The following is a 58,221-nucleotide window of genomic DNA, read 5'->3' on the forward strand; positions in this document are numbered from 1 at the left end:
TTTGTGTGGATAGTGGACTCCTGTGGATAATGAGTGGAACATTGAATTTTCCACTCAAAGAGTGGGACATTGAGTAGCAAAGAGATATGACCAGACACACTTTGGTCACATACATACATCCATATCTATCTATCTATCTATCTATCTATCTATCTATCTATCTATCTATCTATCTATCTATCTATCTATCTATCTATCTATCTATCTATGCGGACATGTATAGATAGATTTATCATCAGTTTTTCTGATGAGAGCAGACTAGTAAAAAGTGGGTCTACTTCACAGAAACACATTGTTTGAGCTTTTACTGTCCGTAGTTCCCCAGTGGCGCGAGCAGATCACGGTGATTGCTAGCCCTCAACAACCACTGCTTGGCCTTTTTGGAAAACAGTATCTCATGGGGAAATGTGAATTGATGTAACACCCAACTCTACTAGCAGAGCAGAACATCCGCCTCACCAGGTTGGGAGTCCTACACGAAATGGACAACTTAAGTCTTTTATCATCAGGAAAAAGCATGAAAAGATGTACAATAAAATTCATTTGAATTTTTTTATTAATCCATTTCATAACAGAGTACATGTATCTCCCACCACATAAAATTTCCTTAAACAGAATCTAGATAATGACAAAATTATACTTCATTTCATTCAATTTGACACTTTAGATCATTCCTCCAAACATTAATTAGCTTTGTATGCATGTAACCTTAAATTCAAGAGAGTTAATATTTAACATCTTGTGATATTACCAAAATTAACTGATTAAACAAATCCCAGAAAAGAAACAAGAAAACTGAACATTTCATTAATCCTACAAATGATCTAAAACACAACAGTGCTAGATGTTAGAAAAGCAAAATTAGTTCTGTTTCTTGCCTAATTAGGAGTACAAACTAAAACAGAGAGAACACCTCTTATAGGTAATACAAATTTACTGGATTTTAAAGTCTGATTATTCTTTGATATCAATTGACCAGAATTCTGGTCATCAGTAAACTGACAATCAGGGTAACAATTGATGCCAGGTGGCCTGTACCATCTGACTTCAACATCTTTGGATTAACACCATTTCTTTGGATTAGTCCACCTATGACAAAAAGAGATGCATAGATTTTGACAGTCAATTGGAATATAACCTTAGTAATTACAAAAAAATAAAGATGTGATAGAACTTTACCAGTGTTTGGTTGTGCCACAAGCACCAGTGGTCCAATTGACAGAGCTGCAGAGTCATGGTAAGATACATCCCTCTTGAATAGAGTGTGGTGACCTGGGTAGCAATGCTGGAAAAAAAGGAAAACAGCAACATTAAAGGTGTGCAACTTAAGTATGTACAATATAGCCACAAAAAGCACACAATAAAACTCACAGCTCTGCAGTTGTTGCTGCTCAAAAGACATAAGTGGACACTGCAGTGCAAGTAAATCTCTGTGTGGTTGGTGAAGGTGAACATCCTGAAGGAGAAACGAGACACAGTGGAGACACCGTTCTGAATCACCTCTACGGTTCCATCTTCTGGATTAGGACACCTGTGAAGCAGACGCATTAGTTAGACTGTCAACAAGAAGACACTGAATTAAATTATAAAGAACAACAAGATGGTCTCATTTACTGCGAAGCAATGAGATCCCAGCGGACAGGGTAGTTTGCTTGGTTGACTGGCGTGGCCCAGCAAGAGTCCAGAACGGTGGCAAATTGGCGCTGATCCACCCCTTCTGTTCGCACCTCCAAGTAAAACATCTCATCGACTTCCAGTTCTATGTTTCCATTAGTGCTGAAGGGGGAGAGGAAATCTTCATCCTCATAGGGGATCATCCTCACACTATATGATCCAGTGCCAGCAGGAAGCTTCTTCCTCAAAATGCTGCAAAATCCAAACCAAGATTTAATGTGACCATCCAGTTAAATGCATGAGATAGGCCGACGAAGATACTCTAATTTGTTTAGAGGATTCAATGATAATGAATAACTGATTAAGATATAGAAGTAGAACTGGACATAATGGTCAAAGGAAGCAAACAGAGAAAACAGTATGATCACCTCTCCACAGGATTGATGCCCACAGCCATTGACAGAGCCTGAGCCAGAGGGAAAATACAGGAGAAATCCAGATGAAGATTCCTCTGACGGCTGATCAAACCTCCATGAGGATCCACATTCCCCTGAATAGTGTTCTCATACATGAAGTGAGTTCCATTGCTCTAAACAGTGAAATGACAAAATGGCATCAATCAAGTGAAGTAACATAACTGAAGATTTAAAGGAGATGTTCCAATTCATGAACTTTACCCTAAGAGCTGTCCCACACAGATGGTTGTCATTGTCAAAATGGAAGACGAGTCGTCCGTCCTGAAGAGTCCCGTTGCAGGAGCTGTCTCGGAGATGGAGAGCACTGGAGTGGAAGCCCGCTTCAAACAGCTGGCAGCGAGATACTGACATGGTGCCAGAACTGCTGGAACATTCAATGTTTGCGTCTGCTCACCACAAAAGAGAAACATATTTTGAGATTTTGTGACCAACTAAAGCAACTGACACAGAAAAACTAAGTTTATCCTTGAAACTTGGAGAACACCAACAGTAAAGCACCATCAACCAAATCATGTTTGATTCTGGAATGCGACTATAATTACAGTTATTCATATGAAAAAAAGAAGGTTTAATAGGTGTTGCACTTACCGTAGCTCTCATTGTTGGGTCGATGATGGTGCTCGTCACAGAAGCAGCCGTACACACCATTTTTCTTACCACACCACTCATACTCTGCACAGTCCAGCTGTTCACAAGGGTCCGTCTCAGCTGAGTCAAATGTATCAGAAAAGGCCAAGAAAGTTTAAAAACATAAACATTGTGTAAAATGTTCTGACACTCATTGTTCTGACAATGTATTGAGTAAAACAAACATACCACAATGCAAAGGAGAGCGCCAGTCAGGAATGCTTAGACCTAAATTGGTGCAGGTTTTCTCATAAGCAGAGATGGCTGAACATAGCATGCCATTGGCTGGTGTGTAGAGGCAGAGATCGTAAACACAGGAAATGAAGAATGGTTGTGGGTCAGAATGCAGGTGACAAGAACTGAATGGGCCGCTGGTGTTGGTGATGACTCTGCAGAGTTCTGTGTATTCTTCTATGAAGCGGCAGTCACTTAGTCCATCACCACTACTCTCATCAGAGGATCCACATCTAGAAAAGTTTTTGGAGATAGAGAATTTAGAGACATATTTTTGTAGAAATGTTAGCAATTTTTGAGATTAATCAGGTAACCGTAATCACCCTGCTTGGCTTGTCTCTGATCTCCAGCTGTGGCCAAATTGGTTGTCGTTTTCTGCCAAAGTACCATTGGGCAAAACTTTGTCATCAGTGGGATCACCGTTGAAGTTCCCACACATCCCACTGACTCTGTTCTGATAGTTTCGGGCCATCCTGACCAGTAAAGTACTAGAGCCATCAAACTGGACTACAACATCAACAGCATCAAACACTATGTAACTTCCCTGCTTCATCACCTGACCAAAAGTTCCTGCAGTGGTAGGAAGAGAAACCTCATCTCCATTTACCTGTTATGATGAGAGTTCAGAGAGTAAACCAACTTTGGGAGAAGAAAACATATTTTTTTATCCTGTATTTAAAATAAAACTTACCTTCACTCTCTTGTTAGGTTCAAGCCTGACATTAACTCTCTGATGAGGATTTGAGAGGTATATATCCACTGATGACACAAAAGACACAAGGTTGTTTCCTCTGTGTTTGTTGGTGGCCACAACTTTGTACTGAGTTTCATTGTTGCTGTGGCTCAAACTCTCAGTGATGATGTAAGAGCATGATCCCTGAAAATGAGCCAGGGCTCCATCAAAGGTGATGTAATGTGGATCACCCCATACAGTACAGGTAGACATGGCATCATAACAGCCCAGATGGCCATCTCTGATGGTGCACTCTTGTGCAGGAGTGCATGATGAGGGACTGCAGTTCAGGACATTGGGCGCTTGACATTCACACCGTTGGGAACAACCGTCTGTCCAAAAGGACTCACCAGCCTGCAAGGTAAGAGAAAAGTTAAAATATCAAGCTTTCTGACAACATTAAGAAGAAATTAAACTTGAGGTAAGATGGCACAATTTCTTGTATTACTTGTATCATAAAAATTATTAGATAACATTTGTGCAGTCATTGCCTTGCAATGGACGGGTGACTTGTGCAGGGTGTACCCCGTCTCTCGCCTGTTGACCGCTAGAGATAGGCACCAGTACCCCTGGTGACCCTACTGGGATGGATGGATCATAGACTGCTGTTTTGGTTGAGCAAAGTAGGAGGGAGTACAGCTCCAAGATGGCCACCGTATTTCCTGCGCCGGAGCAGCCAATGCGGGGTCTACTCTTATATTATGTCTATGGGATGGATAGTGAAGTCATCCATCCATCCATTTTCTGTACACTCTTGTCCCTCAGTGGGGTCTGGAGGGTTGTGGGGCCTATCTCCAGCTAACGTTCCAGGCGAGAGGCGGGGTACACCCTGGACAGGTTGCCAGTCTGTTGCAGGGCAACACAGGGACAGACAACCATACACACACACTCACACCTAGGGAGAATTTGGAGAGGCCAATTAACGGTCATGTTTTTGGACTGTGGGAGGAAGCCAGAGTACCTGGAGAGAACCCACGCATGCACAGGGAGAACATGCAAACTCCATGCAGAAAGACCCCAGGCCGGGAATCGAACCCAGAACCTTCTTGCTGCAAGGCAACAGCTCTACCAACTGTGCCACTGTGCAGCCTAGTTTAGTCATATTCAATAAATTAGATTATGTGTTCTAATAATATTAATTTCTCAGATTTAAAGTACACTATACTGCCAAAAGTATTTGCTCACCACAATCAGATGGATGAGTCTGGGTTTGGTCGGTTGCCAGGAGAACGGTACTTGTCTGACTGCACTGTGCCATGTAAAGTTTGGTGGAGGGAGAATTATGATGTGGGGTAGTTTTTCAGAAGCTGGGCTTGGCTCCTTAGTTCCAGTGAAAGGAACGCTGAATGCTTCAGCATACCAAGACATTTTGGATAATTCCAAAATGCTCCCAACTTTGTGGGAACAGTTTGGAGCTGACCTCTTCCAACATGACTGCACCAGAGCAAAAGCAATGTCCGTAAAGACACGATGGCAGGTCAAAAATCCCCATAAACACACTCCTAAACCTTATTGCCACTCTTAGGACTTGAAGATTACCTATGGAATAGGAATGGGATGTCACTTAAGCTCATGTGTGAGTCAAGTGAATACTTTTGGCAATATAGTGTACCTTTGGAAAACCTTTAAGACCCTATTTCTTAACCCACCCGTGGTCTTAAAAGATGGGGTCATTTGTTCCCCACAAGTTTTTACTCTGTTCGTTATCCGGCAGGGTTACACTGATCCCAGTCCATTTCAGGGTAACGCAGAGACAGACAGGACAAACAACTAAGCATGCGCACAGACACTTAATGAGAATTTAGAGAGAAAAAGTTATGTTTTTGCACTGTGGAGGAAGCCAGAGTACCTGGAGAGAACCCATACATGCACATGAATAACATTCAAACTCCAAACAGAAAGACCCCAGGCCAGGATTTGGACCCTGGATCTTCTTGCTGCAAGGCAACAGTGCTACCAATGGTCCCTCTGTGCAGTCCGAGAAATTTCCAAACTGAGTGCCAGTGTGTAACATGATCTCTATTACTTATTCTTAAACGTAACTCGGAAGCACATAACACCCAAATAGTTACAGGGCAATTAAGATAAAGTCACTATAGCTAATTTCTCCCAAAAATGAACAGAAATGGACTGAAATTTAGCACTTTTCTAGTCATAGACACAATTCAAAACCTTTTAAAACATGGCAATATCCACCCAATTAGACTCATTAAAGTGCATACAGATTTGCAACTAAAAGAAATTACCATTGTTCCACATTATGCCATGTCATTTGGTGAAGTGCACAGTCTCTTCAATGTTGGGTTTCTTAGAAAACTATCGCTTGTCTTTTATGTTAATTTTGGATTAATGGCTGCTTCAGAAACTTTATTAAGAGTACAATTGCTAGACATGCCTATAATGTTTATACATGCACACTAATTTGAACAATATTTGTTAATTTACCAAAATACAATGAAAGTGAAATAATGTTGATGCTTTCAAATAAGTAAAAATTGTATCCAAGGGTGAAATAGATTTGTGGAGTTCCACAGATCTCCTCTTGATATTTGGTTGATTATTTTGTTATGTCAAACCAGGAGTCATTATATTTAAGTTGTTGCCTTGAAATCCAACAACTAAAATTACCTTCAATATGTCAACGCCTCACAGAAGTGTTTTTAGGACTTCAACCTTCAGAGCTAACTTGATGAAGAATAAAGTTACATGAAATGACCTACATTGAAGTAGAATCCATCATGCTGGCAGCCACAACTTTCCACAGGGACACAGCTTGTTCCACTCCTGGAAAAACCTTCATCACAGAAACATCCCTCAGAGCAAACATGGTCACAGGCAGCATCGATGCTGCCGGCACAGGTGTGGCCACAGTCTGTTCCACACAGCTCATAATGGCTGTTGGCTGGACACTCAATTCCTGTATAAGTGAGGGAAAAAAATTTAAATAAGTTCAAACTCAATGAATGAGTTTGAAGTACAAATTGAAGGACTTTAGAGAAAAATACTTATTTGATAGATTAATAGCACACTGCCTTTCATACTCACTGCAAGTGGTGTTTTGCCTCCAAGGGTAGATTCGGACATTAGCAGACTGACAGGCACTGACATATGTCTCAATAGCCCTACACAGAAGATCACTGCCTTGACTTCCTGACACGCAGACATCAAAGACGCAGTCTCTGAAATATGGTGCTGGATCCACCTCCTCATGGCAGAAGCTGAAGGGACCGTCAGCTGCCTGAATCACCTCACACTGGGCCCTGGCAGATCGATCATCATTGCATTGAGCGCATGAAGAGCCACAGCCGTCACTACAGGTGTAGTTCCCAGGAACCTTCCAAGCTGCTCCAAAAGCATCTGCAGTGTTGACCCAATCTCCAGTTGGGGTGTGGAAGTCATCATTTGGATTTCCATTGAAATCTCCACAAAGCCCACACATGTTTCCTCTGATGAAGATAAGAAAGACTAAAGCTAATTTCATACAACTGAATAATAATCAGACAGACCCAATCATAGGCAAGAAAACACAAAATATTATAAAACTATTGAAAATGAATAGGACAAAACATGTTTAAATTGTTATTTTCAGTAGCGAACTAGCTAACTTGCTAGTGTCATGATATGGTGTGGTGGAGATTAGGCAAACGTAGCAGGACCCAGGTAGAATGAAGAAAAATTATGATTTTAATGAAGAATCCACAAAAACAAAATCCAAACATACAGGCAGCACAGAGAAGAACAGAAGGCAAAAGGTCCACGATTGAACAGACTGGCACAGAAAACAATGACGTACGACAAGGACCCGACAAGAGACAAAGACAACAGGTGGGCCTTATTGGGAAACAATTGGGGAGCAGACAGGACAACACAGAGAATCACAGGGAACAGGATCAAAATAAACACAGAAAAAAAACAAAATAAACACTGAAATCTCAAATCCTGACAGCTAGCTATGTTGGTAAAATGTCCTTAACAAGCTTGTTAGGTTGCTTTCTAAAGTTCTAGAATGTCATTAATAAGCCAATTAGCAACATTCGAATCTAAGTGTGTGAGCTTCTGACAATAGCTAAGTAAAAGTTTTTCAAATAAGATCAAATTGGATCATATATTTTATTGATTCCATAATTCGGACATTTTTGGGCAGTGGTAGGTTGGCATACAGAAAACAAACAAATATCCTCTGCAAAACTAAAGTACAAAATATAATGTGCATTTTACAATAAAAGTGTTACCTAAGAATGTACAAACATCCAATGATGATATACTCTTAAAATAGTCCAAAATGTGCATAAAACTCAGCAAAATGACATTGAACATAATATGAGACTTAAGTTCTGTGAAAGAGTAAATAGGCTACCTGTAATCTGGAGACACAGAAATGGACACTGTGCTACTTCCATCATACATGACGCTCAGTCCAAAGTTTCCTTTGACAAATGTTTGGGATCCACTTCCAAAAATTGACAGGCTTCCATTAAGGACAATTGGAAGGTTTCTTGTGATTCCATTCACCTGTGAAAAAGAAATTACATGGAGGATGTCCATGAAATGTATCCTCTATGTATACCTGATGCAGACATTCAAGAATTGAACAGTTTGAGGTTGTGCCAAGAAGAAATGTTTGGCATTTTAAAAGTACTTTGTAAAAGTACTTTCCAATCTACTTCATACAATTTAATCATCAGCAGCACTCTTTTATCAGCGAAAGGTTGACTTACCTCCACAGTACCCCTCTTGTCTCTTGACATACGCACTTGATAGCCAAAGATATCTACAAAAACCTCAGCCGTGATAGAAACTGGCAGTCCAAACCACGGTTCATTCTTTGCTTCAACAGAAAATTGATGAAGGTCCACAGTGTCATTGCAAACTGTTGCCAGAACATAGCGGCAGGTTCCCTGGAAGTCATAGGCCTTGCCATCAAAGGTCAGGTAGTGAGGGTCTCCAGAGGCAGAGCAGGTACCATGAGGATTGGGATGGCAGCCAAACTCACCCCCCACAACATGGCAGGACTCCTGAGGGCCACATGCATTTGGGGAACACTGGACTATACCAGTTATACCATTACAGGTGCAAAAGCTCTGACATTCTTCCCCGTCCCAGAACTGTTCACCAGCTTGCCGATAGCGTCCATCATGAAAGCATCCACAGGATGTTGGAGGCACACACTGGTTACCATTGAAGACAAACCCATCATCACATTGGCACCCCTCCTGGCACTGAGTGTCACAGGTGAAAGGGAAAGAAAGGCTGGGGCAGGAAGATGGACATGAACTTCCACAGAGTTCATAGTGACTGTTTGATGGACAGGTTAGTTCTGTTGGGGGGCACAAAGGCAAAAGAAGTAAAAAGTAATCTTGAATATGTTCGTTTTACAGACATCTCTAGAACTTACCACAGCCAGTTGCATTCCTCCACTGTCCCAGGGATACACCGTTATGTTGGCACATCAGTGCATAATCTCGTAGGACCTCACATAGTGTTGATGCTGGATCATCGGAGTGTTGGAGGATTTCTACACATGCATCTACTTGCTGCCATGGGTTCACTGCAGCCCAGCATGATGTAAATGGTCCAGTGGGTGAAGTAAGAACTCCACAGTACTCAGTGGAATTGAAATTAGTTGTAGAGTTATGAGGTCTGTTTTCCACACAGTGATCTGCCAGGGAGCCATCTCGCCAACTGTCCCCAAACACCTGAGAATCACTGACCAGAGTGCCATTGGGTGTACGGAAATCATCATGCTGGTCAGCATTGTAGTTTCCACAAAGTCCACCTAATAAACCACTGTAGACACCTGGTGCAGTGACACGGACAGAGTGAGGCCAGACAGTCTGCAGAGTTACACCAAAGTCTGTGCGAAGGATGACGCTGTGAGTGCTGCTTTGGAAGATGCGGATTCTGTTGGACCCAGAGCTGAATGGCAGTCTGATCAGCTGTCCATCAACCTATAACAAATTAAATAAAATGTTACTGGTTTTTTCTCCTTTACTTATTTAATTTAAGTCCACTCAGAATAATCTTTCAAACTGCCCAAACCAATATGTTCTTGAGGGACACTAAGTTTAATTTTTAGTTACACTTATGACCGTATTTTCCGCACTATAAGGCGCACCTAAAAACCTTCAATTTCCTCAAAAGCTGACAGTGCGCCTTATAATCTGGTGCGCCTTATATAAGGACCAATATTGAGCCACAACAGGTCTAGCAACGGTAAGCAGCCGCCGACTTCATTTTCCTCGTAGAAGAAGAAGTGCACGGTGCATGCTGGGATAGTTGTCAGAACGCTGGTTTGTTAATAAAGTTTGATAATACATTTAAAGCCAGGGGGCGGGGCGGGTTGGGTGGGGGAAGAGAGACAGAGACTACGGCGGCAGCGTGTCGGTTGGTCTGTGTTACCCAAAAAGCATTTGGGCACAATATTGCAACACCAACAACGTGAGTGAAACAATGACTGGGGCAGACTACTATATAAAGTACTGGGGACCACATCTTTACAAATGTGGATGTGTAATAATAGTGTACGAAACAAATTGGCAACCCAAACTGAAGCGTCTATTCTATGCGCCTTATATATGAAAAAGTTTTAAAATAGGCCATTCATTGAAGGTGTGTCTTATAGTGCGGGAAATACAATAAACTCATCTTTATCAGCATATCTTTTTGCACAGGCTACCAACCATTAACACTGAATATTACAGTTTTAGTTAAATGCCTTTTCCAAAGATTCGTAGCAAAGTGAGTCTGGCTGCACTAAAGTACAAATTATCTAGTATTAACTCCTGCACTAAAGGGATGGAAGTTGATCATAAATCCGGGCTCTGGTAATTATGCATTTTATGCAGTCCAAAATCTAAAACATATGCTATTTTTGAAACTTCTTTAGTGTGTGAATAGTAGTTGTCTTACTTCATAAACATAAGAAAACAGTGGAAATGTATTTGTCACTCACCTTAACAGTGGTACTACTTGCCGTCTCAATAGCAACTTGTGTTCCCTCTGCCTCAAACTTTAGCACATTGGAGAAACCCTGCAGCCCATGTGGAACTTTTTCTACAGTAACCAGGAAGTGCGAGTGATCAGAGGATCCCATAACTATGGCAAGTGTCAGGCGACATGCTCCTGGGTACTGGTACATCACTCCATCAAATGTATGATATGATCCTGGGCCTCTGATCCAACATGTTGCAAAGCTGTTTGGTGTACATCCTCTTACTCCATTCTCCACCCTGCAGGATTCATGTTGACCACAGCTGTGAGAGCTGCAAGTCATGGAGCCATAGCTGCATGTACAGCGCCTCCCACAGTCTGCATCCAGTATGACAGTTTCTCCTGAGTGGTAGTAGTGACCCTCAAAGCTGCAGCCACAGTCAGCATGAGGGACACAGACCCCTCCACTCAGGAGGTAGCCTGAATTGCAGACACAGCTCTCCTGATTAGGCAGGGGGCAGTTGTCAGTGGAATTGGGGTTGACACATGTAGGTGGACATCCTGTACCCTGGGCCTCATGGTGGCTATTGGCTGGGCAGGGGATTTCTAAACACAAGAAAAATTTATTTTCAAACTTTGAATATTTAACAGCACTTACTTTTAAAATTGAGACTGACAGACATACCGCAGAAACCAGAACTCCGCCAGCTTTGTGGTTGGATCCCATTTTGTTGACACTGACTTGAGTAGACATTTAGGGCTTGGCAGAGAATGGGCTGATACCCTCCACTGACACAGAGATCATACACACAGCTATCCACAAAAAATCCTGGAGGGAGTTGTTGATGGCATGCAGCAAACGGTCCTGTGCTGTTCTCAAGAATACCACAGTGGGCAGAGTTTCTGTACAGTGTTGTCTGAGCTGCTGTGCAGCCGGCACAGGCCAGACCTTCACACTGAGGGTCACAACCAGGCTCATCATCACCAGATGCTTTCCAGCTGTTGGCAAAAACCACATCAGAGCTCACAACTTCACCTTGAGGAGTTCTAAAGTCATCTTCAGGGTGATTATTGAAGTTTCCACAGAGTCCACATGTGCTATTTTGGTAAGTGTAGGGCAAACTGATCCGGACATATAAACTTATGTCATATGACACCATCAGGCCAAAGTCAGTGCTGACGATGACAGAGAAACCTGACTGATAAACCTGGATAGAGCCATTTCTGAGGGAAAATGGAACTGTTGCAAAACTTCCATTGACCTGTAAGGATGGCAACAAAAATAGTTATGAATATAGACAAAACACAAAATGCAGGGTCTATATTACAGAACGTAAAAGCGTCTTGTTACCTTGGCCTGACTCTGATGTCCCTTAACAAGCTCAATAGTTTCATCATGAACAAAGACTTTGACCAGTTGTGTCCATGAAACATGAGTGCTGCCCTGATGCCCGTTCTTCCCCTCCACTCTATAGTAGGGCAGTCCGTTCTGACACTGCTCTGACAGAACGTAAGTGCATGTGCCTTGAAAGTGAAACACTGAGTTGTCAAAGGTGTAGTAATGTGGATCTCCACTGACGGTGCAGGTTCGTCTTTGCACTGTCTGGCAGGAGTACTGAAAGGCAGCTGGCCGACAGATTTGGGAGAAGGAGCAGGGATTGTTGGAGCATTGCAGCCCTTGGTTGGTGCAGGTGCACTTCTGAGCACAGGTGCTGTCACTCCAGAAAGAGTCACCAAGTTGAACAGTTTGTCCTTTAAGGAAAAAAAAGAGCAGGCATCATTTTAAGGCTGCTGTAATGATAAATTAGTTTGGGATGGTGTTACTAACATCACATTTAGAATGATCTAAAAAATTAATGGGTTAAAGCGAAAGAATTAAACCACTGGTGTGGGTCAGGAGTAGTCCTTGGGAGGGGATAAGTTAAACTCAGCCTAGGTGTCTAATGTCTTTTGTGTTCTTGGCATTTTCTGAATGTTAGGGGCAGGAGTAGCTTTTCTTTTGTGATAGGCTGGGGGGACAGCCTTGCATAGGGGATAGGCGTTGTTTGGGTGATTCTGGTTCAGATTCTGGTTCCCCATGTAGTTTCTGGCATCTAGTGGCTCTGGTTTTGTTTTGAAGCAGTGTCAGCTGGTCTGTGTGGTTCGGATGGTCTGGCCTGGGTTGTTTTGGGATGTAATGGACTTGACTTCACAGTGGATTTTGGTTTTCACTGTGTGGACTTTTTGCTCCTTATGGTTGTGGGCTTTCTGAAAGGGCTATTTCAGGCTGATGTAGGGATGTCAGGCATGTGCTCTTGGATATGGATGTTGTGGAGGGGTTTTTTCACACGGGTGTGTTTTTGCAGAGTGTTTTGATTTTTCAGGATTGGTGAAATGCATCTTCACAGTGTGGGATTTGTGAGCAGCTCTTCTTTTGAGACATGCTCTACTCTCCTCTGTGTGGTGCTGCTCTGTGGTGACTTGTTTTTGTTTTTTTTTGTGGTCCCTGATCGGTGATGTGTGTCTGCGGTTGATGGTTCTGGCTGTGTCCCTGAGGACATATAGTGGTGTTGCTGTCTCTGTGGTTGGCTTGATTTTGTCATTATTGCTTAGCCAACCTGGATGTTGGTGGTTCCTGGTCCGAGAGGAGGTGCTGCCTCGTTCACAGTGCGTGCTGCGGCTTTTCTGTGGCACAGTGTGATTTGTTGCATTGGGGTCCTTCCTTTAAGTGGTGTGGTGGGCACGGAGGTGCATGGTGAGGTCTGTGTGACCTACTGGATGGTGCTGACAGACTCTGTTTGTTTGCCTATGGAGTGGTGCATGTGCTTGCTCTGGCTAGCTGTTTGCATTAGGGTTGGTCCACCTTTTTGGGTCTGATTTATTGGCCAACTCAGGGTTGGCATAGGGTGTGTTTCATTGTCTTTATTGGCTGATTCTGGCTATGGTGGGCTGGGGACAGTGGCCGAGAGTTGGTGCCAATTGCCACTGGATTCTATGAAAGTGTGGCTGCAGCTTCCTTTGTCTTCTACATTGTAGCTGCTCGGGGAATAGGGGGGTTGTCACTGCAGTAGAGCTCCTGGCGCTCTTTCCTCCAGGGCCAGTAGATAACTGTGGCTATTGAACATTTTTGTATGCACCAGCATGATCACAACCACACACATACGCAGGTGTTTCGATTCAGGTGTGTTTTCAGTTTTGTTCTACAGTTGCCTCTAAAAACGTCTTGAATTAGCTTATGCTTTTTGTGATCTTATAATTGTCAATATGTATGCATGTGTTGTTTGTTGGTATGGTTTCTTGACTTTGCTTTTTTCCCTCTTCTGCAAGTGCAGAAAGAGACTTCTAGGGTGTTGACAAGTATTCTCTCAATGCTTCTTTCTCTCTTCTATCTATTTATTTCTATTTAAAACATTTCCCTACTTTCTAACCTTCTTTTCATCTCTCTTTTCCATGTCTATTACATTTGAAATGAACCCAAAGAAATTTCTCATGTATATATATCAAGTGGAGTATCATAGTGGAAGCCGTAGTGCTCCACTTGTGAAAAAAAATCAATTGGGTCTCACCTTGGCACTCGGACTACATAGATACACTCACTGCCCACTTTAATAGGTACACCTTACTAGTACCAGGTTGGACCCCCTTTTGTCTTCAGAACCGCCTTAATCCTTTGTGGCATAGATTCAACAAGGTACTGGAAATATTCTTCAGAGAGTCTGGTCCATATTGACATAATAGCATCACTCAATTGCTGCAGATTTGTCCATGATTCGAATTTCCTGTTCCACCACATCCCAAAGGTTTTCTATTGAATTGAGATCTGGTGACTGTGGAGGCTATTGAGAGGTGATTCGCAGTTTGTGACATGGAGCATTATCCTGCTGGAAGTAACTATCAGAAGATGGGTACACTGTGGTTATAAAGGGAGGAACATGGTCAGCTACTATACTCAGGTAGGCTGTGGTGTTGGCACGCTGCCCAATTGGTACTAATGGGTCCAAAGTGTGCCAGGAAAATATCCCCCACACCAATGCACCACCACCACCGTGAACCATTGATAAAATCCATGCAACAGAATGTCGCAGCAGAAATCGAGAACCATCAGACCAGGCAACGTTTTTTTCAATCCTCTTTGGTCCAATTTTGGTGAGCCTGTGTGAATTGTAGCCTCAGTTTCCTGTTTTTAGCTAACAGGAGTGACACCCAGTGTGGTTGTCTGCTGCTGTAGCCCATCCACCTCAAGGTTCAACATGTTGTGCATTCAGAGATGCTCTTCTGCATACCTCAATTGTAATGAGTGGTTATTTGACTTTCTATTGTCGTTCTATCAGCTCGAACCAGTCTGGCTATTCTCCACTGACCATTGGCATGAACAAGGCATTTGCGCCCACAGAACTGCCACTCACTGGATATTTTCTCCTTTTTGGACCATTCTCTGTAAACCCTAAAGATGGTTGTGTGTTAAAATCCCAGTAGATCAGCAGTTTCTGAAATACTCAAACCAGCCCGCATGGCACCAATCACCTTTCTTCCCCATTCCCCATTCTGATGCTCGATTTGAACTGCAGTAGATTGTCTTGGCCATGTCTACATGCTGCCATGTGATTTGCGTTAAGGAGCAATATGTGTGTGTGTGTATATATATATAATCAGTGACGTGCGGTCAGGGGAGGCAGGTGAGGCAGAGCCTCACCTATCATCATGGAAAAATAATGTATATAAAATCATTTATATTGCTATTTTCATGTACTATAAAGTATCTATTTTTTATTTAGCTTAACCAATTCTGATTAGTTTTTCTTCAAAATCGCTGGATTTTCGCATTTTGCCATTCAAATGCTCAGAAGAGAAGCCGGTGAGGCAGCAGCGAGCTGAGCCTCACCTGGGATTACGCAACCTCTCGCTAACTGCACTGGCTGCCATTCTATGACAGCATGTTCGTCCTGTCGGTACGACGGCAATAAAATGGCTAAGAAACATTTAATATAAGGACTGATTTTCCATAATTTCGCTTATGTATATAATGTACAGTGTTTTTTGTCACTAACTGTGTGTATCGTGTTTTGTGTGCGGAGGAGCGGCAGAGAACAGACTCGAGGTGAGGCAGGCATTTCTCTTGCCTCACCGCTGGGGGCGCTCATGATCCCAGATATTGTGACTGCACGACTGCCGAGTAAGATACAGTGAGCTAGCCATGGAGCTAGCCACACAGTAAATAAGTAAAGTACAGCGATATATTTGTTTTCTTCTCTCTTCCGACGTCGACATGAAAGACTACATTTCTACACTTAAACAGTTTTCTAAAGTGGATTTTCAGTTGAAGGAGGAGATGATAACTAAAGGAAGACCAACACAGAAGCTGAAAGTTTTGGTTCGAGACAGTTTGATGATTCTCAAACGGAGTAGAAAAGACATGCCGAGGATAAACTTGGCTTTGGATGGATATTTTTGTGCAGAATTAGGGGTGCATGGATTTCATTGGTACGTAAAGGTAAGACAGCAATAAGATGTTTTTTTTTTGTTTTGTTTTTTTAATTAAATGTGCGTTTTGTGGGCTACAATTAATGTTTAAATCAGTAAAGTAGAAGCGGTAGCTAATCTACCACAGCAATTATTTATTAATAAAACATTAAGCCAAAAACGTACTACAACAACAGACTAAATGTTCTGTTCTGTGTGCAAAATTCTTGAATGTTTTTTGGTGTTAAATCCTAAAACATGAAGTGGCATTGTTGTCTGTTGCTTTGGCAACGAGTCTGCGTAGCTTGGCGAATACAGATCACTTTGCTGTGGATCATAGCACGAAATTAATACCTACATTTTTAAGTTTCACTGAGTTAACGCGGCTATGGGTGACATGTAAAAGATGAGTCTTTTTGCCCCCCAGCGTTGTTTGCATGCGCGAAATTTCCGTAGGTCCAATAACATGGATGTGTCAAAGTCATAAGTCAGTGCCTCACCAGCAATGAACCTCACCGCACGTCACTGAAGAGTTTTAATAGCTCTGCTGTTCTACCATGTAACACGGATTGGAGTTGTACCTTATTTCCCTGATCTATGTGTTCATTGTTATAAAAAGGTACGCTATGTGACTGTGTTCTTACCACTGAAATTGCAACCTATTGAACCATGATCGACACGGAAGGCCCAGCGTCCAGGTACATTGACATTACTGCCAAGACGAAAAACTGAGTTAGGTCCGGTTGCCTGACTAGAGAATGATCCAGGGATGGTGAAATGATGAGGGGAATTGATGGTGTCATATCCAGCCTGGAAATTAAATGTGCATAGATGAATAAAATTGTTCATATTTCAGGGAAACATACATTTGCTGGACCAAGACAAGGCAAATAAAATATGTTATATTATAGTTTAGTATAAGAATATCTGACCTGTACAGATCTTGATGTGGAGGCTATTGACCCATAATTCATCAGCACAAATGAATACTGGCCATTGGTAGTCAACACTGCCTGACAGGTTGTTCGCTGGGAAAAATAAGTGTATTCATTGGAGATTAATTTTCAGATTATACATGTTTTATTTGTTGATCAAATATGTTTCAGAAGTTAAAGACAGATCACTTACTGTTCCACTTGTTGGATAATAGGCAACTTCATACCATGTTGCTATGAAGATCCAGTTGGCCTGAAAGTTAAGTGCTGGGAAGTATCTATTGATGTCCTGTGTAACTTGCTGGAGAAGAGAGCCGCTGGTGTACTGAACATAGTAGATATCACCATTGCCTCTGTTGTCTAAATCAGTCCAGAACGGAGCAATAACATCTGTGGGTCCATACATTGGAAATTGCTGAGGAGAAAAACTTGACCATGGTGCATTAAAGGTCAGATGCCCATTGTCATTCACCTGAAAAAAATAATAAATTAGGTGTAACTATTTATATTGTTTTGTAAACATTTACAAAAGTGAGGCGACATACGTAAATCTGAGAGTAAAACTGGCCGAAATAGTTAAAGGTTCGTTGGAGAGGAATTCTAGGTGAGCTTCCATCATCTGTTCCAGAGCTTATTGTTCCACCAATTGGGTAAAGGGGTCCTAGAAAATACAAGAGGGATCACTTGATTAAATTAGACTCTTTGTCTGGATAGCATAATTTTGTAACATATAGTTATTTTATCTAGAAGTAAGGTGAGAGGTTATATTATTAATTTGTTTCACTCGGACTACAAACAATTATTGACTATAAAATTAAGATTTGATGTTCAATGTATAAAAATGACCTATTTGATTATTATTTATACAAGTTTTCTATCAGTTTTTCTCTTACATATTTAGTAGATTTTAAACATTGACTTTCTTTCTATTTCTCCTTTATGCGTTGGTATGACATTAATCAAACATGTTTTCCTTTACTTGATTTTTTTGTTGCTTTTTGTGGACGTTATAAAAACAATTGGTCTGGCTGAGAAAAATGCACAGACATGCCAGGATAGCTGCCCAGAAGGGTATATTTATTGTTGTTGTCACTATAATACATTATGAACCTGATCTACAAAGATTCCAGTAAATTGCATGAAGAAAAAAGCTGCTGTGTTTGTAGTTGGACCTGCTGTGGTTGTTGTTGGAGCTGCTGTGGTTGTTGTTAGAGCTGCTGTGGTTGTAGTTGGTGCTTCATCTGAGGTTGGAGCTGCTGTGGTTGTTGTTGGAGCTTCTTTGGTTGTTGTTGGAGCTGCAGTGGTTGTTGTTTTACCTGCTGTGGTTGTTGTTAGACCTGCTGTGGTTGTTGTTAGACCTGCTGTGGTTGTTGTTGGAGCTGCAGTGGTTGTAGTTGGTGCTTCATCTGAGGTTGGAGCTGCTGTGGTTGTTGTTGGAGCTTCTGTGGTTGTTGTTGGAGCTGCAGTGGTTGTAGTTGGTGCTTCATCTGAGGTTGGAGCTGCTGTGGTTGTTGTTGGAGCTTCTTTGGTTGTTGTTGGAGCTGCAGTGGTTGTAGTTGGTGCTTCAGCCGAGGGCGGAGCTGCTGTGGTTGTTGTTGGAGCTTTTTTTTTTGTGGTTGTTGCTGCAGTGGTTGTAGTTGGTGCTTCAGCCGAGGGCGGAGCTGCTGTGGTTGTTGTTGGAGCTTCTGTGGTTGTTGTTGGAGCTGCTGTGGTTGTTGTTGGTGCTGCAGTGGTTGTAGTTGGTGCTTCAGTTGTTGTGGTTGGAGCTGCTGTGGTTGTTGTTGGAGCCGCTGTGGTTGTTGTTGGAGCTGCAGTGGTTGTAGTTGGTGCTTCAGTTGTTGTGGTTGGAGCAGCTGTGGTTGTTGTTGGAGCCGCTGTGGTTGTTGTTGGAGCTTCTGTGGTTGTTGTTGGAGCCGCTGTGGTTGTTGTTGGAGCTTCTGTGGTTGTTGTTGGAGCTGCTGTGGTTGTAGTTGGTGCTTCAGTTGTTGTGGATGGACCTGCTGTGGTTGTTGTTAGAGCTTCTGTGGTTGTTGTTGGAGCTGCAGTGGTTGTAGTTGGTGCTTCAGCTGAGGTTGGAGCTGCTGTGGTTGTTGTTGGAGCTTCTTTGGTTGTTGTTGGAGCTGCAGTGGTTGTAGTTGGTGCTTCAGCTGAGGTTGGAGCTGCTGTGGTTGTTGTTGGAGCTTCTATGGTTGTTGTTGGAGCTCCTGTGGTTGTTGTTGGAGCTGCAGTGGTTGTAGTTGGTGCTTCAGTTGTTGTGGTTGGAGCCGCTGTGGTTGTTGTTGGAGCTGCTGTGGTTGTTGTTGGAGCTGCTGTGGTTGTAGTTGGTGCTTCAGTTGTTGTGGTTGGAGCTGCTGTGGTTGTTGTTGGAGCCGCTGTGGTTGTTGTTGGAGCCGCTGTGGTTGTTGTTGGAGCCGCTGTGGTTGTTGTTGGAGCCGCTGTGGTTGTAGTTGGAGCTTCAGTTGTTGTGGTTGGAGCTGCTGTGGTTGTTGTTGGAGCTTCTGTGGTTGTTGTTGGAGCTGCAGTGGTTGTAGTTGGTGCTTCAGTTGTTGTAGTTGGAGCCGCTGTGGTTGTTGTTGGTGCTTCAGTTGTTGTTTTTTGAGCTTCAGTGGTTGGTATTGGAGCTTCTGTGGTTGTTGTTGGAGCTTCTGTGGTTGTTGTTGGAGCTGCAGTGGTTGTAGTTGGTGCTTCAGTTGTTGTGGTTGGAGCTTCTGTGGTTGTTGTTGGAGCTGCAGTGGTTGGAATTGGTACTTCAGTTGTTGTGATTGGAGTTGCTGTGGTTGTTGTTGTAGCCGCGGTGATTGTTGTTGGGGCTTCTGTGGTTGTTGTTGGAGCTGCTGTGGTTGTTGTTGGAGCTTCTGTGGTTGTTGGAGTTGCAGTGGTTGTAGTTGGTGCTTCAGTTGTTGTGGTTGGAGCTGCTGTGGTTGTTGTTGGAGCCGCTGTGGTTGTTGTTGGAGCTTCTGTGGTTGTTGTTGGAGCTGCTGTGGTTGTTGTTGGAGCCGCTGTGGTTGTAGTTGGTGCTTCAGTTGTTGTGGTTGGAGCTGCTACGGTTGTTGAAGCTTCTGTTGTTGTTGTTGTAGCTTCTGTGGTTGTTGTTGGAGCCACTGTGGTTGTTGTTGGAGCTTCTGTGGTTGTTGTTGGAGCCGCTGTGGTTGTAGTTGGTGCTTCAGTTGTTGTGGTTGGAGCTGCTACGGTTGTTGAAGCTTCTGTGGTTGTTGTTGGAGCTGCGGTGGTTGTAATTGGTGCTTCAGTTGTTGTGGTTGGAGCTGCTGTGGTTGTTGTTGGAGCCGCTGTGGTTGTTGTTGGAGCCGCTGTGGTTGTAGTTGGAGCCGCTGTGGTTGTTGTTGGAGCTTCTGTGGTTGTTGTTGGAGCCGCTGTGGTTGTAGTTGGAGCCGCTGTGGTTGTTGTTGGAGCCGCTGTGGTTGTTGTTGGAGCTTCTGTGGTTGTTGTTGGAGCTGCTGTGGTTGTAGTTGGTGCTTCAGTTGTTGTGGATGGAGCTGCTATGGTTGTTGTTGGAGCTTCTGTGATTGTTGTTGGAGCTGCAGTGGTTGTAGTTCGTGCTTCAGTTGTTGTAGTTGGAGTGGTTGTTGTTGGTGCTTCAGTTGTTGTTTTTTGAGCTTCAGTGGTTGGTGTTGGAGCTTCTGTGGTTGTTGGAGCTGCGGTGGTTGTAGTTGGTGCTTCAGTTGTTGTGGTTGGAGCTTCTGTGGTTGTTGTTGGAGCTGCAGTGGTTGGAATTGGTGCTTCAGTTGTTGTGGTTGGAGTTGCTGTGGTTGTTGGAGCTGCTGTGGTTGTTGTTGGAGCTTCTGTGGTTGTTGTTGGAGCTGCAGTGGTTGTAGTTGGTGCTTCAGTTGTTGTGGTTGTAGCTGCTGTGGTTGTTGTTGGAGCTTCTGTGGTTGTTGTTGGAGCCGCTGTGGTTGTTGTTGGAGCTTCTGTGGTTGTTGTTGGAGCCGCTGTGGTTGTTGTTGGAGCTTCTGTGGTTGTTGTTGGAGCCGCTGTGGTTGTATTTGGTGCTTCAGTTTTTGTGGTTGGAGCTTCTGTGGTTGTTGTTGAAGCTTCTGTGGTTGTTGTTGGAGCTGCGGTGGTTGTAATTGGTGCTTCAGTTATTGTGGTTGGAGCTGCTGTGGTTGTTGTTGGAGCCGCTGTGGTTGTTGTTGGAGCTTCTGTGGTTGTTGTTGGAGCTTCTGTTGTTGTTGTTGGAGCTGCAGTGGTTGTAGTTGGAGCCACTGTGGTTGTTGTTGGAGCTTCTGTGGTTGTTGTTGGAGCTGCTGTGGTTGTTGTTGGTGCTTCAGTTGTTGTGGTTGGAGCTGCTGTGGTTGTTGTTGGAGCTGCTGTGGTTGTAGTTGGAGCTCCTGTGGTTGTGGTTGGTGCTTCAGTTGTTGTGGTTGGATTCGCTGTGGTTGTGGTTGGAGCTGCTGTGGTTGTAGTTGGAGCTGCAGTGGTTGTAGTTGATGCTTCAGTTGTTGTGGTTGGAGCTGCTGTGGTTGTTGTTGGAGCCGCTGTGGTTGTTGTTGGTGCTTCAGTGGTTGAAGTTGGTGCTTCAGTTGTTGTGGTTGGAGCTGCTGTGGTTGTAGTTGGAGCTGCTGTGGTTGTAGTTGGAGCTGCTGTGGTTGTTGTTGGAGCCGCTGTGGTCGTTGTTGGGGCCCCTGTGGTTGTAGTTGGAGCCGCTGTGGTTGTTGTTGGAGCTTCTGTGGTTGTTGTTGGAGCCGCTGTGGTTGTAGTTGGTGCTTCAGTTGTTGTGGTTGGAGCTGCTGTGGTTGTTGTTGGAGCCGCTGTGGTTGTTGTTGGAGCTTCTGTGGTTGTTGTTGGAACTTCATTGGTTGTAATTGGTGCTTCAGTTGTTGTGGTTGGAGCTTCTGTAGTTGTTGTTAGAGCCGCTGTGGTTGTTGTTGAAGCTTCTGTGGTTGTTGTTGGAGCTTCTGTGGTTGTTGTTGGAACCGCTGTGGTTGTAGTTGGTACTTCAGTTGTTGTGATTGGAACTTCTCTGGTTGTTGTTTTAGCTTCTGTGGTTGTTGGAGCTTCTGTGGATGTTGTTGGAGCAGCAGTGGTTGTAGTTGTTTCTTCAGTTGTTGTGGTTGGAGCTGCTGTGGTTGTTGTTGGAGCTTCTGTGGTTGTTGTTGGAGCTGCATTGGTTGCAGTTGGTGCTTCAGTTGTTGTGGTTGGAGCTGCTGTGGTTGTTGTTGGAGCCGCTGTGGTTGTTGTTGGAGCCGCTGTGGTTGTTGTTGGAGCTGCAGTGGTTGTAGTTGGTGCTTCAGTTGTTGTGGTTGGAGCTGCTGTGGTTGTTGTTGGAGCTGCTGTGGTTGTTGTTGGAGCTGCAGTTGTTGTGGTTGGAGCTGCTGTGGTTGCCATTGGACAAAGTAGATTTGTATAAAGTATTGATTTTCTTTCTACTTTTTTATATTTTAGCTGTTGATGTGAGATTAATCAAACATTTTTTCCTTTCTTTACTTTTTTTGTTGCTTTTCTGTTTGGACTTTATAAAAACTGGTCTAGCTCATAAAAATGTATAGATACGCAATGATTGCTGCCCAGAAGGGTATATTTATTGCTGTTGTTACTATAATATTTTATGGACCTGATCTGCAAAGATTCCAGTAAATTGCACATAGAAAAAAACTGTAATTGCAATAAGTGTATTTTTGCACCCACGTTTCAACAACTGAATATGCAATTGATTACAGGAACATTAGTGGTGCAGACTTCCCTATTTAAAAGATAATAATACAATTCACTAAAATAGTATACAATGTGGTAGAATACAACAGTAAAAACACTTAACGATTAATCAAAATAAAACTCTAAACCGCTTTATTTAATGCCACACCCTACCACCACACTCCCCACCGGCGCGCCCTGTTCGTCTCCATCGGCTCAATGTTATCTCCAATCGTAATGTTACCATTTCAAAATAAAAAAATATTATTTACATGACGAAAACATTGCAAAGGAAGGTATGCTCATAATGATCTTTTATCGTGCGCTGGAATTATTCAATAATCGCGCAGCTGAAAAATCAGCATTGCTAGATGATATTTTGCTATTATTTTTATTTTGTATTGTTTAGATGTTCCAAATAGTTGACAAGCAATGACTTATGTCATTGTGTCTCTATACACAATGACTACACAATGTATGATATGTGTATTTTTAAAAGCATTATCCAAAGTATAATTTTAATAATACACTTAATTAGAATTTTAAGTATATTTTAGAAAAAAAGTGGACCAATTAAGTGAACCATAAAATGAGTTTTAGAAGCGTGATTTTAAAAATATATTTATTTTACATTTTTAATCTAATCTTATAAGTATATCCACTTTATATCATACTAAAAATGTATTTCAGAAAAATACAGCATATTTAAAATATACTTAAATATATTATTTTTCACAGGGGAACACAAAAAACTTGATGTATTATATTTCTCAATTTTGCCACACAAAAAAGCTCCAACACAAGAAATGTCACGTATGTTTTGCTTATGTCAGAGAGATTGACAGACAGACATCACTGATGTGTAACACTGAGCATGAAACCCCCCTTATAAAATAGAGCTTATAATGTGTGGACATTTTGTATTCTGCCACAAGAGGGAGCTCTTATGCAGCATTATTTGAAGCTGCTCAGACCAGCTGCAGGACACCTGTTACAGTCTGCAGCATCTTCACATTTTGTTTCTTAATTGCAGCTCTGTAATGACTACTGCAGATATCTCAGGAACCGCAAGTCCCACGTTAATCAGAGATATCTTTTTTTGTTCTCTGATGTGCAAAAAAATATATCAGAGCTTTGTGCTCTGATATAGATACTGATGCAGAGCACAAAGCCAATTAAAAAATCTCAACTTTGACAGGTGTGTGGCGGCGCAAGTGTTGTCAGAGTTTCTGCAACACTATTGAGTGAGAGTATGAAAAACGCGCACACCACAAATTATTGCTTGTTCACATGTGCGCTCAGATCAGCCTTTTTCTATTTGTCTCTGCTACATGAAGTGCTGCAGTCATAACTTAGTGGCACAAATAATGCAGTGAAGAGGGAAAGAAGCAGGAAGAAGCTGCACAATTACAGCTGGAGACAAAAAATGCAGCCACGTATCAATTTGCATGAACTACCAAAGCAACACTTCACGCTTTGAACAAATGAAAATCGTAAAATGATACAGTAGCAGTAAAGACATAAAATTGATCCCATGTTCAGACTACTTCAGGATTTTTGGTTTTACAGTTTCTCTCTGTTGCTTTGGTGAATTTCTCACATCACTGTTAACATCCGTTTATTTCTAATTTGCTCACAGCATTGTGCAAAAGCAAAGCACAAAATTATTTAGAACAAAAATAAGAAACACTTTTTGGGTAAGGCTTTGCATATTCCATGAAATGCAAATAACATAAAAGATTGTTCAATCTGGAAAATATTTTCTGGTAAGAATCACAAACAAATGCATAAAATTGACAGATATTGAGAATGGCTCAAGCAATGAAATAAAAACTTAATGTTTTACACAGAACAACTTCAGCATTCATTTGTGTAGTTAATTTTGATTGACATGATTAATTCTGTCAATTAATCTAGGCTAAAAGTGTAAGCATTTTTTCTGTATTTTTAAAAACCAACTAATAATATGCTCAACTTTGACCCACCTGAAGCTTGAAGACTTACTCCACCTGTGAAAATGAACACATTTGATCAAACAATTAATTATTGTTAATATCAACCAAACACATCACTATGCAAAGATTTTTCCGCAGATAAGCAAAACGAAGGATGTGATGTAAAATACTCACTTAAGGTCAAAAGCAACACAAGCAAAGTGAGTTGACCTGCCATTCTCTAAACCTCCAAACTCAAACCTGTTGACCAAATGACTAAATACATTAAATACGTGTCAGTACAGGCTCATAGATTTCAGTTTCAAACTGATAGGTTTACCCCCTGTACCTCTCGTGTTCATGAGGTAAGACAGAAATGTTGTAGCAGGGATTTTATTCAGTAACATTTGGCACATCTCTAAAAAAGGGGCTGGATTATCAAGTTTATTTCCTCATAGAGGTTAATTCTGACATTGAGCCATGACAATGATCAATGTCAGAAAGTAATGAAAGTTGGACTTTGAAAGTTGGATTTTCAGGGCTTTGAAAGTTGAAACCAACTTTCAAAACCAAGTCTTTCATTGAATGTGCAATGAAAGAGTTAAAAGTGGTCTTGGTTCAACAAATAAAACAAACAAACAAACAAACAAATATATAAAAAAATAAAGCAAACAATCCAAAACTGTATATTTATATCAAAGCTGTTCCAGTATCATCATGTCAAATGAAGCAAGAACACAAGATAATAAAAACTGTTTGGTTTCACGTTTGTCAAACTACATACAAAGATTTGCTTCAATGTTAAGAAGTGACTTTAGGTGACACTTTATTTGAAGGGGGTTGCATAATACTGTCATAAACATAATATAACACCAGTTATGAACATGAAGGAATCTTCATGAAGGTTTATGACTGTTGTCATGAAGTATTATTCTGGAAATAGCACTTTTAATGAAAAGTGGACACTTTTAATGGACGTTTTAACGCAAGTTTTAGTATAACTTTGCATTAAAGATATTATTTACTGAATAACTCTTCATGACAGTCATAAACATTCATGACGACTCCTTCATTGACCATTGTTGTGTCATGTTTATGACAGTATTATCTCAGTTTTATGTATTCCCTTTCCAATAAAGTGTTACCCGTTTTTGTTTATGAGGTAATGTTTCTTGCAAGCCACTGTGCAGATAAAGATATCGTCATTTAACATTTTATTGTGTGGAGAATATGTCACCTATGTTCATAAATTTAGATGACTGAGACAAAAAAAAGAAATAATTTGCAAAAGTTTCAAATTAAACTTACTTACGAGTCTTCCCCCTTTTTATTTATTACTATTTTTAAATCACTTTTATTTTTTTGAACCACCTCTGAATCGTTTGCCCATAAGGCCAAAATTACAAAGAGTTAAGATCAACCGTTGTTTATCATTTAGAGAAAATAAGCACCAATTTAAATATAAAAATATGTGCACCCAATAAAAAATTGTGCTTTATACATTTTCTTAATGAATTTGTGAAAAAAATACCAAAGATAACATGATTAGAAAAACAGAAAACTGCCAGCGTGGCTCTCAGTTGATCAGCAAATAATCATGTATCTTTTAAATTTGATTTGTTTTTTATAAGACTTGACTTTCAGATACTGTTAAGATGTACTGTAGATGTTAACAGTGTCTGCTTGTATATACTATACTTGGTATACTATTTATAAACATAAGCAGATTAGAACATGTAACTCATTCGAAGGTAAATATGCATAAATAACAGAAACCTATGAAAACACCAACCTACCAGACATGGCAGGCTTTATTGCTCAATTCCAATTTTTTGTGAAATCCTAATAATTTTTGTGTGGTCGTTCCCAATTCAAAATATATGTGACTTCTCCTAATCAATCAATCAATCAATCAATCAAGTTTATTTGTATGGCATATTTCAACAACCAGGAGGTTCAAAGTTCTTTGCATCATAAAAACACAAAAATACGTCATCAACAATTGAAATAAAATTTTTCCAAATGTCGTTACACTTCAGAATGTCGGTGAGGGTTTCACTTATCATGTTTCAAAAGCAACTCTAAACAGGTGGTTTTAGTCTCAGTGTTTCGGCTGTTTTGCAGTTTTCTGGACGTTTGTTCCAGATTTGTGGTGCATAGAAGCTGAATGCTGCTTCTCCGTGTTTGGTTCTGGTTCTGGGGATGCGGAGGAGACCTTTCATGTACTGTGGTGCTAAGCCATTCAGTGCAGTCTTGTATATAGTCTCTTAATGTGAACTGTCAACTACCTGAAAGTGTCCCTCACGCGCAGTAGAGGACGCAATGACCCGACACATAGCAATAGCAGGCGTGCTCAGTGTTTGTAGAATCAAACATGGATGCTAATGTTAGAGCGTATCTTGTGATTTTGAAGTTTGTTGTCCGGCCAGAGCCAGCACATTAACAACTTAATCCTCATTATTGTCCACCATGGTGGTTGTTTTTCCTTCCTGCTTCCACATATCAGGGCGCAGAATAGTTTGTCTATTCAGGTCGGATGAATGCGACTCGGGTGACATTTGAAAAAAAATCTAATATGTATTGGATGTCCAAGTGACCTGGGTTGCATTAAAGAAAATCCAATCTGTATTGTTCAGATTGTCATGAAAAGGTCAGCTACAGGTCACATTAAAAAAAATGGAATTGGTCACTTCAGGCTGCAGTGTGAACGCAGCCCAGGACAGCACTTGATTCACAAAGTCTGGTGCCGATTGGCAAACAAGAACAGGGAAGCAAAGCCCATTGAAACTGGCCTTGTGTAAAGGTACGTGCTGTACACAAAGGTGTGTAGTTGAATGTCAAACATGAAAACCCATAACTAAACAGAAAGAGGTAAACCCAGATTTATTTTTTTACACTCCTGACCAAAATAACTTATTACACTGTGGGAGGTTTCTTGGTCATGTTTGGATCCTAAGGCAACAACGACCCAAACAATGTTCTCTGCAAAAACTGAAATCTTAGTAAGATTAAATATCTTAAATTAAGGAGATTTTTCTTGTTTTCTTTCTGACAAGATAATTTTTCTCACCAAGAGGGGTTTATGTTAGAATAATTTTCTTATTTTAAGTGTTTTTGTACTTAATTATCTCAGTAAGATATAAAAGCTTAATATTAAGAAAATATTACTTATTATGAATAAATATGTGCTAGAATCTAGAATATCAATATCAATCAAACTTCAAGTCTAGAACTTATTTTATATAAGTAAAAATTTCTTATTTCAAGCACAGAAAGCGAAATCACATACTTAATGAAATGTCTTCAGATAATTAAAACAGACTATGTCCAAATGGAATCATTTGTGTTATTGACAATGAAAAATAAACCCCCCTATGAACTTATACTCTTGTATAAGTTGGCAGAGTGTACTGGAAATTATAATTTAATATTTAAACGGTTGACATTCAACAATAATTTCAGAGACAATATCAGTTTATATATCAAGATAATTCTTGGCATGTTTCCATCTGGACCTTCTTAATCTGATCTTCTTGATGCAAGATGTGGGACCTCTTACTGACATGTCATGAAATGTCTATTGATGTGTGATTTGAAATGGCTGGTATTCCACACAATGAGATTAGAATCGACAACATTGATTAGTCATCAATGTCATGATAAATATTTTAATTTTTGGTTTACATTTCAAATTCATTATTTATAAGTTACTAATATTAGTTTGAACAATATTTTATTCATCAAGTTTGTCACCCCTTTTATGACATCATACAATCCAAATGGGAAAGCGCCCAAAATGGCAGTGAGATAGTATTAATGTTCGATACAACAGATTTTCTTTCCGATCCAATACCGAGTAAAATTTAAGATGGTATTGGCAATACAGATCCCATACTTTGTGCAAAGACAGTCAATTTGTTTCTTAAGTAAATAAAAAATAAACGTAATCCATATCTTGGCTTCATAAAAATAACACAATGTACTCTGATGCACTCATTTTAAACTCAGAAGTACATTGAAACAACAATCTCGTTTACTATAAGCTATTTTAATTCAGCAGAAATATACAAAACATGTGAAAATGGAGTTGCAAACTAAAAAAAGAAAATTAGTAAAGTAATAACCCTACTAAATACATCATTGTTTAATTATTAAAACTACTATAAAATGACAGCTGAAATAGCTCCATGTCACTTTTTTATAATCTGTCAACATGTACATTTCTGAGTGAGTGAGAAATGGACCAGCAAGCCAGCATACTTACATACTTACCAAGCGGAAGAAAAAGTAGTTCCCATTAACAACGTTTCATTTAGGCAAGATCTCAATAATTAAGTTACTTTCTAACGTACTCTAGTTAATCTACATTATCTCAAATTACTAAAGTGTTGAAAGTATTGATCCTTGGATCTGACAATAGACTTGAAAGAATTAAGTTCTGGTATCGGAAGAATCGATATTTCAGTATCAATCCGCACATCACTAACGGCAACGCCAGAGATCATTTAACTGCCCTCATTAACGGTTAATTCAGTTGTAACAGCCTAACTAAGCTTTTATCTACTGTACTTTTATAAGATTTTCTTTTGGTAAATTCTCTAATCTCGGTTGGACATGGATGAAGATGGAGGACTTTTTTACGTGTATAGACCCTACAGCTGCTGTACTGAGAGGTAAGTTTAAAGTCTGTCTTTCTAAGATAAGCTAACTGAAGCTAGTTAGCATGTCGTGAAATGCCAATTTTCATCCGCGGTTAAAGAGCCGCTCTTGTGAATATGAGCTTTGAACAGTTATTAACCACAATAGCTGTGGCTTAAAAATAATATCGACACGAGTTCTTGGTAGCTTCCGTTTTTTAACACAGCTAAGGTGGCTTCTCATTCGTAGCTTCTGATTCGGGAAATGGTTAAAGGGCAATTCCGCCTAGTATTTCACTAACTGAGGGTGTTTGATGTGCTGTAATTTAAAAACTTAAATGCAATGAGTCTAAAAGCCTAGGTTAGATATTCCACACTGTTACCAGGATATTTTAAACACTATTTTTTAATTGAGCACATGAACTAAAATAAGACTTGTTTTATTTTTCAAGTAAACCAAACTGTTGCCATGGTGAAGCCTATGCCAGACACATCTCCAATCACGTATTGCACCATCTACAAGAAATTTTGGGAATTGCAAGTGACGCTGTCCTTCACATTCTTGAGGTAAGAAATTTATGATACCGATTCATCATTACACTGATTAGTCCCTAAAACGTGGTTTGTTTTGTGATTGTTTTTCTGTCTGTGCTCCAATTAGCAGATGACCCAACAACTTCAATCAAACAAGACCACTTTTCAGCTCTGTGGTGATCGTGAAACCAACTTTCTACTGGCCATTGGAACCATGCCTGCCCTGATCTTCTGAAAGGAGGACATCACAGCTACTACACCTTTCAGCATCCGTGTGTGGGGCCACTCCTCTCTGTGCTGCTGACAGATGTCTTGAGAATGGCGTCCATAACTGAGGCAAGACTTCACATATAAAAGGCTATGGCTGATTGGAAGAAGTTCATTGCGGAGGAAGCTCCTATTGTTGACATCTAATCCCAAGATTTTTTTTTGCTTTGGACAATTTGGTTTGCTTGACTCTTAGCGCGGCAGATGTGTCAGATCTTCATTGTTCTGTCATTTTACAGGATTGTTTCAGAATCAGATGCCCAACCAGACTTTAAATTCTGACCAGTAGTCATGTTTTATTGTGTTTATGTGAAACTTAAACATAATAAAGATGTTAAAAGTAATTGAACTTTTGTCTTCATTTCAGCAAGCCAATAACATCTCTTGTTCCAGTATTCACAGGATCAATTTTTGGATTTTTGCCTTAGCATAAGAACCTTGAGTAAAGCTATGACAAAATATATATTTTAATCCTATGCAACAATAAAAATAAAATAGTTTTAGGTATATCACTGCAAAAAGTCCCCTTTCAAATACAAGGGGAAAAAAGTACAAAAATAGGGTATAATTTTCTTAAAATAAGAAAAATTATCTGCCAACAGAACAAGAAAATTTATCTTGTCAAGATTTTCCAAATATCTTAAAATTAGTGTATTTGTACTTAAAACAAGCCAATTTTACTAATACACATAGAATATATAAGATTTAATTTATTAATACATAGAACATTTTTCTTAAAATAAGAAAATTTTACACTGATTTCAAGAAATTCAGTGGCAAGTAACATTTTCTTTACTTGAGATAATTTTTCTTAAAATAAGATAATATATCTTACTTGTATAAGTAAAATTGGCTTGTTTTAAGTACAAATACACTAATTTTAAGATATTTGTAGGTTTATCTTGGTTAGATGTTTTTTCTTGTTTTAGAAAATCTTGACAAGATAAATTTTCTTGTTCTGTTGGCAGATAATTTTTCTTATTTCAAGAAAATTATACCCTATTTTGTACTTTTTTTTTCTTGTTTTTGCAAGGGGACTTTTTGCAGAGGGTTGGGACAGTGACTCACTTCTTTTTATTTCCCCATTAGTGATTTTAAAAGCCTTGAAAGTCTTATTTTACAGAATTACCAAGTCACAATATTTAGATGGTGCTAAGTTTAGTTTTTCTTTTCTTTTATAAAAATAGTACCTCAAAATTGCACAGCGTGTTCAAGCTGTGTATCTTCAATTAACCATATATGCTTTCATGCTTTGGAAATAATGACATTTTTCAGGTGTTATTTTGTCCCATTTAGTTTAGAGAAACTTATTTGAAAATTGAAATCAGGTGAACCATGCATGGAGAAACAGTTTATTAAATTATTTTAAATAATAATACAATTTATTTTGTACCTGAGATTATTTCACTATCATTTTACTTTTGTTCATCTTCTTCCATGGTCAGGTGAAACTCTCTTGTGAGAACAGATAAATGTTTATCCTGTTTGTTTAATTTGGTTGAAAATATGTCAAGGCTTCCAAAGCGGAGCAGCGGCCTAATCTTGTCATAACTTCAGTATTTTGCTACTTCTAGTACATATAAAACAAATAAACCATCGTGTAAAAGTGCTACGTTTCTTGGATATTTATGGAGATCGGTTACAAATAAAAGAAAATATTTCAAGCTTTTATTTATTTATTTATTTATTTATTGTAGTTTTAATGATTATGTCTGACTGGTAAAGAAAGGCCCAAATTTAGAAAATTAGAAAATCCCATTAGACCAGTCTTTCTCAAACTGTGGTCCCCGGGTCACTGCAGGTCCGCGGGCGCCCCCAGTGGTCCGCGCGGTACTGCGTGTAAACAACCGTTTATTTGCCATGCCATTAGCTTAAAGTGCGATGCTACAGTTAGCTTACCAAAAGATTGTGTTTATTAATAATGATGGATAAATAGCTTACGACCAAGTCATTGAAAGGAAAACCTGGAGATACTGGTGGAAAGTTTCTCAGGGTGAGTTGAAGAACTTTTGTTTGGAACACGATAGCATGCAGCAGGCATGCAGATCCAGGTCTGCGGCTGTGCTGAATGCCATATGATGGTAATGATGTGGTGAAAAGAGCTGCGCCCCACGGTGACTAACTGCATCTTAACACATTAAATAAAATTATTTATGTTGGGCCACCAACTGGCTGAAAGAAAATATGTGTTTTTGCCAAAGCAACTCCAGTCTATTTTCTTTTATTATGTTTCTAAATCAGAAATGGCCCTACGACGTCATTAGAGCACACAACGCTTGTAGTAAAGAACCTTTTTGTTTGATTTCCATGTGTTTTCCAACGTTGGAAAGCTTAGAATCCATTCTTTCAGCATCTGTAAACAACTCAACATGTCAGGCTTCTGGAAAGTATGTACATTTCTAAGCAGTCAATATTAAACTCAGAATTGGGCCTAATTTTGTATTAATTAATGGGGCCTATTACTTTGATAGCTGCTTTCAGGTAATCTGCCTTGTTGGATCTGGTGTCTCTCATCTTCTCGACAACAGCCCATGGATTTTCTACTGGGTTCAGGTCAGGGGGATTTGATGCCAATCAAGGAAAGGAACACAATGGTCATCGAACCAGCTCCTGGTACCTTTGGCAATGTGGGCAGCAGCTCCATACAGTTTGTCAGCAGAGGGAAGCATGAAGTGCTCTTGAATTTCCAGGTAGATGGCTCCATTGATGTGGGACTGTTGCCGGTTTGATTTCAGAGTTGGGGTTAGAAACAGCCCTGTTATATTCACCTGAGTTTATGTTTGTGTCCTTGCAGCTGACCTTAATTTGAAGGAGGTGTGCCATGTTTCCTGTAAAGTGAAATTGTGTAAACTAGGAGAACAAAAAGCCTGAAAGTATTAAATAAACACTTGAGATAACAATGAGATTTTCAGGCTTGCCTGAGTCATCAGATGAAAGCCTGGTGCTTTAATGTGGCAGTGACTAACATCCTCATCTACTTTGACTTTTCAGGTACACACAAACTGCAAAGACACATTTTATGAACAAATGTTTGGTCTTAAAAATAGATTAATCAGAACTTGGTTTTACGTTTTCCTTTTATTTTACAATCTTTTTATTAGCTGTGATATTTTTCATAGAATTGGAATAAGACTTCACTTTTTAAAGCACTTTGGACCTTGTGCCCATAAAGTACGACATTCTTTATAGGAACAGATTAAAGGTGTGTCCGTAATAGAGTTTCAGTGCAGTTTTGTGAAATATGGTAAATGCTTCATTAACCCCAAAGCTCTTCACGCTACATTCAGTTATTATCTTTGGGTCTTAAGAGGAACGATCTAGAGTCAAAGCAGAGCTTCAGTTATTACAGCTAGAACCTGGAGATCAGGCCCGAAATCTGGGAGTAGCGATGGACTCCGACCTGAACCTTCAGAGCCACATAAAGACGGTTACAAAGTCGGCCTTTTATCACCTGAAGAACATTAGAGGACTAATGTCTCAGCAAGATCAAGACTCAAAACTCTTCCATGTGTTTATGGATGAACACATGGATGAGTCGCATTGATTACTGCAACAGTGTCTTCACAGGTTTGCCTAAAAAGAATCATATCCAGAACGCTGCTGCTGGTGTTGTTCTGACTAAAACCAGGAAGTAATAACACATCACCCAGTTTTAAACTCCTTACACTGGCTCCCTGTAGCTCTGTCTTAGTCTGTGGTGAGTATGGAAACCAGACTGATAGATGTTAAAGCAGCTGGTCAATAATTTTGCTCATGAATGGGAGGTTGGAGATCGGCCTGTAATTCTGCTGTAGTGATTTGTTCAGATTTCTCGTTTTTATAAGTCGTTTGATAACTTCTGTTTTCAAAGAAAACACCTGATGAGAGGAATGAGTTAACTATTTAAATTAGATCAGATGCAATGACAGGCAGAACTTTCTTAAAGAAAGTTGTGGGTTGGATATCAAGTCAGCAAAAGCTTAATTTATCCTGGTTGTTTTTATGGTGGATTTGCTATGTTTGGGCATAGTATTGGCACCGGATTGCAGACTAACTTTAATTTTTTTAATTTTCTCTGTCAAAATGTTGGAAAATTCATTGCGAACCCCATTAGAGTGAAGTTCAGATACTACAGTCACAGGAGGGGTTTTCCTGTGTCTGTGGCCAACAAGGCACAGGATCACTGATGTTTTTGTAAATGATTTCCGCAAAGAATGTTCCCATTGTGTCTTTTAGTGTTGAATTAATGATTTGCAGTCCCTCTTTGTAGATTTCATAATTAACTTGGAGACGAGTTTTACAAGCCTACGACAAAAGTTTCCTTTCAATTTTACTAATGGAGCATTTCTTCTTGATGTTAATGGGAGCAACGGAGCCAGTGATTTTAAAATGGAAATTATCTACAAGCCCATGTGGAAGAATAAGTTAGATTATAGAGGAGAAACTCACAGATTATCTGCTCTGAAAAAAAGAAAATAATTGAACCAACTTAATTGAATTGCTTCAGTTGGTAACAAGTAATCCAATGTAGTGTATCCAACTTAATTGATTAAGTTGGTTTAATTTTCCAAATTTAAGTCAGTCTTACTGAAATAATTTAGTTTACTCGAAGTAAAGAATTAAACTAATTAAATATTTTTTTGGTTTTTCAGTAAAAGTTTTCGGATAAACTTGGTTTTACATTTTAAGACTGTTATGAAATACAAACTCTTCTGTACTTTACATTTTCCTGTGGAAAACGGTTATGTTGGTGAAAATTAAAAGTCTTCATCTGAATCTACAAGCAAAATTTGTATCCTTTTTTAATTGCAGTTGGGGGCCGCACAAAATTTGTCCCAGGGCCACAAATGGCCCCTGGACCGCACTTTGGACACCCCTGTTCTAGATAATTTCCACTGGATTAATTTTCTTGTTTTTTCAGCATTTTTATTGTGCCACTTTTCTTTTTTTAGGGTACCACTTTTACTCATGCTTAACTTTATTGTTATTACACTTTTTCCTGCTCCATCCCAGCCGTCGGCCTTTTATGGGAAAGCTGTTATAAACTGGAAGTTTGTCCGTCCTCGATAAAAACATCCAACAGTTTCTGCTCATCTCAGGTTCTCATGGACTCGGTTCTACAGTTGATGAGCATAGAAACTAAAATCTGCTACAAGAAAAAACAAAAGTTGTTTTTAAATATTTAATGTAAGTCATGTTTTTTCTTTATATATATATATATATATATATATATATATATATATATATATATATATATATATATATATATATATATATATATAATTCTGAGCTTAATAAGCTTACCTGGGAAATAAAACTGCATTAAACAATTTTGTGTCTGTTTTTTGTTGTTGTTTTGGCCAAGTACTTTTGACTTGATTTTTGATCACATGGCAAAATGTTTGGACACTCCTGCAGTAATCGAGGCAAATGGTGGCAGAACACTGTTTATATATTATATAACATATACTAGGTATAACTCGCTAGATTACAGCAAAATTTCTTTATTTATTTTAAATGTGTTTGTTTTATAGCTGAATTATACTAAAAATGTAAAAAGTTTTAGTTTTAGACCCACTGCATATTATCTGTAGTCAGAATCCTGCCAATTTGTTACAATGACATTTGTAGTAAAAAAAAAAATTAACAGACATGCTACAATGCCGTTTTAAATGTTGATTTAAAAGTTTATATTTCCAAGAACCTCTAGAAACCTGCAGCTAAGAGGCAGTCCATATTATTTACCTAAGCTTAATGGTTATGTAACTTACGGCTGAACACAGTTTAAAGGAGGTGGGCTACATTTCCTGTAAGGTGAAATGATGTGTAAACTAGAAGAACAAAGACTGAAGAAGCTCGTAAATATAAAGTATTCTATAAACTCTTGGGAAAACAATGTGATTTGTAATCTAGTGTGCGTCATCAGATGGAGCGGTGCTTTAATGTGGCAGTGACCCATCATCATCTGCATCTCTCTCCTTTAGATTTTCACTTTCACACACTGCAAAAACACATTTTATTTCATTAGGAAACATCTTAGACATGGATTAATAAGAAGGAGATTAAATGCATTTCAGGACCAATTGATTTTGATTAGTTGTGATATTTTATTAAGAAATGGAAAAATACTGAACATTTTAAAGCAGTTTGGACCTTGTGTCTAAAGTTTATAGTCATTGGTTAACAGTGTGTCAATAAGAGTTCCCATTGTAGTTTTGCGAAATACAGCAATTTATATGCTGCTGAAAACATTTACTAAAATGCTTTTTTTTTTCTACCAAATCACTGATTTCAATTACTGTAGCATTTCTCAAATTTAGCAAATCCTCTCTAAAGAATCACTACATAAGGTTTATTGAAAGTCGGATGATGAAGACCAGGGGTGTCCAAACTTTTTGTCACATGGCCCAAAATAGTTCAGTCAAAAGAACTGGCAGCCCAAGAAAATAAAAATTAAACAGAAATCACACAAACAAAGTGGTTTTATTTAATTGTTCTTGTAGGTAATGGATGTTATCCACAGAAGAACCAAGCAGAAAAAGTATTTAGCTGAATTAAAAGAAAACAAAAATTAGTTTTCAAATTGTTTTGGGCTAAACTGAACAAATTTATCCTCAGTTGCAGGAACAGGATTTGGGTCACTCTCTTTCAAAACGATTTAATAAATTCATTAAAAGCGGATTTGGGTGCAGCAAAGTTTGCTTTTCAGTAAAATTCTCCAAATCAACATGGTTCTTATAAAACCTGGGTTATTAAAACACAAACAGTTTTTACCAAACGTTTTCTATTCTAAGAAAATAATATCGGTAATAATTTTACACTGGACATGTTCAGTGGATCATTCTTACACTGCAGTTGGGAGCCACAAAAAATAAGTGCAAGGGCCAAAAATGGCCGCACTTTGGACAACCCTGATATAGACTATAAATTATTAGTGCCATTTAACAGTCAATAATTCTAGAAAAAGTAGCACTGCATTAAAATGTTATAGATGACACAGTTATACTCAGTGAAATTCTGTATTTTTTTATGGATATCATTATCATTAAGCACAGCATAAAGTGTTTTATCTTATTTTTTTATTTTTTTTAACTTCATTGAAACTGAGACCACATGTCTGACAACTTTTAAGAAAGAGCATACAAAAAATCTGACTCCATCTTTTTGTTTTATAAATATATTCTAATTAAAATTTTTTCTTTGGTGGTGTAAAAAAAATGGAAGGGGGGATTGAAGTAGAGAAAAGGCTGTGGTCCACAAGGACATTAAAACTGACTAATTTGGCCGCTTGTTAAACTGTTCAGCTGTGCAGGCTGAACCCAGATTGCATATTTTCTTATGGCCACAAGATGGCGCAGTTAGATGACATCTGGTTGGTCTCCTAATCATTCCGAAAGTAAATATATTTAGATTGTAATACAGTTACAAACTGTTTATTACAAACACAACACCAAACGTTTTAAGGTGAAACGGATTGATGTTAAAACCTATATGTTGTGGATATTTCAAGACAGAAATAAGAAGTTGTAAGTCTCTACTCTGTCGGCTGCGACTCTGGCTTGTGTTTTGCTAATTGTAGAGAAAAGTGGATCAACAATCTACAGCTAAAAACAGGAGATGTGTAAACTAACAATGGCAGAGTTTGCAGTAACAGGTAAGGATCGTATCGTTTTAACTGTATTTTCTGATATTTTATCGGATAGTTACTTAGAAAGACAAGTATTCATATGTAAGGTAAGATATATTATTCTTACGCCGTAGCTTGGTTGTTCTCAGAGTGCTAATGATAGCAGCTAACTCAGTGCCGTGTCCCGGACAGAAAATATGATGTTTAATCAGTGGGACTTCAATGCTAACAACAACAACAACAACAAAAAAGCTAACCAAATTAAATATAACCTACGCAGCCATACAGTCACTGTGAGCTGTGACTGTTCCCCCCTCACGGTTGGTGTCTGGACATTTAGCCAATTTAACGGTTGTCGATAGGGGCGCTATTTTAGGCGGAGCAGCCTAAAAAGGCTATGTAGAGGATGCACTAATACCTTTCATTTCGAAATATGGTCAGTTTTAGCACCGAAAATGGAAATCTCAGACCTGTTAAGACTTAAACATGTGTTTTAAGTTTTTGTTAGGTTGCCCTTGACAGTTGGTGGTTACCATAGCAACCAGTAACTGACAGGTTGCTGTCTGTCACTATGATATGTATGGGCTCTTTGCACCTCGTTTTCCGCGTTCGGGGAAAAGCGGCTCGGTTGTTTCCGATCTATTGAAAATGGCATTTTACACTAGGTACTTGCAGGGCTTGATCAAGCTATGTACATCGATCCAAAGCCCCGACAAGTAAGCTGGAGAACGGTTTTAAGATGTACGCCTCGTTATACATTCACTGACACAAAGGTGAGTTTTACTTTCTTAAACTTTGTGGCTAACATTAACTTTAGCTTATGCTACTAGGCAATATTCTCTGATATTGTTGAGCCAAATGTGCTATTTAAGTATCTAAACATTCTAACGGACAATATTTTTATTTATACTTATTTTCAAGTATATTGTGGGTTTATTGTCTTGTCGTTAGTGTCAGAGACTAACGGGGGAGGTTACGGTTCGGGCTTTAGAAGCATGACAGCACAACAAGCCACATAACTTAACAGTAGCACAGCTCTGGTGTCAGAGTTCTGGTTCAGCTGACTGTTCAGGTTCAAAGTTGTTGCTTTTAGAAAAATATGACCGTGTTGCTTAATGTCTCCGTGTTATTTCGTTTTATTACCTTTGCATGTTTCTTGTGAAGAGCTCAGATAGGACTGTGTTTACAGCAGTGTTTACAGGCGGATCAGTTGCTCGGCTGTCTGGCTCTGGTCTGCTCACTCGTTCCCATAAATTCGCTCTTTCAGGTTGAATACAGAAGTGATTCCATGGAAATAACTCAGGAAGGCTCCTTTATTTACCATCCGTATCCCCGGTAATTTTAGGCTGAAGAAGCTGATCCGGAGTGAAGTGAAGGCTGCAAACTTTGTTGTGCAGCGTTAGCTTTAGCTGGTAGTGACAAATATTTAGAAGCCACCATCTTCTTAATTCAGGATCGCTTGGAAATGAAAACTTAAAAGCCCATTATATTAGGAAGACAACAATGTTCATAGTATTGCTTTTTTGCGCCTGAAATACAACTTTGTCTTTTCTAGCCGTCATGGTAACTCAAAGCAGAAACAAATGAGCCACATTAGCTCCTTGAGATGTGACGTCAACGCCGTAGTTTCAAAGAGTCCATTAGGATCATCTCTGTTTTCTTTATAAGTGTTATATTTAAACATGTATTTTAGACAAATATAGTCATACACAATGTTTCATAAGTAATTTTGCTATGATTCTATACTTATGCTAAGTATAGTTAACTAAAACAGAGTCATAGCGAAATCTATACTTAGCTGAAACAATAGTAATAATAGCTTTGCTGGTGTAAGTATTTGGTATTTTTTATTAGAAATGCCACTTTTCAGTTATTTATTATACCAGTACTTCCTTGAATTGTGCTGTGCACAATGGTAACCTGTGACACTGCGATGCAGAAGGCAGCTTTGCTGTCATATGGTGTGAAGGTAGAGTTCAGAATCATTAAATAGATCCAGTTTCCTGACACAAACTGGTGGAAAAATACAACACAATAAAACCAAAGATGCTAAAGCTGCAGCTTATCCAAAATATAATGCTGTACAAATAGCATCCTGAGATATGTGTACAATCTAAGATAACTTTTTTAACTAATAAATAATACGAGAGGTTAGCGAGGAACAAAAGTTGGTTAATAGGCAATCAAGATGTGTTAAAATTAAAAAAGAAGCATTATTGCTGCATGTCAGAGGCTTTCAGCCACGTTACTCAGGATCCGCATGATTCAACTGTTTCTCACTCGAGCCCAACTGATTCAAATGGTCACATTACCTCCTTAACATGCCTCCAATTACGGCACCCATTTATTTACCTCCGGTGTGGAGCATTAGGGAAATAACAACAGCCATCACTATCGACAATAACTCTTCAACCACTTTGAATTAAGGAGTTACAACATTTATTTTCCCTTTGAGATCAATAAAGTACTTTTGAATTTTTATTTGAAACACATAAAACATGAGGATAGAGAGTCCTGAAGACTCTGCTACATATAAAATATGAGCAAAGAATTACACAAGCAATTAAACCTAAGAAAAACTAAAATAGAACCGAAACCAAGACGGCTAACAACAGAAGGTCAGGCAAGTTTGTCAAACAACATTCATACAACAGGTTGTTGAAGGTGCATTCCAGAAAGGACTAGAGATTAAAAAAATAGATGAAAGATTAAAAAAGGCATAAAGACAACCTATTAAAATGACAAAATTTAATAAAAATCTGAGACCAGATGGATATGATAAGGAAATCTTTGGCCTTTTAGGTAATCTGTGATACACTGGAAAGTTTTCATTCTGGAATTTAATTCCATTCAGTTTATTTATACAGTGCCAATTCATAACAAATGCTGTTAGAAAAGACTTAAAAATTATAATTTAAATTCAAACACACATACATTGCAAATTATCCTAGTTCTCAAGCAGAAGACGGTGGAATATCCAAAAATTTTACTCAAGTAAAAGTAATACTACTTGAACATATTTTTAAAAGTAAAACATAGCTGTCCAAGAAATTTCTCAAGAGTAAAAAGGTATTCGGTAAAAAGTCTACTCAAGTACTGAGTAATCAAATTATCAATCATTTAATATTTAAAAATTACATAGTCGAACCAAATTAGAGTTTAGTGGAAATGTTGGTATTTTAGAGGGGAATAAAGACAATAATTCATATAACAAAAAAATAACATAATCAGGCAAAACAAAAGGTTTCCAAATCAGTTTATTTCAATAAAAAAAAACGCATGAAACTTTAACAAAAACTGCAGGTGTGAGTGTGTCTGGTGAATTTTTGGTTAAAACATGTTTGTTTTTCACTCAGTGGGTTGAGAATCCAGAAATTTTACTCAAGAGTAGAAATACTTCATGATAAAATTACTCAAGTAAAAGTAAAAAGTACAGTATAGAAAAAATACCCTTAAAAGTACTTTTTTTTAGACCAAATACACCTGTAGAGCCATGTTTTTGCTGACTTTTTAGAATTTCATTTAATATTGTTTTGCTTTATAATTAATTCTCAAGCTATATTTTCAGTCTTTAGAGAAATCACATACCATGTGATCTGATTTAGTCACACTCCATGCCAATCAGACTAAAAACATTTGCAGTAATGCCAAAATAACAGAGAAGTGCTCCATTTTCCGCCATGTTTGATTTCTAAGATTTAAAAACCTCCAGGAAAGGGACAGTCCCAGCTGATTCACCTGAACTTTAGTTCCTGGAACTTAGGGTTGAATATTAGAACAAGGTGTGTTATGTTTCCTTTAAAGCGAAAGTATGTGTTAATCAGACAAACAAAATGCAAAACTAAAAATATCCCACTTAAAATACCAATGTGATTTGTAATTACACCAGCCATACCCAGATTCTGTGACAGAGATTGACATCTCATCTCTGTGCTTTCATTTAGCATTTAAAATATGCTAAATCATTGCTGCTCCATCTTCGTTCTGCCTGCAGGTGCATCTGAGAAAATTAAACACAAGAATGCTGTAATTCAAAGTGTGGCATGGGGGCCTTTTGCGGCCGGTGGCCTGACTTTGTGCAGTCCCTGGCTGCAACTCTACTTAATATTAGAATTATTTTATAAAATTTAGGAAAGGTACAGCAAGTGCTTTCAAATAAAAAGTTACCACATTTTTAATGCTGAGAAAAGACAAATTATTGTTTTCAGCTATCTCTCAGTCTTTATTTTAATAGAGAAAACATGCAAAACCCTTATAGTTTTGGATTTATAATTACTTACACATCCCTTTCCTACAAACAAAAAGTGACACAAGATGATTTTCCCAATGTTTTTAGGTGAGAATGTGGTTGTGTAAGTCAAATATCTCCTTGGCTCATCAATACATCACCTAATTGCGATATTTCTCCTACATTTTCGGAGATGTCTGCTCCTGCTGCATTAGCGGCCAGCTGTTTATTCTGAATTAATTCTGAATTCTTTCTTTCTGATCAAACTGCCAACCTGCCACAGTAGCGGGTGCATTTCTCAAATTAACACGCCACTTCATATGTTTACCCCCATTTGGTCATTAGCAGGTGCTAATTTTCACCCCTGGTTGTGACAGACCCCAGTTAAGAGCTTCTGATGTTCCACCAAGTGGAAAACTCAGAGGGAAAATCCTCTCAGGTATAGTTACCTGTCTGCTCATGATCCTCATCCTAACTCTTCCTTCAAAGTGTCTTAAATTTTATTTTCCAAGGATTGGTGAATATTTACTAACCCATTTTTACAACTGCTGAGGGTGAAAGCCATACCATAAAAACAAAATGTTAAGATCCTAAACTGGAGAAAATATAATACAGAACATCTCATACACAAAATGTCTGACTTAGGACTTTTATCAACGAGAAGAAAACATAAAAAGTACACAATAAAATTCATTGGACATTTTTTATTAATCCCTTTTGTAACAGAGTACATCTCCCACCACATAAAAACAAAAATTAGACAATGACAAAATCATGCTTCATTTCATTCAGTTTGACACTTCAAGATCATTCCTTCAAACATTACATTTATATACATATATGCAACCTTATATCCAACAGTTAAAATTTTATATCCTGTGATATTACCAAAAATAAATTATTTAAAAAAAAAACACAGAAAACAACTGAACATTTTATTAATCCCACAAATGGTCTAAACACAACAGTGTTAGATGTTAGAAAAGCAAAATTACTTCTGTTTCTCGCCTAATTATGAGTACAAACCAAAACCCAGAAAACACCCCATACTAACATGAATCATAAGTAACCAAATTTATTGGATTTTAACATGTGATTATTCTTTGATCTCAATTGACCATAATTCTGGTCATCAGCAAACTGACAATCATGGTAACAATTGATGCCAGGTGGCCTGTACCATCTGACTTCAACATCTTTGGATTAACACCATTTCTTTGGATTAGTCCACCTATGTAAAACAGAAAGATTCATATATTTTGTCAATCAATTGGAATATAATCTTGCAATTACGAAATAATAAAGATGTGATAGAACTTTACCAGTGTTTGGTTGTGCCACAAGCACCAGTGGTCCAATTGACAGAGCTGCAGAGTCATGGTAAGATACGTCCCTCTTGAATAGAGTGTGGTGACCTGGGTAGCAATGCTGGGAAAAAAAAGGAAAACAGCAACATTAAAGGTGTGCAACTTAAGTATGTACAATATAGCCACAAAAAGCACACAATAAAACTCACAGCTCTGCAGTTGTTGCTGCTCAAAAGACACAAGTGGACACTGCAGTGCAAGTAAATGTGTGTGTTGTTGGTGAAGGTGAACATCCTGAAGGAGAAACGAGACACAGTGGAGACACCGTTCTGAATCACCTCTACGGTTCCATCTTCTGGATTAGGACACCTGTGAAACAGAAGTAGATGCATCAGTTAGACTGTCAACAAGAAGACACTGAATTAAATTATAAAGAATAACAAGACGGTCTCACTTACTGCGAAGCAATGAGATCCCAGCGGACAGGGTAGTTTGCTTGGTTGACTGGCGTGGCCCAACAAGAGTCCAGAACGGTGGCAAATTGGCGCTGATCCACCCCTTCTGTTCGCACCTCCACGTAAAAAATCTGATCAACTTCCAGTTCTATGTTTCCATTAGTGCTGAAGGGGAAGTGGAAGCCTTCATCCTCATAGGGGATCATCCTCACACTATACGATCCAATGCCAACAGGAAGCTTCTTCCTCAAAATGCTGCAAAATAAATATTTATATGATCAACCAGTTAAATGCATTTGATAATCTCACAAAGTCTCCCAATTTGCCTACAGTAAAGAAAAAACAACCAATAACTGGTTATAGACATAATGGTCAAAGGAACCACAGGGAGAAACTGGTATGATCACCTCTCCACAGGATTGATGCCCACAGCCATTGACAGAGCTTGAGCCAGAGGATAAACACAGCAGAAACGCAGATGAAGCTTCCTCTGACGGCTGATCAAACCTCCATGAGGATCCACATTCCCCTGAATAGTGTTCTCATACATGAAGTGAGTTCCATTGCTCTAAACAGTGAAATGACAGAATGCTATCAATCAAGTTAAGTAACATATTGGAAGCTTTAAAGAAGATGTTCCAGTTCATGAACTTTACCCTAAGAGCTGTCCCACACAGATGGTTATTGTCAAAGTGGAAGACGAGTCGTCCGTCCTGAAGAGTCCCGTTGCAGGAGCTGTCTCGGAGATGGAGAGCACTGGAGTGGAAGCCCGCTTCAAACAACTGGCAGCGAGATACTGACATGGTGCCAGAACTGCTGGAGCATTCGATGTTTGAGTCTGCTCATCAGAGAGAGAAACATATTGAAGTTTTGTGACCAACTACACAAACTGATGCAGAAAAGCAAAGATTATGCTTCAAACTTGAACATTGACAGTAAAACACTGGCGAACAAATCATGTTTGGAACGTGACTATAATTACAGTTCTTCATTTGAAAAACAGAAGGTTTAAAAGGTGTTGCACTTACCGTAGCTCTCATTGTTGGGTCGATGATGGTGCTCGTCACAGAAACAGCCGTACACACCATTTTTCTTACCACACCACTCATACTCTGCACAGTCCAGCTGTTCACAAGGGTCCGTCTCAGCTGAGTCAAATATATCAGAAAAGGCCAAGAAAGTTTCAAAACAAACATTGCATAAAATCAATCAATAACTCATTGTTGTGATAATTTATTGAGCAAAACAAACATACCACAACGCAAAGGAGAGCGCCAGTCGGAAATGCTTAGACCCAAATTGGTGCAGGTTTTCTCATAAGCAGAGATGGCAGAACACAGCATGCCATTGGCTGGCGTATAGAGGCAGAGATCGTAAACACAGGAAGTGAAGAATGGTTGTGGGTCAGAATGCAGGTGACAAGAACTGAATGGGCCGCTGGTGTTGGTGATGACTCTGCACAGTTCTGTGTATTCTTCTATGAAGCGGCAGTCACTTAGTCCATCACCACTTCTCTCATCAGTGGATCCGCATCTAGACAAGTCATTAGACATTTTAAATATTTTAAAGACAGCAGACATATACACAAACATTTGCAATTGCTTACATTTTATCAGGTAAAGGCAAATAAGTGCAGCATGAGCTCACCCTGCTTGGCTTGTCTCTGATCTCCAGCTGTGGCCAAACTGGTTGTCGTTTTCCGCCAAAGTACCATTGGGCAAAACTTTGTCATCATTGGGATCACCATTGAAGTTCCCACACATCCCACTGACTCTGTTCTGATAGTTTCGGGCCATCCTGACCAGTAAAGTACTGGAGCCATCAAACTGGACTACAACATCAACAGCATCAAACACTATGTAACTTCCCTGCCTCATCACCTGACCAAAAGTTCCTGCAGTGGTGGGAAGAGAAACCTCATCTCCATTTACCTGTTATGATGAGAGTTCAGAGAGTAAGACCAAAGGTTTTAAAACAAAAGGTTTTTCATTTTGAACCTAAAATAAAGTTTACCTTCACTCTCTTGTTAGGTCCGAGCCTGACATTAACTCTCTGATGAGGATTTGAGAGGTATATATCCACTGATGACACAAAAGACACAAGGTTGTTTCCTCTGTGTTTGTTGGTGGCCACAACTTTGTACTGAGTTTCATTGTTGCTGTGACTCAAACTCTCAGTGATGATGTAAGAGCATGATCCCTGAAAATGAGCCAGGGCTCCATCGAAGGTGATGTAATGTGGATCACCCCATACAGTACAGGTAGACATGGCGTCATAACAGCCCAGATGGCCATCTCTGATGGTGCACTCTTGTGCAGGAGTGCATGATGAGGGACTGCAAATCAGGACATTGGGCGCTTGACATTCACACCGTTGGGAGCAACCGTCTGTCCAGAAGGACTCACCAGCCTGCAAGATGAGAAACAAGTGAAAATATTATGTTGTGTGACAACATTAAGAATATATGAACCTTGAGGTAATTAGGAAAGTATTACAGCAATGCTTCTTTGTCTGAAAGTTGTAAAACTACATAATGTAGAACCTGATTCCCAATTTACCCTTGCCAAGTTTCCACTCCTTCCTGTCAGTTAAGGCTTTTGTGGTGCCCCACAAAAGATTGAGACGATATATATAGCCTATTCTCATACTTGAGTTTTGACTGGAAAGCACATACCACCCAGTATAGCTACAGAGTACTTAAAGGAAATGTTCTAATGGAAAAGTTTTCAAAGTGAGTGCCAATCAAAAATCTGAAATGATGTATATAGCCCATCCTCATACTTGAGTTTTGACTTGAAAGCACATACCACCCAAATAATTATATGGTAATTAAAATAAATGTGCTAATGCTAATATTTGCAGATTTATAAAATCTTAAAAAGGTAATAGGACCTGGACAGAATTTTAGTGCTTTTCAAGTCATAGGAAGCACTCAAAGAATTTCACACTATTGCCACATTCACCCAATCACACTCACTTACAAGCATATTCATAAATCAATTCGCAGATCGGTAGAGAACTAGAATCAGCATTAAAACCTTCTGGCTAATTCCACATGAGACCATTTTATTAGGTGAAAGACACCTGTTTATTCTCATTTGTTGTTTTTTTTGGTTTGCATTTGAAAACTATATTCTGTACTTAAGGCCTGGACTATTTGGACTATTGGCGGCTTCTTATCAGCATCTTCTTTTGTCTTTGTGAGACAAAATCATCCTTGCATATAATTGTCAGAACAGGTGAAAATGACACTTTCAGATATCAAGAAATTTTACCCAAAGAGATTTGTGAATGGCCGCTAATCAAACATTTTTTGAAATATTGTGTTATTGATTTTGCTGTAATGTCACACCAGGAGGCATTATGCTTGAGTTGTTGCCTTGAAATGCAACACCTCAATGATGTTTAGTTTTTCAAAGCCATTCAGCAAGTGATACTTTAGGTCTTATGTGCTGATTCTCAGCTAGTTTATCAGGAATGAAGTGAACTAAAATGACCTACATTGAAGTAGAAGCCATCATGCTGACAGCCACAACTTTCCACAGGGACACAGCTTGTTCCACTCCTGGAAAAACCTTCATCACAGAAACATCCCTCAGAGCAAACATGGTCACAGGCAGCATCAATGCTGCTGGCACAGGTGTGGCCACAGTCTGTTCCACACAGCTCATAATGGCTGTTGGCTGGACACTCAATTCCTGAGGAAAAAAAGGGTGACAAGTTGAAACATAGGAGATGCCATATTTTGAGAGACTTTTGAGGAAGATGCCTGTTTTATTGAATACTTTAGTAGCACACAGCCTTCCATACTCACTGCAAGTGGTGTTTTGCCTCCAAGGGTAGACTCGGAGATTAGCAGACTGACAGGCACTGACATACGTCTCTAGAGCCCTACACAGAAGATCATTGCCTCGATTTCCCGACACGCAGACATCAAAGACGCAGTCACTGAAATACGGTGCTGGATCCACCTTCTCGTGGCAGAAGCTGAAGGGGCCGTCAGCTGCCTGAATCACTTCACACTGGGCCCTGGCAGATCGATCATCGTTGCATTGAGAGCATGAAGAGCCACAGCCGTCACTACAAGTGTAGTTCCCAGGAACCTTCCAAGCTGCTCCAAAAACATCTGCTGAGTTGGACGATGCTCCACTTGGAGTGTGGAAGTCATCATTTGGATTTCCATTGAAGTTTCCACAAAGTCCACACATGTTTCCTCTGATCAAGATAAGAAAGACTGAATCAAAATGATGAACACTTAATGACAATGAAACAGACAATGATGATATACTGTTTTTACATTCCTAAAAAGGTATTAAGTCAATAACTATAGGATTGAAGAAAATGAGATTTAAATTAAAGTTTTGCTGAAGAGTACATAGGCTACCTGTAGCTTGGGGGGACAGAAATGGACACTGTGCTACTTCCATCGTACATGACACTTAGTCCAAACTCTGTGTTGACAAATGTTTGAGATCCACTTCCAAAAATTGACAGGCTTCCATTGAGGACAATGGGCAGGTTTCTTGTGATTCCATTCACCTGTGAAGAAAAAAAATGTTATGGCAGACACACAACTGATATTCCTGGATAATAGTCCAGATGTGCATATTTAAGAACTGAACAGTTCTTTGGTAATGTACTAAGAAAAAAAAATTTGACTTTGAAAAATACTTTGCAAAAGTAATTTCCAATATACTTTAAATATATTCTCCAATCTTCCATCAGAGACAGCCTGACTTACCTCCACAGTCCCCCAGTTGCCTCTCGACATACGCACTTGATAGCCAAAGATATCTACAAAAACTTCAGCCGTGATAGAAACTGGCAGTCCAAGCCACGGTTCATTCTTTGCTTTCACAGAAAACTGGTGAAGGTCCACAGTGTCATTGCAAACTGTTGCCAGAACATAGCGGCAGGTTCCCTGGAAGTCGTAGGCCTTGCCATCAAAGGTCAGGTAGTGAGGGTCTCCAGAGGCAGAGCAGGTGCCATGAGGATTGGGATGGCAGCCAAACTCACCCCCCACAACATGGCAGGACTCCTGAGGTCCACATGCATTTGGGGAACACTGGACTATACCAGTTATACCATTACAGGTGCAAAAGCTCTGACATTCTTCCCCGTCCCAGAACTGTTCACCAGCTTGCCGATAGCGTCCATCATGAAAGCATCCACAGGATGTTGGAGGCACACACTGGTTACCATTGAGGACAAACCCATCATTACACTGGCACCCCTCCTGGCACTGAGTGTCACAGGTGAAGGGGAAAGAGAGGCTGGGGCAGGAAGATGGACATGAACTTCCACAGAGTTCATAATGGCTGTTTGATGGACAGGTTAGTTCTGTTGAGAGGCACAAAGGTGAAAGAAGTAAAAAGTGATGAATATGTTCATTTCACAGGCATCTTTATCAAATGCGGTTCTAGAACTTACCACAGCCAGTTGCATTCCTCCACTGTCCCAGGGATACACCGTTATGTTGGCACATCAGTGCATAATCTCGTAGGACCTCACATAATGTTGATGTTGGATCTCTGGAGCCCTGGAGGATTTCTACACATGCATCTACCTGCTGCCATGGGTTCACTGCAGCCCAGCATGATCTAAATGGTCCAGTGTGTGAAGTAAGAACTCCACAGTACTCAGTGGAACTAAAATTGGTTGCAGAGTTACGAGGTATGTTTTCCACGCAGTGATCTGCCAGGGAGCCATCTCGCCAACTGTCCCCAAACATCTGGGAGTCACTGACCAGAGTGCTATTGGGTGTACGGAAATCATCATGCTGGTCAGCATTGTAGTTTCCACAAAGTCCACCTAACAAACCACTGTAGACACCTGGTGCAGTGACACGGACAAAGTGAGGCCAGACAGTCTGCAGAGTTACACCAAAGTCTGTGCGAAGGATGACGCTGTGAGTGCTGCTTTGGAAAATGCGGATTCTGTTGGACCCAGAGCTGAATGGCAGTCTGATCAGCTGTCCATCAACCTATAACACATTTAAAAAAAACTTTAGAAATGTTTTTTAGGTAGATTTTATGTCTTTTGAATATCTTGGAATTGAGGTAAAAGGCCACAAACGAACTTTGACACTAACTTTATACAAAACTCCAACATATGTGGAAAATTTCTTCACGGACTTCAATGAGCTTCTATCTCTTATATGCATTGATTACGATTGTTTAATAATTGTCGGTGATTTCAACATTCATGTTGACAACCCCCAAAACCGAGGGGCCAAAAAGCTCTTTAATATATTAGAGAGTTTTGGTTTAAGACAACATGTCAAACAAGCAACACACACTTGTGGACACACACTGGATCTGGTTATCAGTAAGGGTGTGGATATTTCCAATGTCTCTGTAACTGATGTTGCCCTGTCGGATCAGTTTGCTGTTATATTTGACAGTTCTTTATCCGTTAATCCACTTGGACAAACAACAACTATCACAAAACGTACTTTCACAGAAAACAGCAGAAACATTTAATCAAATCTACTCTTCTTCCTCGTCCTTAAGCAATAATGACGTAGATAAGTTGGTAGATGATTTTCAGTGCAAACTTTCAGATATCATTGATTACATTGCTCCTATTAAAGTGAAGGTTGTGACTGGTAGGGAGAAATATCCATGGAGAAATGCACAAATAGTTCAATCTGCAAGACAACTCTGTCGTAGGGCCAAATGGCGTAAAGCTCAACTGCACGTTTATTGTGACATCTACAAGGAAAGACTACATAACTATCACACAACACTAAAACATGCCAGAGAGGCTTTCTTTGCAGATGTCATAAACAAAAACACTAACAACACTCGAGCTTTATTTGCTACTGTTGACAGGCTCACAAATCCTCCGATGACGTTGCCACCTGAACTTCAATCTATTGCTGCCTGCAACAAGTTTTCTAGTTTCTTTTCAGAGAAAAATTTCAAAAGATCAGAGGATTAATCTGCACATCCACTCCAAAGACAGTACCAATGCTGTGCCCAAACAAAACAAATGCAGGAAAAATGACCCAATTTCAACTACTTAATTATAAAACCCTAGAAGAAATTATATGTCAATTAAGCTCCAGTTCCTGCTGTCTGGATGTCCTGCCCACACATTTCTTTAAGAAGGTTTTGCCTGTCGTTGCTAATGATCTGATCCAAATAGTGAACTCATCGCTCTCTACAGGTGTTTTCCCCCAGGCTCTGAAAACAGCAGTTATCAAACCACTGATAAAAAAGAACAATCTAGACAAATCGCTACTACACAATTACAGGCCGATCTCCAACCTCCCATTCATCAGCAAAATTATTGAAAAAGCAGTTTTTAAACAATTAAATAACTTCCTAACAATAATGAATCGTTTTGACTCCTTCCAGTCTGGTTTTTGTGCTCACCACAGCACGGAGACTTGTAAAAGTGTTCAATGACATCCATATAAATACACACTGTGGGAGAACCACAGTGCTGGTTCTGTTGGACCTCAGTGCAGCTTTCGACACTGTTGACCACGACATTTTACTGAATCGACTGGAGACTTGGGTCGGACTCTCCGGTCCAGTGCTCAACTGGTTTGAATCTTACATATAGAACAGGGATTTCTTTGTTTCAATCGGAAACTTCTCATCAGAGAGGTCAAAGGTCACATGTGGGGTACCCCAAGGTTCAATCCTAGGACCCCTTCTTTTCAACATTTATATTCTCCCACTGGCTCAGGTTATAACAGGACATAGGATTAACTACCACAATTATGCGGATGATACACAGCTCTACATCACGATGTCACCAGGTGACTCTGAGCCCATCCAATCACTGAATAGATGCTTAGAACAGATCAATGTGTGGATGTGCCAAAACTTTCTCCATCTGAACAGAAACAAAACTGAAGTAATTATCTTTGGACCTAAAGAGGAGCGAACCCGAATCAACGCACAGCTTCAGTTATTACAACTAAAAACCAGCGATCAGGCCCGAAACTTGGGAGTAGTGATGAACTCTGACCTAAACCTTCAGAACCACGTTAAGACAGTCACAAAGTCGGCCTTCTATCACCTGAAGAACATCTCCAGGATTAGAGGACTTATGTCTCGCGCGATATAGAGAAACTCATCCATGCGTTTATCTTTAGCCGCATTGATTACTGCAACAGCGTCTTCACAGGTCTGACTAACAAATCAATCAAACAGCTGCAGCTGATCCAGAACGCTGCTGCTCGCGTTCTGACAAAAACCAGGAAGATAGAGCACATAACACCAGTTTTAAAGTCCCTACACTGGCTTCCGTTAGCACAAAGAATAGATTTTAAAATATTATTGTTAGTTTATAAATCACTGAACGGTTTAGCACCACAATACATTAAAGATCTGTTACTGCTGTACCAACCGTCTAGACCCCTCAGATCTTCTGGTTCTGGTCTGCTCTGCATACCCAGAACAAGAACCAAACGAGGAGAAGCAGCATTCAGCTTCTACGCACCACAAATTTGGAACAAACTTCCAGAAAACCGTAAAACGGCTGAAACACTGGTTGCCTTTAAATCTCAACTTAAAACTCACCTGTTTAGAGTTGCTTATTTTTAATGTTTTTATCCTTGCTTTTTAATTTCTTTTTATTTCTCTTTCTCACTGTTTCCTTTTTAATGCTTTCTTAAAATCTATTTCTCTTCCTCATTGTTTATTCTATGTCACATGCTGTTTTTATTTTTATTTTAATTATGTGAAGCACTTTGAAATGCCTTGCTGCTGAAATGCGCTATACAAAAAAAATTTGATTGATTGATAGATGTTCAAAATATTACGAATGCATGAAGAAATCAGATTTTGCATTGTTTCTCATTAGAGTAAGCTTCCAGAAATAATTCTTACACATAAGAAAATGTTTTCAATTTATTCATTGTATGAAGCTCATTTTCCACAACAGTTAAAGGGTAGCAGAGCTGATAAAATCTTGTTAATTTTCCTTCTTACTTTTAACACACATTTGGGTTGTTTTGATTAAACAGAGGCTCAAGATGAGTCCACTAAGGGTCACCTCACTATATGCAATATGTACACTATGTTTGATCAAGAGGTTTTGATAACATAGTTAAATCAAGGATCTTATTCCCTCTTCTTTATTAGTTTTTCTTTTCAGACACTCCTCTTGCACATGCTAGCTATCATCATTGTCTGTGAATATTCCAGTTAGGATCAAATGCTTTCTCTAAACAATTGGTAGCAAAATCTGAAACTTACACTATGAAGCAAAATTTTGAATATGGCTGAAGTAGAATACAATTTACCTTATAAAATTGGGAAAATTATGATAATTGTAATATAATGCATTGCAGACTAACTCTAAACATATTTTTTATTAAATTTGTTTAGTGTTTGAAATGTTATGAAACATTAGTTTGTTGTAATAGTCTTTAAACAAATCTGTTGTTACACTTCATTGTATGTTATCTATTTGTATTATTGGCAAAAAATTATTTCTATCACTCACCTTAACAGTGCTACTACTTGCCATCTCAATAGTAACTTGTGTTCCCTCTGCCTCAAACTTTAACACATTGGAGAAACCCTGCAGCCCCTGTGGAACTTTTTCCATAGTAATCATGAAGTGTGAGTGATCAGAGGATCCCATAACTTTGGCAAGGGTCAGGCGACATGCTCCTGGGTACTGGTACATCACTCCATCAAATGTATGATATGATCCTGGGCCTCTGATCCAACATGTTGCAAAGCTGTTTGGTGTACATCCTCTTACTCCATTCTCCACCCTGCAGGATTCATGTTGACCACAGCTGTGAGAGCTGCAAGTCATGGAGCCATAGCTACATGTACAGCGCCTCCCACAGTCTGCATCCAGTATGACAGTTTCTCCTGAGTGGTAGTAGTGACCCTCAAAGCTGCAGCCACAGTCAGCATGAGGGACACAGACCCCTCCACTCAGGAGGTAGCCTGAATTGCAGACACAGCTCTCCTGATTAGGCAGGGGGCAGTTGTCAGTGGAATTGGGGTTGACACATGTAGGTGGACATCCTGTACCCTGGGCCTCAAAGTGGCTATTGGCTGGGCAGGGGATTTCTAAACACAAGAAACATTTATTCTCAAACTTTGAATATTTAACAGCACTTAATTTTAAAATTGACACTGGCAGACATACCACAGAAGCCAGAACTTCGCCAGCTTTGTGGCTGGATCCCATTTTGTTGACACTGACTTGAGTAGACATTTAGGGCTTGGCAGAGAATGGGCTGATACCCTCCACTGACACAGAGATCATACACACAGCTATCCACAAAAAATCCTGGAGGGAGTTGTTGATGGCATGCAGCAAACGGTCCTGTGCTGTTCTCCAGAATACCACAGTGGGCAGAGTTTCTGTACAGTGTTGTCTGAGCTGCTGTGCAGCCGGCACAGGCCAGACCTTCACACTGAGGGTCACAACCAGGCTCATCATCACCAGATGCTTTCCAGCTGTTGGCAAAAACCACATCAGAGCTCACAACTTCACCTTGAGGAGTTCTAAAGTCATCTTCAGGGTGATTGTTGAAGTTTCCACAGAACCCACACGTGCTATTTTGGTAAGTGTAGGGCAAACTGATCCGGACATATAAACTTCTGTCATAAGACACCATCAGGCCAAAGTCAGTGCTGACGATCACAGAGAAACCTGACTGATAAACCTGGATAGAGCCGTTTCTGAGGGAAAATGGAACTGTTGCAAAACTTCCATTAACCTGTAAGGATGGCAACAAAAATAGTTACAAATATAGACAAAACACAAAATAGTTACAAATATAGACAAAACACAAAATGCAGGGTCTATATTAAAGAACGTAAAAGGGTCTTGCTACCTTGGCCTGACTCTGATGTCCCTTAACAAGCTCAATAGTTTCATTATGGACAAAGACTTTGACCAGTTGTGTCCATGAAACATGAGTGCTGCCCTGATGCCCGTTCTTCCCCTCCACTCTATAGTAGGGCAGTCCGTTCTGACACTGCTCTGACAGAACGTAAGTGCATGTGCCTTGAAAGTGAAACACTGAGTTGTCAAAGGTGTAGTAATGTGGATCTCCACTGACGGTGCAGGTTCGTCTTTGCACTGTCTGGCAGGAGTACTGAAAGGCAGCTGGTCGACAGATTTGGGAGAAGGAGCAGGGATTGTTGGAGCATTGCAGCCCTGCTCTGGTGCAGGTGCACTTCTGAGCACAGGTGCTGTCACTCCAGAAAGAGTCGCCAAGTTGAACAGTTTGACCTTTAAACAAGGAAAGAACAAGAGTCATTTCAAGGCTGCTTTAATGACGGCTTAGTTTTTGGTGTTTCTGACATCACAGTTAGAATGACCTAAAACATAGGTGCCAAAAGTTCTCCAGAGTCCTGCTTATTATCTAATTATTTGATTGAATTGTGTCGAGACACATCTAAAAGTTGCAGGACACCAGCCCTCGAGGCCTGAAGTTTGACATCTGTAATCTGAGAAATTAAGTATTTATAGAGAAAGAATTATACTAACTGAAGAACTGTTTAGGATTCAGTACTCTTATTTTAATAGCAATGTTGTTCTACCAAGAGGCACGGATTGGAGTTTTCCCTTATTTCCATGATACATGTGTTTATTGTTATGAAGCAGTACTCTTGGTGAATTTGTGTGCCTACCATTAAAAGTGCAGCCTCCTGAACCATGATCTACTCGAAATGCCCAGCGACCGGATACGTTGACGTTGCTGTTGAGACTAAAGGCTGAATTAGGTCCAGTGGCGTTACTAGAGAATGATCCAGGGATGGTGAAGTGGTGAGGGGAATTGATTGTATCATATCCAGCCTGCAAAATACATATGCTTTGGTATTTTTTTATGTTACAGAGAAATTGCACATTTGTTGGGACCAAAAGAAGGAAAACAAAACATATATTTATGCTATGTATTATTCTGAATGTCTCTGACCTGTACAGATCTTGATGTGGAGGCTATTGACCCATAATTCATCAGCACAAATGAATAATGGCCATCAGTAGTCAAGACTGCCTGAAAGGTTGTTTGCTGGGAAAAAATACATGTATTTATTGAGAATTAATTTGCAGATTAAGCAAAGGCTATCTTTTTGTATTTGAACATCTAATACATTTCAGAAGTTAAATATAGATCACTTACTGTTCCAGTTGTTGGAAAATAGGCAACTTTATACCATGTTGCTATAAAGATCCAGTTTGCCTGAAAGTTGAGAGCTGGGAAGTACGTGTTGATGTCCTGTGTAACTCGTTGGAGAAGAGAGCCGTTGGTGTACTGAACATAGTAGATATCACCATTGCCTCTGTTGTCTAAATCAGTCCAGAACGGAGCAATGATGTCTATGCTTCCATACATCGGAAATTGCTGAGGAGAAAAACTTGACCATGGATAATCAAAGGTCAGATGTCCGTTGTGATTCACCTAAGAAAAAGAGCTATAAGTTAGGTATCACTATTTATACTTTTTGTTAATGTTTACATTTTGTCTTGAGGATTACAATAAAATGAATAGTGAATGGAAGTACATGCAATCTTGTAACATACATAAATCTGAGCGTAAGACTGCCCAAAATAGTTGAAGGTTCGTAGGAGTGAAATTATAGGTGAGCTTCCATCGTCTGATCGAGAGCTTATTGTTCCTTCAAGTGGGTAGAGGGGTCCTGCAAAATACGAGAGAGAGAACCTGTTTAAATTAGAAAGTGTCTTTTTGGGATAATAACAATCCTGACTGTACCACTTGAACTCCTCTCTACCAGGGCCTGCAATAAATTTTCAAACTTCTTTGCAGAGAAAATAAAAAAAAAATAAGATGGTTAAACTGAACATCAACACAAAATCCAATACCCAAATGTTATGCCCAAGCATAAGAAATGCAGAGAAAAAGGCTAAATTTAAACAACACAACTATGAAAGGAAACATTATAAATCAGTCAGACTCATCCTCCTGCTGTCTTGGTAGCCTACCCTCAACTTCCCTTAAGAAAGCTCTGCCTGTCAGTACCTCTGATCTGATTCAAACAGAAACTCATCCCTCTCATCAGGTTTTTCCCTCAGGTTTTAAACACAAAACTTATCAAACCACTGATGGAAAAAAAGAGAAATCTGGACAAATCCCTACTGCAGAATTACAGTCTGATCTCCAATCTTCCATTCATCAGCAAAATTATTGAAAAAGCTGTATTTCAACAGATAAATAGCTTCCTAACTACAACCAACCAATTTGTTACATTCAGTCTGGTTTCCGTTCTGACCACAGCACTACTCTACTGAGACTGCTCTGGTCAAAGTGTTCAATGACAGTCACATAAATACAGACGGTGGAAGAACCGCAGTCCTGGTTCTATTTGACCCAGTTGACTATGACATATTGAAACAGTCGGAGGGTTGGGTAGGATTCCAGTACTTAATTAGTTGGAATCTTACATAAAGAACAGAGACTTCTTTGTGTTAATAGGTAACTTCTCATTGGAATGGGCAGAAGTCACATGGGGAACCCCAAGGTTCAATCGTGGGATCCCTCCCATTTAATATTCACATGCTCCTGCTAGTTCAGGTTATAACGAGAAATAAGATTAGTTACTATAGCTATGCAGATGATACACAGCTCTGCATTTCAATATGACTCCAAACCCATCCAAGCATTGAACAGATGCTTAGAACAAATCAACACATGGATGTGACAACTTTCTTCAGCTGAACAGAAGCAAAACTGATGTTATATCTTTGGACCTAAAGAGAAACGATCTAGAGTCAACACACAGGGTCAGTTGTTACAGCTGGAAACTAGTGATCAGGCCCAAAATCTGGGAGTGGTGATGGACTCAGACCTGAACAGTCAAAGAAATATAGAGGCAGTTACAAAGTCGGCCTTCTATCACCTGAAGAACATTTCCGGGATTAGAGGACTATTGTCTCTGCAATTTCAATATTTTTTTTTAGAAAAACTCGTCCTTTCTTTTAATGTTTAGTCACATTGATTACTGCAACAGAGTTTTCACAGGTCTGCCTAGAAAAAACACAGCTCCAGTTGATCCAGAACGATGCTTCTGACGTTCCCACCTAAACCTGGAGGATAGAGCAATTAACTAATAAAAGCAATAAAGAAAAATAATTAATATGCACAGGTAAAGTAAGAGGATATGTCTAAACTTTCAACTTACCTTGATTATAAATCACCACTTCAGCTATAAAAACACAGAGACATTATTGAACATAAAAAAAACTATTTTTTCTGTTGAACTGTTTACTTTCATTGAAATGACTAACATTTTTCCAATATAATGTAGAAGGATACATATCAATTAATTAATTTGCATAGTTATAGTCAGTAGAAAAGGCCAATTGTTTTTAGGGGCAATGTTTATATCATGCCTTTCTTGAAATAACCAACAGGTTTCCATTGTAATAATAAGTTTAAATTAATTAATTAATAAAAGCAATGAAAAAAATAATATGTACGTAAAGTCAGGTCTAAAAGCTTACATTGATTCTGAGTTGTCACTCCAACTATAACACAGAGACATAATTGCACATCAATTTAAGATAATTACTGTCAGGTTTTAAATAATAACATTCATTGTAATGACTAAGCAATCTTTAAAATGTAGCATGTACACTTTGTGTTTTAGAAATGAAAACATT

General features: G+C 39.4%; 2 protein-coding genes and 1 long non-coding RNA gene across 3 annotated transcripts in view; 1 reads left to right on the forward strand and 2 right to left on the reverse strand.

Annotated features, from left to right (window-relative positions):
• Window positions 1-538: 538 nt before the first annotated feature.
• On the reverse strand, window positions 539-24,910 carry LOC145549036 (alpha-tectorin-like). Its single transcript, XM_081600156.1, has 24 exons — window positions 24,767-24,910; window positions 24,623-24,646; window positions 17,534-17,649; window positions 17,182-17,460; window positions 16,986-17,081; window positions 16,698-16,863; window positions 11,966-12,366; window positions 11,300-11,876; window positions 10,637-11,220; window positions 9,080-9,632; window positions 8,403-9,001; window positions 8,042-8,196; window positions 6,730-7,130; window positions 6,405-6,601; window positions 3,643-4,038; window positions 3,275-3,558; window positions 2,907-3,184; window positions 2,679-2,798; window positions 2,292-2,476; window positions 2,043-2,203; window positions 1,615-1,866; window positions 1,372-1,531; window positions 1,180-1,285; window positions 539-1,089 (listed from the first exon to the last, which is right to left on the reverse strand). The coding sequence occupies exons 1-24, from the start codon at window positions 24,807-24,809 to the stop codon at window positions 968-970; spliced, it is 6,255 nt and encodes a 2,084-aa protein (XP_081456282.1). The 5' UTR covers window positions 24,810-24,910; the 3' UTR covers window positions 539-967.
• A 4,086-nt stretch (window positions 24,911-28,996) lies between these two features.
• On the forward strand, window positions 28,997-30,612 carry LOC145549038 (uncharacterized). The gene is made up of 3 exons (XR_014084954.1): window positions 28,997-29,244; window positions 29,661-29,775; window positions 29,870-30,612. It is a non-coding gene; the product is annotated as an uncharacterized LOC145549038 (long non-coding RNA).
• An 11,920-nt stretch (window positions 30,613-42,532) lies between these two features.
• Window positions 42,533-58,221, reverse strand: part of LOC145549189 (alpha-tectorin-like) — a 23,136-nt gene continuing 7,447 nt past the window's right edge. The window contains exons 9-32 of the mRNA XM_081601015.1: window positions 58,063-58,086; window positions 57,741-57,764; window positions 56,125-56,240; window positions 55,724-56,002; window positions 55,517-55,612; window positions 55,230-55,395; window positions 54,428-54,828; window positions 53,734-54,310; window positions 53,071-53,654; window positions 49,036-49,588; window positions 48,347-48,945; window positions 47,990-48,144; window positions 47,420-47,820; window positions 47,107-47,303; window positions 45,619-46,014; window positions 45,253-45,536; window positions 44,861-45,138; window positions 44,634-44,753; window positions 44,262-44,443; window positions 44,013-44,173; window positions 43,609-43,860; window positions 43,360-43,519; window positions 43,166-43,271; window positions 42,533-43,074 (exon numbers count right to left, since the gene is read on the reverse strand). Of these exons, the coding sequence (XP_081457141.1) occupies window positions 42,953-43,074; window positions 43,166-43,271; window positions 43,360-43,519; window positions 43,609-43,860; window positions 44,013-44,173; window positions 44,262-44,443; window positions 44,634-44,753; window positions 44,861-45,138; window positions 45,253-45,536; window positions 45,619-46,014; window positions 47,107-47,303; window positions 47,420-47,820; window positions 47,990-48,144; window positions 48,347-48,945; window positions 49,036-49,588; window positions 53,071-53,654; window positions 53,734-54,310; window positions 54,428-54,828; window positions 55,230-55,395; window positions 55,517-55,612; window positions 55,724-56,002; window positions 56,125-56,240; window positions 57,741-57,764; window positions 58,063-58,086 (6,233 nt within the window). The 3' untranslated portion in view covers window positions 42,533-42,952. The remainder of the gene's footprint in view (window positions 43,075-43,165; window positions 43,272-43,359; window positions 43,520-43,608; window positions 43,861-44,012; window positions 44,174-44,261; window positions 44,444-44,633; window positions 44,754-44,860; window positions 45,139-45,252; window positions 45,537-45,618; window positions 46,015-47,106; window positions 47,304-47,419; window positions 47,821-47,989; window positions 48,145-48,346; window positions 48,946-49,035; window positions 49,589-53,070; window positions 53,655-53,733; window positions 54,311-54,427; window positions 54,829-55,229; window positions 55,396-55,516; window positions 55,613-55,723; window positions 56,003-56,124; window positions 56,241-57,740; window positions 57,765-58,062; window positions 58,087-58,221) is intronic.

The sequence above is a fragment of the Poecilia reticulata genome, chromosome 19 (genome assembly GCF_904066995.2).
Source record: "Poecilia reticulata chromosome 19, P_reticulata-male-v2, whole genome shotgun sequence".
Lineage (NCBI taxonomy): Eukaryota > Metazoa > Chordata > Actinopteri > Cyprinodontiformes > Poeciliidae > Poecilia > Poecilia reticulata.

Bases quoted from the DNA above. Each gene is read 5' to 3' on its own strand.
- LOC145549036 (XM_081600156.1), bottom strand. From the start codon at position 24,809: ATGGCAGGTCAACTCACTTTGCTTGTGTTGCTTTTGACCTTAA. The intron at 9,002-9,079 runs GTAAGTTCTAGA...GCCCCCCAACAG, and splicing joins GAGGAATGCAACTGGCTGTG to AACTAACCTGTCCATCAAAC. The intron at 7,131-8,041 runs GTAGCCTATTTA...TATCTTCATCAG, and splicing joins TCTGTGTCTCCAGATTACAG to AGGAAACATGTGTGGGCTTT.